Below are 72,089 nucleotides of genomic sequence, written 5' to 3' on the forward strand. Positions count from 1 at the left end.
TCTCTTTTTTGTCCTCCCTCAGCTTTCTTAAGCTCTGCATGGCAATACTGGCACATGTTGGTACACCAAAATGTTGTTGGTTGTTTTTATTCTTTTGGGAGCCCACCCCCCAGCTCCCAAATAAATACATACAGAGGCTTATTCTTAATTATAAATGCCTGGACTTAGCTTGGCTTATTTCTAGCCAGCTTTCTTTAACTTAAATTATCCTGTTTATCTTTGGCCTTGGGGCTTTTATCTTTCTCTATTCCTGTATACCTTTCCTTGTTTTTTACTCCATCACTTGCTGTGTAGCTGTTTAGCTGTCCCCTGGAGTCCTCCTCCTTCTCTAGCTACTTTTCCTCCCAAATTTCTCCTTCTATTAATTCTTTCTGCCTGCCAGCCCCACCCGTACTTTTTCCTGCCTTGCTATTGGCCATTCAGTTCTTTATTAGATCATCAAGTGTTTTAGACAGGCAAAGTATCACAGCTTCACAGAGTTAAACAAATGACACATAAACAAAATAATACACCTTAAAATAATATTCCCAACACTTTTGTTGTGGTATTCTCTTCCTTTGTGTCTAAAATGTGAAGATTTGTTGTTTTTATGGTGTCTCAAAGCTCTCCCATATTCTACACTAATATGTTTTCATTTGTCATTGACATTACTGAATGATCAAATTCCTCTACCTTGTCTTCCAGTCCTGATAGTCTCTCTTCAACACTGTCCATTCAATTGGGGAGGCTTTCCACTAGGCTTACAGAGTTTTTCATTTCTAGCTTCATTTCAGCTTAGCTTTTCTTCAGCAATTGTATTTCATTATTGAATTCTATTTTCACAGTTTGAATTGACTTCCTTACTTTTCTTTAAGCTTTTTGGTTGTTATTGTCTTGGAGTATATTTACACTTTCTTTCAATTGTTTAAACAGAGTTTTAATCATTCTTTTGAATTTTTTGCCTGTAAGTTCTTCCAAAGTGTTCTCATTGGGAGCAACTACTCTAGGATTTTCTTTTTGTTGTTGTTCCTCCAAATCACCTTTCTTCTTTCAGTCAGGCATTTATAGTCTTCAGGAAAGGACTAAGTTGTAGTAAGACTGGCTCTCCTTTTCCCTGGGCCCCTGAGTCTACTCACTGCAGTCAGCTACTGTCCTGTGTCATTTCTGTCCTCCTTTCGGTTCCCAGTTTCTGACATTAGTTGTGGAACTCCCTGTGCCTGGGTACCATGTCTTGCTTCAGATCTGGTCTCCCCTGTAGGTCCACAGCTTCTGCCATGAGTTGTGAAACTCCATGAATCTGTGTGCCTATCCCTGGGTCAACTTCTATCTCCTCCCCAGGTCAACAACTTTCGCTGTGATTTATAGAACTCCCCAGTCCTGAATGTACTGCCCCGAGTCAGCTAGAGTCTTTTCCCTGGGTCTGCAGAGTCTACTATGAATTGTGAAGCTTCTTGTCCCTCTAAAAACCTTATCCTTTGTCAACTCAGTATCCTCTGGGTCCACAGTTTCCTCCACACATTTTGGAGCTCATCAAGCCTAAATGTCTTACTCTTGGTCTATTCTTATCTCCTTCCTAAGTCTGCAGCTTTGGCCATTCATTGTGGAATCCCCGCACACATACCTGTTCCCCTTACCTTAGGTTAACTCATGTCCCTTCATTGGGATAATAGCTTCTGCCTCATGCTGTGGAGATTTCCTTGCCTGAGTGCTTTATTCTGTTCAGTTCTGACCTCCTCTCTGGGACTGTAGTTTCCTCTTTGAGTTGTGGAAACCCCTCCCCAACTGAGTCTTTGCCCTGGATGGACTCTGGTCTCTTCCCTTGGGTCTGCAGCTTTTTTCCATGAGTTGTGGACACCTAAAGTCTGAGCAACTTACCCTGGGTCATCTTTCATCCCCTCCTGGTTTTTTAACATAGGTATGTACAGCTATAAAAACTTCCTCTTAGAGCAGGGTTCATTGTATCTTACAGGTTTTGGTACAATGCATTTTCATTTCATTCAGCTATCTTTATTGAATGCCATTTTCATGTTCTGTATTGATTACCTTATTTCATTCAGTTTTGTATTTGTGTCCTTATTCATTTCTTTGAACATGTTTAATCCTTCCTTTGAATTACTTGTCTGCCCCTTTGTCTAAGTCATTCTCTTCATACTTGTGCTTTTGCATTGGAATTCTTACATCTGGTTAAAGGTTTGTGTGTGTGTGTGTGTGTGTGTGTGTGTGTGTGTGTGTGTGTGTGTACCATTCACCCCCCAGTGAGAGTGTTTGAAATGTTCTGAAAAGAAAGTTATAGAGTTGAAGAATAAGTGATAGGAATAGAATTAGAAAGGGAAGAAGTCAAATATTCCTATTTGCAGATGACCTTATCCTGCATCTAACATACACTAAAATTCCACAAAAAAAAAAAACCTCTTAGATCTGATAAACACATTAACTGAATTATCAGGATTTAAAATCAACATACAAATCAGTATCTTGTTTATATGCCAATCACATGCATATTTGAGGAAGAAAAAGTAAAACAACCCTACTCATACATGTGCTGAAATTTTGTTTATAAAGGCACTAAAACCAGTAAGAAATCATTGTGAAGTCTTGAGCACATTTAGGCTGTTGGACACAATTGTTTTTGTTACTCTTTACCCACAACAGAGAGTCAGACAAGGTTATCAGTTGTGAAAATAAATGTGTTTATTTGGCATTTATTAAAAATTTTGAAAATGCGCTTCTAAAAATCATTTTGCAGAGATCACAAATTGTTTCTTGAAAGCACATTGAAGAATAATTACACCATTCATTTATACTATTTAGCACTTTAAAATTTAGCTATTAAAAAGTAAAAGATCTCTGCATCTGCTTCCATCAGTCATCTATCACAACAGTTAGGGTGTTCAGCCATCTGATCACCAGAATAGGTCAGTTTGGGCTTTCTCTCGACCATTGCCAGTAGTCTATTGTGGAGGTATCTTTGTGGATTTCTGGGGACCTCTCTAGCACTTTGCTTCTTCCTATTCCCATGGGGTCTTCATTTATCATGGTATCTCTTTCCTTGTTCTCCCTCTCTGTTCTTGATCCAGCTGGGATCTCCCGCAAACCTAGGGCTTATTCTGGGACACTTTGCTCAGCCTAGGTGAAGGGAGGAGGGGACTGGACCTGCCTCAACTGAATCTACCAGGCTGAGCTGAATCCCCAGGGGAGTCCTTGCCTTGGAGGAGGTGGGAATGGGGGGTGGATTGGGGGGGAGGTAGGGGGGAGGATGGGGGAATCCGTGGCTGATATGTAAAATTAAATTAATTATAAAATTTAAAAAAAAATAAAAGATGGGGCCTGGAAGGATGGCTCAGCGGTTAAGAGCACTGACTGCTCTTTCTGAGGTCCTGAGTTCAATCCCCAGCAATATAGATGTGGTAGCTCACAACCATCTGGAGTGGAATCTGATGCCCTCTTCTGGCATGAAGCTATACATGCAGCTAGAGCTCTCATATGCAGTAAATAAATTAAAAAATTTAAAAAATAAAAGATTATAATGTGTAATCAGTAATAACAATTGTATCTATTATTGACATAAAATTATAGTCAATAAGAAATTCTAATATGTATCCTGAAGTAATTGAAACATGTTCAGTAGAAGCCAGATAAACATACATGCATCTAGAGTAGAGCAGCTGAGCCTTGTTCTAGTTGGTTTGAACGGCCTTTGTGATTGAACTTGTTGACAATATGGACAAATTAGGAGCCTCTGAGGAACTCTATAAAGTGGGCTTGGACTTTATATTCTTACAAGGTGCTCAGTATTTCTTGTGGATAAATGCTAGAATCAGAACACTCCCTGACAGAAATAGACTACTTCACAATTTTTTCATCTTACTAAGTGTATGTGTGTGTGTGTGTGTGTGTGTGTGTGTGTGTTTCATGCTTTCCTAGGCAAAAGATGTCAAATTTATAAGAACTATCCATAACACTGACAAACAACATGGTGTGCAGTTTTCCTATACCCTGATAAAACTCTGTATACATCAGAACTTGTCATTACTTTAACAATATATTTCTGGCGAAACTTTGATGTGAACTTCAATTAACAGTTGGATTTCTGGCACGAGGACCTTGGGCATCAAGAGATGCCTTTGACTAACATTTAACCCAATAAACAGAGCCCTCCTTCAGAGACCCACAGTTCCCAGACTTGAAGGTGACTGGCAGAAGCTGAGGATGAGATGTGGCTTTCTTCATGTTCTAAGCAACAAAACCTGTGTATAATGCTACAGATTCTTCTCTCTTACAGGCTTTGATGAAATGAACATTCAATGAGAATGGATTTAACAGGATTTGAAGAAAACAAATTACATATCTCTTACACATCTGATTATTGGTGAAATTATTAAGGCCACTCCACGTAGTTAAAAGGAGACTTATTTAATGGCGTAACTTACAAATTAAGGGATAGGTAGGTCACGGGGTCTGGGTAAGGTGTATCGCAGTCCAGCAGTGTTCTCTGGAGCTCTGCTTGGCCCACCTCCACTGTCCAGGGTCCTGGAACAGAGAAAGCGCTGGCCCATCCAGATCTCGGGTCTCCAGGCACCTCCCTTGGTCCCGCCTTGTAGGCGTGACAGTTGCCGAAGTCTCAATGGGGATCGGAACTTCCAGATCAAAGCTGGAATGGCTACCCACTACATCTCCCCCTTTTTGTCTAAATAAGAAAGTTCTAACCTAATACCAGACTATATACAAAGGAATGGTTATCAAATATTGTCCAGGAATAATGAGGGATAATGACCTAGATAAGATGGAGCTACAACCAATGCAAACAATATCAAGCAAGAAACACATACTAAAATCCAGAGAAGTATAGAGCATAGGTAAATGGCATGTTACAAAGATCATTCTAAAAGATGTCCTATCCTAAAGAACCTGAATCTAATACTTAATATGTTCTATCTACTAAGTTGTAACTATAACTGCTAGTCTTCAATCCCATCAAAGACCTGAGAAGGAATATAATGGTACCTGAGAAATGGTAGATGGATGCAAGCAACTTTCAGGAATCTTGCAAGAGTAGACCAAGACAGCTGGCTGCCTGGACAGTCACCTAATGTTTCTCAGCATTGTTGGTGCATTCAAATTGTCTACAGGCCTAGAGTATCTGACAGACCATTTTCAGAAGCAGGAATTCTGAAAGACCATCTTACCCTGTCTTGGCAGAGTACAGTGGTCACTTTCCTTGTGTCCCGCTTGTCCAGAAAGGACAGCATTGCATTTGTACTGTCAGCTGTCGAGGCAAGGGCAGTTCTTTGCCCAGTAGGCCATTTTGTGCCAAGAAGACAAACTTCCAAATGGAAATGTCTTAGAAGCCCAACATTCTCTCAGGATCAAATTGGTGCAGCCAGGAGCAATTGTGTCTCACGTCAACAGAATTCTAAGTTATTTAAATGCCATATTCTCTAGGTCTATGAAGTGTTTGAAGATTACCTGTCCATCTGACTATGTATCTGTAAATCTGGATAACCTAACATAACTATAGAGATGACAAGCATAGGTGACTATAAATCTATAAGTCTTGTCTACCAAAATAACCTAAGGACTAAGGCTTCACATAAACAAGGTAAACAGTCTATAAGCAAATGTATGGTAAAGAACAATGACTTCAAAATTGTGACAATACACAAGATATTTATAACAGAGGTAGAAATATATAGTGCGATATGCAATATGACAATAATCTTAAATATATATATCAATATACCGAATATCCTAAACAGAAGTAGAACATACATAAAGTATGACAGATATAAATTTATATTTGTATCAATATACAAATATTTCAAATAAGAGTAGAAATATATATATACATTATTAACAAATATAGTTCTGTATTTGTATCAATATACAAATTATCTTAAACAGGAATATAAAAATAGTTTACATTTGTATCAACATATAAGAATCCATAACAGTGCAAATTACAGTGCAAATTATCTAAGGCTGCTATTTTACTAAATTTGTTTACTAGTATATACAATAATCTACCATAATATCTTATACCTATCCATTCCATTTCTTCTTTTCCCTTCTTTCTCTTTTTTTTTTAAAATACTGAGTCTAATATTTTCTTCCACCCCCAACCCTATAACCATCATCCATAACCCTGAGAATTATGAAACCTAAGGGAGAAGGGGCATCGTTTTCTTAGAACTGCTTCCTGCTGTTTAGGGGGTGATGTTATCTCTGTTGGGTACTATGAGAAAGCTCAGATAGTTAAATCTCAGTTAGACTAACTGTAGGTTTTGCAGCAAGTCTTAGAGTAATGGATAAGATTGTCTGAAATTCTGGCAAGAAGTGTAGTATGATGATGATTACCATGGCATCATTCTGGACTGGGTAGAGTTGCTGTTGTTGGGGCCCCATCTTCCTTCTGGAGACTTCTGAGATTGCTATTGGAAAAACTTATTTGTTATCAAAATGGAAGGTTTGGATTTAAAGAGGACATAGCATGTAAGAAAGGATTCTGAGAAATCAAGAGTAAGCATAGAAAGAATTAGAATCTAGAAGACAATGGTCCCTTTTTATTGGTTTCCTTCTGTCCCACCAGAGGGCTCTTCTGATATGGGACTGAAGAATCTCTCAAACTTTTTTTTTAGCAATATGCTTGGGTTTAGAGAAGGAGTGAGCCAATTCTATCTCCAAAGCCAGCTTGGCTTACAATTGAATTGGAACCACAACTTTTCTAGATTGATAGAGAGATAGATGTTAGACAGTGAGATTTTACCGTGTGTAGATTGGTACCAATAGATTCTTTCTTTCTGCTGTAAACATCTGGATATCCAAGGCCTTATGATTTTTGGAAGATGGGTATTTCCATTATCCTGGAAAGACAAAAACAGAACCCTACCCCAACCTTTGATTGTTAAATTTTTCTTACAACTTGTAGAGATGTCACATTGGTGGATGATCTTTTACTTCTCCTCATCAAGGGATTTTTCTTGTTCGAATCAAATTTTTATTAATTTTGTTGGTATCCATAGCTTTTCTTCTCCTACAGAAACAAAGGCAAAACCCCTTCCCCAACGTAGAACATATCCAGGTTTCCATTCTGAGGTCAGCACATCCTTGAAATAAACCGGTTGGTTTAGCTCAGGAGTTTTGTCTGTCGTCCAATGTCTCTCTGCAGCTGTTGTTCCTTTCTCATCAGCATTGAGAAAATTCAAGGTTAATAAAGCACTATGCAATCTATTTCTAGGAGTCATTGTTACCTGTTGCTGTTTATTTAGCATATCCTTTAAAGTTCGATTGGATCTTTCTATGACTGCTTGGCCTGTGGGATTGTGTGGTATACCTGTAACATGCTTTATATTGTAATAAGCAAAGAATTGTCTCATTTTATTGGAGACATATGCTGGGGCATTGTCTGTCTTAATTTGTACAGGTATTCCCATGATGGCCATAACTTCTGATAGGTATGTAATCACAGAATCAGCCTTTTCAGAACTCATAGGAGTTGCCCATTGAAATCCTGAATAGGTGTCAATGGTATGATGTACATACTTTAATCTTCCAAATTCTGCAAAATGAAACACATCCATCTGCCAAATTTCATTTCTTTGTATAACTTTTGGATTGCTCCCTGCAGGTAATGGAATTTGGTTATAGATGGAACAAGTAGGACATTTTTTTCACAATATCCTTAGCCTGTTGCCAAGTAATGGAGAAATCCTTCTTCAAACCTTTGCTATTTACATGGTATTTCTTATGAAATTCTGAGGCTTCTAGTACATTACCTATTAGTAACTGATCAATCTCATCATTACCTTGTGCTAGAGGTCCTGGCAGACCTGTATGGGATCTGATATGTGTTATATATATAGAATGTTCCCTTTTTCTGATGATTTCCTGCAATTGTATGAATAATGAAGTTAATTCTGTATTATCAGGAATAAATTCAGCAGTTTGAATATGTAAAACAACTCTCTCTGCATATTGAGAGTCAGTGACTATATTGAGGGGTTCTGTGACGTCCATCAGTACCATAAGAATGGCATACAGTTCTGCCTTTTGTACAGAGCTGTATGGACTTTGTACCACTTTACTTAAGTCTCCTGATTTATATCCTGCTTTCCCTGATTTATTTGCATCAGTATAGAATGTGAGGACTCCAGAAATTGGCTTTTGTTGTACAATGTGAGGAAGGACCCATTCAGTCTTCTTTATGAATTCTATTCTCTTGCTTTTGGGATAGTGGTTGTTAATCTCTCTCAAAAAGTTACTGCAGGCTCTCTGCCAATATTCATTATCTTTCCATAGTGATGAAATTTCCTCATTAGTTAGAGGTACTACAATTTCTGCTGGGTCCATTCCTGTCAACTGGCGAAGTCTTAGTTTACCTTTTTGAATCAAATCAGAGATCTTTTCTATATAAGTCTTTAATTTCTTATTTGGTTTACATGGTAGGAATATCCATTCCAATATAATATCTTCCCTCTGCATCAAAATTCCTGTTGGGAAATGTCTGGAGGGGAATATGACAAGAATGCATTTAAGTTCTGGATCCACATGATCCACATGTGCCGGAACAGAGAGAGCACTGGCCCATCCATAGCTCGGGTCTCCAGGCGCCTCCCTTGGCCCCGCCTTGTAGGCATGACAGTTGCCGAAGTCTAAATGGGGGTTGGAACTTCCAGATCAAAGCTGGAATGGCTACTCACTACATCTGATTTTGTTATTATAAATATATGTCTGGGGTTTTTTTCCACATCAAAATATGGTAAGACCTAGACTTGGTGGTGCGCACCTGTAACCTCAACTAATTGGAAGGCTGAGACAGGAGGGTCACAAATTCAAGGACAGCCTGGGCAAGTTAATAATTGACTCTGTGAAGTAACCAGAAATAATTTTGTCTAATGAAAAGGCTCTGACTTGGTTTTGCAGAGATACACTAAAATGTCAATGTTAAATGACTTAGAGTCCAGCACTGCCCCCTGACTGGGCCCTCTGATTCCCTCCTTCAGACGATACTTCATGTCTTGCAAAATAATGGTTCCACTAGTTAGTCTGCCCTTACCTTGGGATCTTTAAAACCCTCAGCTCACTGAGCATACACACCCCACAGATGCTTTTAGTGGAACTCACACTTGATCTTAATTGTATGTTTTTCTTCTGAAATCAGGATTCCCAGGTACCAAGTGAGATGTCCGTGACCCCTTGGAAACTTACAGTGACTCTGCAAAAGGGACATAATTGAGGGCTAAGCAGGTGCGATGCAGATGATACTCCCAGGAAACAAGGGAGTGTTTGGATCTTGGTACATCTGAATCAGGACAAAACAGAGCCTTATAAACTTGACCTGCATTGATCAGAGAGCCTACATGTTCTAGCAGTTTGTCCCTGTACTATCAGGGCCAATTAACCCAGATTCTCAACTCAAACCATTTCTGGTTTTATCAATTATTTGTCAATGTTATTATGAAATTATTCATTGCTTTCTTGATCCTGATTATTTTCATGGCATTCCAGGAACAAATTTCTTGTTTCTCCTTAAATATACCTGCATCTCCTGGCTACTATCAAGATGGAGATTTTGTTATTGGAGGACTCTTTTCCCTTAAAGTGACTTTTGGAGACATGAGAAACAGATTTGGCTTTGAAAGCACAACCTATATACCGGATTATGTTTATGTGTAAGTGGTTGGCTTCTCTCTTTAGAATAATTATTGTTTCAGGATTTTATATATGTATATAATATATTTTGATCAAGTCCACCCCTACTGCCTCCCCTCCAATGTCTTCCTCTCTCCCAGCTTCATGTACTCTTTTCTTTTTTTTTTTAATCCACTGTGTTCATTTAGTCTACCAGTACTGCATGAGTATAAGACACCAGCTGGAGCGTGGGCGAGCTCCTAGGGCCAGCATCCTGGAAGGAAAGTGATGCTCCCTTCTGCAGCAGCCGCCAACTGCCGATAGCTACTCTTTGTGGGTCCCTCCCTATTCATGCCGAATCCTCTTAAACGCATGAGAAGGCTTTAAAAGCACCTTGCAATTGAGAACTTACTTATTTATTTATTTAGGATATTGTACTAAGAATATTTTATTTTTCCTGCTTAAATTTACTTGTCACTATTTTTTGAATTGCTGTAGTTGATCAAGCACTGTGTATTTTCCCGAGGTTTATCTAATTATTGAAGACCACAGGAAACGCTATTTGTTAATGTTTGCCATCCCCCACATGCTTCCCTCCTCAATTTTACTTTCTCAGACACAAGTCGCACAGTAAAAAGTCAAAATTGTGCATTTGAATGTGTGTGGTGGTGCGAACTTTTAATCTCAGCACTTGAGAAGCAGAGGTAGGTGGATCTCTGTGAGTTTGAGGTTATTCCTACATCATGAGTTTCAGGCCAGCCAGGGCTGTATAGTGAGACTGTCTCAAAAAAAAAACCATAATCCAAAACCAAAAATTGTGAATTTGATAATGAGTTGTACTATGAATCTGGTTTTTTTAGACCAATTTCTCCACATTTTCAACATAGAGTATCTTGCTTGTTTCTTAGATTATCATGTATACTCTTTATGTGACTTAGATTTTTAGAAATAAAAATCAAGAATTTGGGAGGGAACAGGGGGAGGAACATGGGAGAAGCAGGAGGGAGTAAAGCGAAAGGGGTAAATGATGTAATGATATTTTAACTAAAAAATTAAGATAAAAAGAAGACAGAAAATTGTCTTTCAATTTCTCCTTCTAGGGATCTCACTAAACATTATCAGCACATGCTGGCAATGGTTTTCGCTATAGAAAAAATCAACAAAGACCCAAACATTCTGTTCAACATGTCCCTCGGATTCTACCTCTTCAATGTCAACTTCATTGAGATGAAAGCCATGGAGAGTTCTATGGCTTTGATCTCAGGAGGGAGCCCCCCAATTCCTAACTATAGCTGCAGGCCCGAGAAAAGTCACAAGCTGGTTGCGGTGGTAGGAGGCATTTCAACAGGAATGTCAACCCAGATCTCCCGAATCCTGAGTCTCTACAACGTCCCACAGGTACGCAAAGAATCCTGGCTCCTTGGGTTAAACACAGTGACATAGTAATAAATGCAAAATAATTCAGTTAGTGTTTCTTGATGAGGTGTGGGACTGCTTAATAATTTACCAGTTGGTTATCATTTAACTAAAGTATAATTTATCCATAAGATAAAATTAGGTTTATAAAATAAAATTTAATTTAAAAACCTTTAAAATGGAAAAATATAAATAAAAATGATGACAACCTGTAATTTTCCCACTCCAGGAAAATCTCCTTTGCCATTTCTCATCGTTAACACCCAGCCTTTCTTTCCTGTGCAATCGTACAGCAACAGCAAGCATGGGACCGTAACAGTTCTACTCTTGTATTTTACTGTAACTGCTGTGGACAGATGCTTGACTATTTTTCTGTAGCATTAGCTTAGGTTGCCACATAATACTTGTTTTTGTAAAGATCAGTGGAGGCATCCGGGCTGTTGATAATTTTCCTCTGTTGGGAAGGAAGTTTCAATCCCCGTCTCTGTTTAAAAATCTTTTTGTTGACTAGTGACGACTCTAATAAACAGTGCCTAGTAGTGGCATTTCTAAGTCAAATGTGGTTTTGTTTGTAAGGCTTACAATAAACTTGAAAATGGCCATTTAGAAGGGACTTGGACCTGCCTAGGCTCAGTGTGCTGGGCTTTGCTGACTCCCCATGGGAGACCTCGATTTGGGGGATGTGGGGATGTGGGGTGGCTTGGGAAAGGGGGCTGGGGGTGGGAGGAGGGAGGAGGGGGGTATGTGGATAGCATGTGGAGTGAGTAGAAAGTTTCTTAATAAAGAAAAATGAAAAAGAAAATGACCATTTAGAAATATGTCAGTTCGCAAATAACAGTGATCCGGTATCTATTGTTTCCTGCTAATGTCAGGGAAGTAACTAAAAATCTTTGTCAAGTGCATTAGGCTACCATGTTTTTATTTTTGATTTTTACCTATTTATTCATTTTTGAGACAGGGTCTCACTATGCAGACTTGGCTGCCCTATAACTCACTATGTAGCCCAGGCTGGCCTCAAACTCACACAGATCCTCACGCCTCTGCCTCCCAAGGGCTGGGACTAAAGGCATGTACCACCATGACTAACTAGATTTTTGTTTTTATGAGTTAATTTTATTTCTTCTTTTAAATAGTTTACTTTGGGCACATGATTATTATATTTGTAATAAATACAATTATTTATATTATAAGAAATACATATCAATTGTACTTTGCTCATTTGTCGCTGCTCCTCCTACCTGCCTCTCACCGATCCCTGGCCTCCCACCAAACAGCCCCACTTCTACTTTCCTGCCCTGGGATCCTTCCCTTTGCTGTACAGAAGTGTTTAATTCCACGCAGTCCCGCTGAGCAGCCGCATGATGATTTACTGAGCTATCAGTCCTTTCAGAAGGTCCTTGTCTGTGCCAATATTTTGAAGTGTTTCCCCTAGGTTTTCCTTTAGCTATCTCAAAGTTTTAGCTTTTACCTTAATGTCTCTGAGCTGATTTGAATTGGTTTTTGCACAGGGTGGCAATACAGTTCTACCTTAATTTTTTTTACATGTGCATGGGTATTCACTTTCCCTAGAAATTTGTAGAAGCAACTGTCTTTTCTCCAAGGTATGTTTTTGACTGTAGTTATGTGAGTTTATTCATGGGTCTTCTGTTTCATTTGTCTAAAGGTTTATTTTATGCCAACATCATATTGTGTTACTATGGCTCAGTATTTTGAGATCTGGTGTTGGAATATGTGTACCATTACCAATGCATGTACCAGATCTCAGTAACTTGAGATCTGGTGTTGGAATACACGTACCATTACCCTCTCTATTTTGGATTTCTTTGTCCACTTGGGGTCTTTTGTGCTTCCAGATGACTTTTAGGATTGCTTTCCTAGTTTTGTGAGGAATATTGTAGGAAGGTTGATGAGAATTATGATTAATAGTATACAATTCTGGCATATTTTGTAATAGTAAATCAGCCAATCTGTGTGCACCTAAGGTCCTTTTATCTTCTGGAGTCTTCTTCAATGTCTTTCACCTCTTTGGTTAAGTTTATTCCTACCCGGTTTATTTTTTAAGCTACTGCACATGAGATTATGCCCATGATTTCTTCCCCTATAAATTCATTGTTGATATATAGAAAACTACTAGTTTGTGTATGTTTATTTTGTGTTGTTACTTTGATGAAAGTGTATATCCGGTTTGAGAGTTTTCTAGTGGGCTCTTTATGGGATTTTAAGTATGTAAACATATATGTGAACAGGGATAATTTGCCTTCTTGTCCTATTTGTACATGTTTTTCTGCTACATTGTTTTGCTGGGACTTCAAGCTAAAAATGAATGGCAAAAGTGAATACTCTCTAGGCCTTTGTTACTAGTTTTACTAGCAAACTTTCAAATTGTCCATCTAGCACTTTATCCACTTCAGTGTCATTGAATTCAGTAACTAAGGAGTTATGATCTTTTGGGAAAGTCACGTTGTTTTAGCTTTTCATGTTTCTTTTGTCTCTGTGCTGTGAGTTGTGTATCTGCTGGCTTGGATATTTCTTTGGGTTGTACTTGTGTATCTTATTATTGAACTGTGTTCTCTTTTTATTTAGATTAATTTTTATTGATTTTTTTTTTTTTTTTTTTTGGTTTTTTGAGACAGGGTTTCTCTGTATAGCTTTGCGCCTTTCCTGGAACTCACTTGGTAGTCCAGGCTGGCCTCGAACTCACAGAGATCCGCCTGGCTCTGCCTCCCAAGAGTTTTAATGGTGTGTGTGTAGTATGTGTGTAGTATGTGTGTATGTGTATGTGTGTGTGTGTGCATGTGCATGTGCATGTGCATGTGTGTGCATAGGTATAATGAGTGCAATGTCCACAGAGGCCAGAGGAGTTGGATCGCCTGCTCTGGAGTTGGAGGTGGTTATGAGTCACCTGACACAGTTGCTGGGACTTGAACTTGGGTCCTCTAGGATAATTTTTTGTCAGCATATGTTGTATGGTTTCATTATGGCCCTTCACATACACTTTGTTCTTCTAGTCTGCTCCCTGATACCCTCTCACAGCCTCCAATCTTGCTGTTCCACTCTCTGAACAAAACCCTTTCAGCTTTTACCATGTCTCATTACTGTACCCCCACATTAGCATCTCTTTTTCCATTCTAGTGATTCCCTTTCTAGTTTTATGACACACACGCACACGCACACACACACACACACACACACACACACACACACACACACATTCAGGTCCCTCAGTTAAGGGAAACATAAAGTATATGTCTTTCTGAGTCTGGATTACTTTGCTTAATATACTATTTCCTGTTCCATCCATCTTCCTCCAAATGTCTTTCTTATTTATGGCTAAATCTAATTCTGTTGTGTATGTGTACCGTGTTTCTGTTTTCATCTATTCATACTTACGGACTTCTAGTCTGCTTCAGTTTCTTGGTTACTGTGAGTAGTGTAGAGAACAAAAGTAACAGTATAAGACGGATGTGCAATTTCTCTGGAACTGGCTTAGAGCGTGGAGTGTCTACACCCAGGAGTAGTAGAGCTGAGTCGTGTGGTTAGTCTATTGTTTGTGAAGTCCTACGCTGATTTCCGTATTGATTATGTCAGTTTGCACTCTTACTTGCAGCAATAAAACTTCCTATTTCCTCACATCCATTTTTTTGTTTTTGTTTTAAGATTTGTTTATTGTATTATATGAGTGTTTTTCCTGCACGAATGTTATATGGACCACATGTGTGCCTGGTGTCCATGGAGGAGGCCAGAAGATGTTAGATCATCTGGAACTGGAGGTACAGGTGGTTGTGAGCCACCATGTGGGTGCTAGGAATGAAACCCAGGTTCTGTGCAGGAAGAGTTCATGTTCTTAACTGCTGCGCCATCTCTCCAGGCCCTGCTGATTACTTTCCTGATGATAGCCGTTATGACTCAGGTGAGAGAGTCTCAAAGTATTTGTAATTTGGGTTTTCTGGTGGCTAAGGAAGTTCAACACTGTTAAAATTGTTATTGGACACTTGTGTTTCTTTCTGTTTGAGAACTGTCGGTTTAGTTCATTAACTCATACATTGATTTAATGATTTGGGTTTTTTGTTTCATTTTGTTTTGTTTTTTGAAATTCAAGTTTTGTTCTTCTTCCACCTGTGGCCAGTGGGCTGCATGTGGCCAATGATAGCTATGCACGTGGCCCAACCCAAAAAATTAAACTTATTCATTACACTGTGAGACTTTTTTGTAATTTCTTTTTGTAATTCAGTTGCATACTTCCTAAGTGTGAACTGTGTAGATGGCAATGCTGTTTCTAGATTTTCATTTCCTTTATCACGTTAGCATTTTTGTTTGAGATTTTCTTGTAAAATAAGTAATTCACCTCTAATACATGTAAATGCACCCCTAATGTATGTAAATTATTCTGTCACTAAATATGACAGATAATCCTTTCTCACCATCTGTTTTCTTTACCAGCCTGTGTGCTGCACATCGGCTCTTCAACAGTTCCGTGTGTTAGATCCTCTGTGTCCTAAGTCCCACATCTTCCTTTCTTGATTTACTCTCACATTTTACAGAGCATGTCCCTGAGTTGAAACTTTACGGAAGGTTTCTCAGTTGTGGTTTTCATTGATTGACTTACTTTTTAAGTTCCAGCAACTTCACTTGGTTGTTTTCCAGAATTTCAATTTCTCTGCTGAAATTTTCCTCCACATTTCAAAATTCCTCCACCAAATTCCTGTTTGCTAACTCCTATTCAGGTTCTGATCGATTCCCTCGCTACATCTGCCTGCTTGTTGAGTCTTGTTTGTGACTGTTGATCACTTATAGAACGACTCTGACATCCTCTCTCATTTCTTCTTTTTAAACTATCTTTGATTTCTAGTACTGAGGAATTATGACCTTGTGGAGGTGTCATAGTGGCTTGTTCTCTCTCTGTCTCTCTGTCTCTCTCTGTCTCTGTCTCTCTCTGTCTCTGTCTGTCTGTCTCTCTCTCTGTCTCTGTGTGTGTGTGTGTTTGTGTGTGTGTGTGTGTCTCTATTGTATTTTGTGCATCTGTTGGGATGAATTTGTCCTCTAGTCCTTTATTTTTCTCTTTTTAACATTTATTTTATTTTCACTTTTAGATTGAGTGTGTGTGTGTGTGTGTGTGTGTGTGTGTGTGTGTGAGAGAGAGAGAGAGAGAGAGAGAGAGAGAGAGAGAGAGAGAGAGAGAGAGGTGGTCAGGTATGGCACGTGCACATGAGTATGCAGGAAGATGTGTCAGGACACCCACACGTGGAGGCCAGAGTGTCTTCCTCCATTGCTTTCTACACTCTGCCTTGAGACAGGGTCTTTCACTGAACTGGAAGCTTGGCGTTTTGGCTAGGCTGACTCATCAGCAAGCCCCTGAGATCTGCCTGTCCCCACCCCACAGTGCTGGGGTACAGGCACATGCAGCCACGTCTGACATGTTACGGGGATAGTGAGGATGCTAATACAAGCCCCCATGCTTTCAGAGCAAACGTATTCAACCTGCTGAGCCATCTTCCCAGCCTCATGATTTATATTTTATTAATTTCTTAAGTTAGTGTACAAAGTCACGGGTTTATCATGGCTTCTTCATACGCATATATCATTATGCTTTGTTCTTCATTTCCCTTAGACTTTGGTCATGAGACTCCACAGTTATCCTCTGATGTTGAAGTTAGTACCTTACCACCAAGCCAGTGAACTGAATCCTCTCTCCATACTGCCTGAGGCAAGCCTCCTCCCACCTAAATATTCAGTTTGTTGCTATCTTGGCCTCCCATTTTCCACACCTGCCTCCTGAGACAGCCTCCTCCAGGTCTGTTCAGGTGCCTGCAGGCTCTGTGATGTGTGATTGCTCCCTGTTCTTGGGGGGCCCCCAGAGGAGCTCAGTGTTAGACCATAGGCTCTTTCCTAAGACAGTACCCTGCCACAGTCCTCTGAGTCATGAGGAGTGACCAACTGCAGCTTTTCTCCATTGTCAGGCCATCTCCTTGGAGGAACAGCTGTCTTCCCAAAAGCTGCGTCTGGTTTTGAGTCCTGAAAGAACCATGGGCTTGTCCTGCAGACTGGACAACAGGTCTCTCCATCACAGACCCTTGCCTTATCCTTTGGATGCGGTTTCTGCTTCTCCTCCCGTGGGGAGCAGTGCTGGGGAGCGGTGTGTGGTTGACTTCTTCTCATGGGGTTGTCCTTCTGTCTCTCCATACTCTCCTGCTGTCCTACAGCCCCGCGTGGGTTTCTGCTCTTCGCCCTTTCTGTTGTTGCTGCTTTGCTTTGCGTTTTATTTTTACATTATCTTTTTTATTTTATTTTATTAATTTTTTTTACATCCCAACTGCAGTTTCCCCTCCCACCTTGTGGAGGCCCACAAAGGTTTCCTAGTGAGATCTGAGCTTGCCTTACCCAACAGGGCTGCATTAGAGGATTGCTTGACCACGTGTGTGGTTACTAGGTGATTGGAAGGGTTTGCATTTGGCTGTGCTAGGGAGAGTTCTTTGCTCCACCCCTTGGCATTCCTATAAAAAGCCCTTTAGAAGAGACAGAAAGGGCTGGTGGATAAGTATCCAGGCCCTCCTGAGGCTATCCTGTGTTTCTATCTGTTTCTCTCTCCTCTATCCTTCTATCTAAATCTCTTATTCCTCACTCCTCAAGAGTACTCTGGGGTAAAATGTGGGAGCCAGTCTCCCAGCTGGGCTCCCACAGATGGCGCCATGAACAAGGGACCAGGAACTTGGTGAAAGGAGTGTCGGGGGCATTGCAAGTATAAGGGGGCATGCCTGATAAGGAATTAAGATATAAAGGCAATGGTATTTTATTCTAGGGAGTGAAAGTTAAGTGGTGGAATGCAGAAGTTGAAAAGTGAGACTGCAGTGTATATTTCTCTAAGTTTCTTTCTTTTTTCTCTCTCTCTCTCTTAATTTCTATCTATAAAAATTAAGAAAAAATGTAAGGTAGACTATAGGAATATAGTGTGAGAAGAAATTTAGAATAAGAGCAGAATTAGGAATATTGGGTAAAAAGAAACTTAGGGTGAAGTAGAACAAGATAAGCAACAAGACAGAGGAACTATGTCCTTGATTTCCAACTATGGGACTATGAATGCAACTCCTGAGAAGAATCAGAGTCATGAAAAAAATACTATGAAAGAAAACGGGCAAAAAAAGATTCCTATGGAAGCTTTTGGCCTGTGGACAGCTTTGATCTTAGCCCTTAGTTACAAGGAAAGAATTTTCTCTGAGGTGGATGTGGATAAAACTCTTCTCTCTGCTGGCATCTCCACTGTATGAAAACATTGTACCATCAGAATTAGTTTCCTCTTGGCCATGAAGCCAAGTGTAGGGAACAGAAGTCTTAGGAAAAACTTAGTAATCTTTCTTTAAAAAACTGAAAGCTTTTCAGTTCTTTCCTTCTCAGATCTCTTTTCTTCCTGCAAGGGCAAAATTAGATTTACCTGGAAATAACATCTATCAGTATGGGAAAATCACCTGTAATTGCTCTAAGTAAAAACAAAAATCCTTTTGGAATATGGCAAATCCTCTTTGCTATTCCTGTCTCTCCTTCAAGCCAGTAAAAGCAGCAGCCAGAATCCCCTGTGGTCAGAGCCTACACCCGAGAAAGTGCAGGCAGGAAGCCAAGCAGGGGCAGCATCCCCCAAGGTGAAGCTGCAGCAGAGGTGGTAGGGACCCAGGGAGGGGCTGCTGGTGTGGAAGCAGTTAGCAGAGAATCTGAGCCTCAGCTAAGGCATCAGGGACTCTACATCTTGGGGGAGGGGACAAGCAGAGGATCTATGGGGGAGGAATCTTACTGAAAAAGCTTTTTTTCAAGTACTTTCATTTTCTTTCACTGACCCAGTAAGAAGGAAGACAAGCGACAATCTGTAAGTGCATGCATGTGGGCAGGCATGGCCCACTCCGGGGACAATGTCAGGTGGAGGAAGTACACCTGTCAATGCCAGCTCAAGGAGAACAGAAACCTCCTCTGGTGGAAAAAGCTTGCTTGATCGTGATTTTCAGTGCAAAAACAAACCGTGTAAATGGAAACAGGAGTGCGGCAGACCCAAAAGGCAGTTTGGGAAATATAGTTCATAATGTAACAGTGTGACACTATAGAGAAAGGCAGTTTGGGAAATGTAGTCCATAATGTAACAGTGTGACACTATAGAGAAAGGCAGCTTGGGAAATGTAGTGTGTAAAAGTGAGGCAGTATAGGCAAACAGGACCAGAGAAAAGGGAGATAGACTGGAACAAAAAAACTTTCCAGTGTTCCTGGTAACTTAGCAGAAAAATGCCCAAGGGAAATACTATCAGTATAACCAAAAAAACACACACACCCAAAATGTCATTTTTTTCCCACAAGCTTTGTTAGCTTGTCTCCAGGGAATGAGAAACAAGTAAACAGCTTGCCTGTCAGGTGGGAATTATTTGCTATGAAAAAAGCAAGATGGTAAAATTGAACATAAAACAGGCATGCCTTATAATCCTCAAGGACAAGGCATAGTGGAAAGAGCCCATGGCAATCTTAAGAAACAGTTTTTAAAAAGTAATAAGGGAAAAATTGTACCCTCAGAAGCTTGTTGGCTGCCTAAGTTTGGTATGATGTGTGGAATAGAGAAATGTCAGCTCCAATGATGCTCCTCAAGAAGAACTGGAGTAACTTTCAGAATGATATTAAAGCTGACCACGAACTCCAAACTTTCAGAAATAAAGCAGTGTTGAGTTCACTTATAATTTTTACTATGGTAACTCATGATTTGCATACTGTCTTGTTGAAAGAAAATAAGTTAGTTCTGTTAAGAGATACTTTCTAGATGTTTGCTAATAGAGTTTCCTCTTGAATATAAGTTTGGTAAATAGTTCTTCTAAGCAATCTCTTCTAGATATGTGCTAAAGTTTGTGAAATAGTCCTATAAAGTTTCCTTTTGAATGTTTGTAAAAAGTGTAAATGTTGAATGTAAGTTTGTAAAAAGTGTAAATATTAAATGTAAGTTCATACTGGAATTGTTTTTATTATTCCATCAATATCTGTCTAGTCCAGACAAATTAGATAATGTTAATTTTTAAAGGGTAAACCGAATCAATCACATTAGAAGTATCTTGAAGTTTTTATTACTCTTTTACCTTCAGATACATTTGAACACTTTTTATGAAAGCTTAAAATATAATTCTATGATCTCAGTGGCCCCTGGAAAACGTAAGTGAAGAGATCATAATTAGGGGAGCTTTTCCATCTTCTTCCTAGAAGTTTCCACTCTTTCTGTTTTTGTTTAGAAAGGAGTAGGCCTCCCACAAAAGGGTAGGCTTCCCACAATCAAGTTCTACTGCTGTGGTTGGGACATATGTATAGATGAGCTACTTAAACAGTAAAAAGTGTTTTTATAATTAGCATAAGTTTTTGTTTACTTGAGTGGATACTTTGAAATGATTTGAAATAACTGTTTTCTCCTGGGAATCAAAATAGTCTCTTGAAAATTTTATTTAACATCCATTAGGAGAGGGTTTTGATCCAGGCAAAGGGCTTGGTGCAGCTAAGACTGCTGTAGTCACCTTAGACCCATTCCAATAGGGACATTCCATCATTTTTCTCCTCTACTCCTTTACTGGGAGGTGTGGCAACTATGGAGACCACTGTGGATGTTTGCAAGCTCTTAGTAGAGACCTAGGACAGAGCTGAGTTAAGCTCTGTACCCCCTCTTGCCAGAGTCTGGTAACCAAAGATGGGCAGCGTTCTTCTTGACAACTCCATGAATGTGTAAATGTAAAATTAATCAAGAAGGATGACCTAAGACAGTCACAGTCTATCTGAGGGGCCTGAGGGGCCCTTTTTTATATCAAGAAGGGGGAATTGTGGAGGCCCACAAAGGTTTCCTAGTGAGATCTGAGCTTGCCTTACCCAACAGGGCTGCATTAGAGGATTGCTTGACCACATGTGTGGTTACTAGGTGATTGGAAGGGTTTGCACTTGGCTGTGCTAGGGAGAGTTCTTTGCTCCACCCCTTGGCATTCCTATAAAAAGCCCTTTAGAAGACACAGAAAGGGCTGGTGGACAAGTATCCAGGCCCTCCTGAGGCTATCTTGTGTTTCTATCTGTTTCTCTCCCCTCTATCCTCCTATCTAAATCTCTTATCCCTCACTCCTCAAGAGTACCCTAGGGTAAAATGTGGGAGCCGGTCTTCCAGCTGGCCTCCCACACCTTCTCTCCTCCTACCTGCCTCCTACCTCCCCTGTGCTCCCCCTTGCCTCCATCCACTCCTTCTCCATTTCTGTTCAGGAAAGGGCAGGCCTCCCATGGATATCAACCAAACATGGCATATTAGGATACAGCAAGAATAGGCACCTCCCCCTCCTATTAAGGTTGGGCAAGGCAACCTAGTATGAGGAATAGGGTCCCAAAGCTGGCAAAAGAGTCAGAGACAACCCTACTCCCACTGTTTGGTATTCACAAGAATACCAAACTAACAAAAACAACATATATGTAGAGGGTCTAACTAAGTTAATCCCATGCAGGCTCCCTGGTTGTTGGTTCAGTCTCTGTGAGCTCCTTTGAGCCCAGGTTAATTGTTTCTGTAGGTTTTCTTGTGATGTTTCCTTGACCCCTCCGGCTCCTACAATTCTTCCTCTTCAGTGGGATTCCCTAAACTTGTTCTGATGTTTGGCTGTGAGTCTCTGCATCTGTTTCCTTCAGTTTCTGGATGATGCTTCTCTCATGACAATTGGGCTAGGCATCAATCTATGAGTATAGCAGAATATCATTAGGAATCATTTCACTGACTTTTTTTTTGCCAGTCATGTTTGGTTCTACCCTAGATCTCTGGGCTATCCTACCTCTGGGTCTTGGCCCTCTAGGCAGTGTCAGGGGTGAGCTTCCTCTGGGGGCATGGGTCTCAAGACCTGTCATTGGTTGGCCACTCCCACAATTTCTATGCCACCATTACCCCAGCACATCTTGCAGGCAGGGCAAATTGTAGATCAAAGGCTGTGTGGATGGGTTGGTGTCCCAGTCTCTCCACTGGAAGTCTTGCCTGGTTATAGGAGATGGCCACTTCAGGCTCTGTATCCCCAGTCGCTAGGAGTCTTAGCTGGGGTCACCCTCATAGATTCCTGGGAGTTTCCTTTGCACTAGGTTTCTAGCTCATTCTGAGACACTCCTTCCCCCCTTTTCCAGTACTCTCTCTCCCTCCATCTGATCCTTCCTGTTCTCATCCCTTCCCCCACCCCACCCCACCAATCCACCTGTGATTTGGTTTTGGTTTTTTAAAGATGGGGATCTCTCTACTCAATACCTCTAGCTGTCCTGGAACTTGCTATGTAGACCAGGCTGCCTTCAAACTCACAGAGATCCACCTGCCTCTGCCTCCTGAGTGCTGGCATTTAAGGAGCTCTTCCATCCCTTGAGTGGAGTCTGTTCTTTGCTGTGTTGACTCTTCTCATTCATTGTGTCGAATGGAAGAAGCTTCAAATTGACCAGCTTTTCTTCTTGTGTTTTTATAAAACTAGAACCCTCTGGGTATGTAAGAGACAGTTTCCTTCTTTTCCTAATGACTAAAAATCTTTCATGTACCTGTGTGTGAGTGCATGAGAGAGTGGTCTGTTGTGGGATGGTCTGTATGTCAAATGTGTTGTTGATTGGTCAATAAATAAATCACTGATTGGCCAGTGGCCAGGCACGAAGTATAGGTGGGACTAACAGAGAGGAGAATTGAGAGAACAGGAAGCTGGGTGAGGGAGACACTGCCAGCCGCCACCATGACAAGCCGCATGTGAAGATCCCGGTAAGCCACGAGCCATGTGGCAAGGTATAGATTTATGGAAATGAATTAATTTAAGCTGTAAGAACAGTTAGCAAGAAGCCTGCCATGGCCATACAGTTTGTAACCAATATAAGTCTCTGTGCTTACTTGGTTGGGTCTGAGCAGCTGTGGGACTGGCGGGTGACAAAGATTTGTCCTGACTGTGGGCAAGGCAGAAAAACTCTAGCTACAGTGGTCAGGCACGTTTCTGCTCATGAGTATGGAGGCTAGAAGTTAACATCAGGTCCCTTTCCAACCGTTCTTCACCTTGACAGCACCTCTCAGTGAACCTAGAGTTAGCGGATTTGTGACTGGTGGACAAGTCTCAGGGATTAGCGCATCTCCACCTACCTGGGATTCCAGCCATTCATCACTGTGCCCAGCTTTGAAATGAGTGCTGGGGATCAAATTCAGGTCCATCCTCTTGCACAGCATGCTCTTTAGCAGTGAAGCCATTCTGAAAATATTTTCTTTTTCCATTTCCCTACAAACAAATGTATTCTCTCAGGCCACATTAAAGAAAGGAACTATTTTTGTTGCATTTCAAACTTTTTTTAATTTATGACTTAAAAGCTGTTCATTTCAGGTTTTTAGAAAATTTTAAATAAACATAAAAATAAGCTAGTTTCATGAGTCTTGTGAGCCAATTATCAAAGTTCAATAATATAAAAAATGGCAATCTTATATCATCTATTAAAATTACTTGCTTCTGTGCATTTATTAAATATTGAGTATTTCTTTATGCTACCTGTCTTCTTCCTCAAAGTACTTATGTTTATTTCATTTTGTGATTTTATTTCTTCCTCCCCCTCCCTTTCCCTGGCCTCTCTCTCTCAGCCAGTTAACATGTATTGAATGTCTACATTCAATTGTCATGATTTTGGATCCAATAAGTAAAATGTTCACTAAACATTCAAATTCAGATGTGTGGTGAGAAGTTGGTGTACAGAGCCAAGGTGTGAGCTAAGTGGGTGTGTAATTTTAGGATATCATTTAGGGAATTTGTGTCAAAACAGAGATCAGATCCCAATCTAAGCCATGGAACATTCTGATAACTCTGATATCGCCAGTGTGGGGAGATAGAGAAGATCTAGTAAGGCAGGCTGACAGTGTTGGCCAAACCCTTTGATTGAGAAAATGCATTCCTTGATAGAAGAAGGAATCCTGGAACTCATTAAGAAGCACATTTTTAAGAAAAGGATTGTTTCATGCCAATGTTCGGTTAGGTGAAATAAATTTTAATAACTGGCCATCTGATTTAGAAGATTAGGTAATTAATGATCTAGCCTTTTTTTTTTTTTTCAAGAGGAGATGCCCTGAAGTGCACAGGAATAACAGTATAGACATCTCAATCGAAGTTTCCTGGCAAGAAAGGCAGCAACGTAATGGGATAGCCAGAGGGCACTGGGTAAGGAGAGATTTTACAGCAGGCATTGGGTGAGATAACCAGGTTTTTACCCCAAGCAAGCTTATTTTAGGGCAGTTGACTATGAATTAAGCATTACAGAAAAACAAGAGAAATAGGAACTTCTAGGGAAATACAGAGCTCACTAGCGGATTTTAAAAATGTTTCATGGATTCCTCTTTATCAGTTAATTAGTTCTGGATTTGTGACTTCTGGGGGGGGGGAAGGCCTTTCATGTTAATATGTCACCACTTCCATTGTCAGGAAAAAACAAGGTTTGGTACAGGAAGTGATGGATTTGCAAATGCTCCTGTTTGCTTGGTAATACCAGAACTGAGGACAGGAGATAGACACTCTGTGGCCTTATTTGGTATGTTTTTCAAAAGTGTTGAGAGGACTGGAGAGACGGCTCAGAGGTTAAGAGCATTGGCTGCTCTTCCAGACGTCCTGAGTTTGATTCCCAGCACCCATATGGTGGCTCACAACCATCTATAGTGGGATCTGATGCCCTCTTCTGGCAAAAGTTATATATGCAGAAAGAGCACTTATACATAAAATAAATACATACATCTTTTTTTTAAGTGTAAAGAGAAAGACATAAGAATTAAGTGATGAGTCATAGGTAACAAATCGGTATATTTAGTAAAGTTATTTGTTTAATTTCTCCTAGAGTGCATTAACAGATAAGATAAACTAAATCATTTGGGAATAAACGTCACTGTCTTGTATAAGTAGTATCTTTGTTTTCCATTTAGATCAGCTATGCTCCTTTTTACCAGAGTCTCGGGACCAGAGTCCAGCCCCAGTCTCCTTACCAGTTTCCTGTGGACACTGCAGCTCTCTATCAGGGAATTATTCAACTGCTGCTGAACTTCAGTTGGGTCTGGGTTGGCCTTGTGGTCCCAGATGATATGAGGGGAGAACTATTCCTTAGGGACATCACAGAAGAGATGACCATCCATGGACTTTGTGTTGCGTTTGCAGAAAAAATTCCAGAATTTCCTGCTAAGGACACAACAAACAGGCTACGTTTCACAGAAAGATTCACATTGACAAATGTCATTGTTGTATTTGGAGACACATATTCTCTTCTGAGGCTTGTCTATAACATCTTTTGCAACACTCCTCTTGGTAATGTCTGGGTCACAACTTTGGACTGGGATATCACCACATTACCATTTGAACAAAGTCTAAGTTATACATACTTCGGTGGAGGATTATCGTTTTCTGTTTACATGGATGAAATTCTGGGATTCAAGGATTTTCTCAGGAGTGTTCAACCTGGAAAATACCCTCATGATATCTTTATCCAGGATGTGTGGTCAGTATTATTTGAATGTCCATATTCAGATCAGGACTTTATCAGGGAATTGAGTCAGTGTGAACAAAATGGAACCCTGGCCACACGAGCTCTGCATGCTTGGGATATGAATGCCTCTCCCCCAAGCCACAGAGTCCATACTGCAGTGTACGCCATCGCCCAGGCACTGCATGAGGAGCTGTCACTCAGAATGGAAGGAGACTCACTCGATAAAGGTGTACCCCCAGCTCCTCTCCCGTGGAAGGTAGCTGGCTTTGTGTTGGGGGGGGGGGGGGTAATGGGCCCTGGCTTGTAAATTCTGTGCTTTGATTCATGATCTTCTCATAGTTACCCTCAAATTGAAGAAAAGGATTTTTTTTTATTTAAGAAAAAACACATTTTGGAAGGATCTTATTTAAATTTAAATTAACATTTTCATCAGGAAACAATACATGCATGATGTTAGGAGAAATAATGATCATGTCTCAAGCATATTCAAACAATGATATTTATGCCCAGTTGTCACATATATTTTGGGGTGTTTGTTTGTTTGTTTGTTTTGTTTTGTTTTGAGACAGGGTTTTTCTGTGTATCCCTGGCTGTCCTGGAACTTGTTTTGTGGACCAAGCTGGCCTCATACTTAGAGAGATCTGCCTGCCTCTGCCTCCAGAGTGATAGAATTAAAGGCGTGTACCACCACACCCAAATTGTCACATATCTTTTTTCCTTACTGCTTTTATTGTTCTGTAAAGAAATTATAATCAAGAGATTTTTTACATGTGTAAATATGGCCTATTTTAAGGAATTTTAGGTACATGTGATCCAAATAGCTTGCTTTGTTTTGATAAACAGATCTGAGAAAGAGCATATAGCTTCTATAAGGCTGGGCATTTATGGTCCATGCCTGTTATCCAGCACTTGGAAGGCTGAGGCAAGAAGAGTATAAGTTTGAAGCCAGCCTGAACTACATAAATAGATCTCATCCCCAAAATCACATCCCAAACCAAACGAAAACAAAAATAGCTTCTTTGTAAATGAAGCTGGATTGAGCGGAGTGGCACCAAATCAAGTCACATCATCAACTTGCCAAGTTTCCCCCTTTGTATCTGCTTGTCTCTTCCACACCTATTCACATTTCCAACAATGTACAAGAGTCCTTTCTCTCTGCATCTTTGCCGACACCTTATCTTTTGAGTTTGTTTTAAATTTGCTTATTTGTTTAATAGTTTCATACACTTACGTAACGAATGTTGGGCATTTTCTGCCCCACCCGATTCCATTCTCTCTCCCCTTCCGTTGAAGCCTTTCTTCCCATCAAGTCGCCTCTCACTTCCTTCCTTCCATGACTGCTCGTGTGTGTGTGTGTGTGTGTGTGTGTGTGTGTGTGTGTGTGTGTGTGTGATCCTCTGAATTTAATTGGAGTTTCTTGCCCAAGAGTGGGAGGTTATTTACCGGACTAAAGCCCAATTGTCTCTTCAGTTCACATAAATCTTTGGTCTGTTTTGAATTTTGACATCAAGCATCCTAACACACACACAAAGTGGTACAGCTCATGGTGAACTGCTCTTGCCTTCCTCTGGAGACCAGTGATGCTAAACATCTTTCCATATACTTCATTAGCATATGCGTGCCTTTCTTGAAAAAATATCTATCAGATATTTTCCCCTACTTTAACGTTTTGGCTAAATTTCATTAGTTACCTATAAATTTAGGGTATTAACCCTTATTGGTGTCTTGTTTACAAATGTCCTCTTTCATTCCGTGAATTGTCCTTTGACTCTGTTGGTTGTTTTCTTCGCTGTGCAGAGCCTTTCATTGGGTGTAGTTTAACAGCTTTCATTGACTGCTTTTGATGCTGTCTTTGAAAATATCATCATCAAGACCAATGACATCGAGGGACTGACCCCTCTGTTTTATTCTAGTTTTATATTCCAGGATTTTGACCTGTGTTTACTTTATTTAATGTATGGAATAAGGCAAAAGACCCAGCTGCAGTTATTTACACATAAACACCCTGTTTTTACAACAGCATTTATGGAGGAGACTAAATTTTCCCCTTTGTGTGTTCTTGGTGTCTTGTGTGTTCTGTTTGTCTATGGACTTTCTGTTCAGTTCCTCTGGGATGTGTATATGTTTTATGCCATGTTTGTATTGCTATAGATTCTTAGAATTGTTGGAAATAAGAAACATAATGCTTCTAACTTTGTCCTTTTGATCAAGTTCGCATGAGGCATTAAACTTCTTTGTGGATACCCCCATAGGAATTTTAGGACTTGTTAATCTATGAGAAAGATATCATGTAAATTTTGATGGTGATTGCCCTAATCTGTAAAATGTTTTGTGTAATGGTGTCATTTAAACAATATTAACTCTTCTAATCTTTGATGTACTTACCTTTCTGTGTTTCTTCAATCTCTTTTATCAACATCTTCCAGGTTTAACCATAGGGACACTTTACCTGCTTGGTTAAATATGTTCCTAACTAGTAAAATAATTAGGAATTTTATTTACATTGGCACAAATTTGTTATGCACTATACTAGGTCTAACAGGATAGCTATATTCAAGTATATACTAGACTTTGACTATGTTTCCCCTAATTCCTTTACTCCCTTTCCTATGCCCTCCCAACTTCTGGTGGCTTGAATGAGAAATGTCCCCCATAGGTTCAGGATTTGAACAATATGTTTCCTGGAATAGTATTTGTTTAGGGAGATTAGATGACCCAGTCTTGCTGGAGGAAGTACATTGCTGCAGAAGAGTTTTGATACATCTACATCTATTTCCATCTAACTTCCAGTTTACCGTCTCTTCTTACAGTTGAGGATGTGAGCATTCAGCTTCCTGTGCCATCACACCTGCCTGCTGCCATGCTCCTCACCATGAAGGACTCTAATCCCTCTGGAGCCATAGGCCCAAATAAACTCTTCCTTCTGTAAGTTGCTTTTGGTCATGGTGCTTTATCATAGCAACAGATCAATAGCTAACACGTAACTCCTGTTAGTCATCTTTGTTCCACTAGACAGTTCTACCTCTACATCTTCCGTGTGTGTGTGTGTGTGTGTGTGTGTGTGTGTGTGTGTGTGTGTGTGAGAGAGAGAGAGAGAGAGAGAGAGAGAGAGAGAGAGAGAGAGAGATTTTGTGTATCTATAAAAACCTAAAATCCACAAATGAGAGAAAAAATCCACAATATGTGACTTTCTGAGTCTGACTTTGCTTAATAAAATAATCTCCAATTGCAACAATTTTCCCATTAATGGCATAACTTCATTAGTCTTTATAGCTGGATAAAATTCTATTGTGCCTGTATGCCAAATTTTCTTTAACTATGCATTAATTGTTAGACACTATATTAATTACTTTTCTATTGTTGTGATAAGACACCATGACCAAGTAAACTTATAGAAGAAAGGGTGTAGTTTTGGGCTGACAGTTCCAGGGGGACAAGAGTCTATCACAGCAAGGAGGCATGGCAGCAAGCATCAGACATGGTGGCAGGGGCAGGAAACTTGGCAGCAAGCATCAGATGTGGTGGCAGGGGCAGGAAGCTTGAAAGACCATATTTCAACCACAAAACAAAGCAGAGAGAGTAAGCTGAAAATTCTGTATATACACTCAAAACCCACCCCCAGTGGCATGTTTCCTCCAGCAAGGCTGCATCCCTGAAACCTGAAACAGTGCCAACCAAGTGGGGGACAAGTGCTGAAATACCTGAATCCATGGAGGACATTTCTTAGTCAAACCACTGCATACACCAAAGCTGAGACCATCAGCTCTCTGTTGTTGCAATGAAGCCTACTGTGAAGTACCCCTGATACACTGACCTAAAAGTCCTTCAAGTAAACACCAAGAAGTGGTATAGCTAGATCATATGGTAGATCCATTCTTGTGGGGTTTTTTGTTTTTTGTTTTTTTTCTTTTTTTTTTTTTTCTCTTTTCGAGACAGGGTTTCTCTGTGTAGTTTTGTGCCTTTCCTGGAACTTGCTTTGTAGACCAGGCTGGCCTCAAACTTATATAGATTCGCCTGTCTCTGCCTCCTGGGTGCTGGTATTAAAGGCATGTGCCACCACCGCCCAGTCCATTCTTGTGTTTTTGAGGAACCTCCTTACTGTTTTCCATAGTGGCTGGACTATTTTACATTTCCACCAGTACTGTATAAGAGTACTCTTTTCTCCGTATTATGGTTGGCATTTGTTGTTATATGGGTTTTCCATTGCTGTGATAAAATACCATGACCAAAGGAGACTTATGGGAAAAAAAGAATGTGTTTTGGCTTAAGTTCCAGAGGGAGGAGAGTCTTTAATGGTGGGGAGGCACAGCAGCAGATGGCTGGAATAAGAAATAGAGAGATCTCATCTTCGACTACATGCAGAAATCAGAGATAGCCAGCCGCAGGTGGAATGAGGCTACATACTCTTAAAGCCCACCCCAGTGACATACTTCCTCCAGCAATACTCCGTGGCCTAAACATTCCACAACCTCCCCAAACAACACTATCAACAGGGACCAAGTATTCAAACACCTGAACCCATCAGGGGGTCCTTGCCCATTCAAACCACTATATATAGTTTCATGCGCATGTGCGTGTGTGTGTGTGTGTGTGTGTGTGTGTGTGTGTGTATCTTTAAGAATTTTGAGTATTTTGTACAGTGTGTTTCGATCATATTCATTCCCCACTTCCTTCCACTCTCCCTCTACCCACCCGAATTTGCACCTCACCCCCTTAAAACCCATCAGGACCTAATTTGTGTTGCCCCAACAGTTTTGGATATGTTGCCTTCTGCAGGAGCATGGTCAACTCTCCACAGGCTACTCTCTCTTAGAGAAAACTGACCGGCCCTTCCAGTAGCTGACAATTGCCAATAACACCTCAGCTGGGGTAGGACTTATTGCCCAGATGCTCTCTCTCTCTCTCTCTCTCTCTCTCTCTCTCTCTCTCTCTCTCTCTCTCTCTCTCTTTTCTTTCTTTCTTTTTGTTTTCCCCCCAGAGCTGAGGACCAAACCCAGGGCCTTGCATTTGCTAGGCAAGCGCTCTACCACTGAGCTAAATCCCCAACCCTAAGATACCATTCTCTTGTAGTCACCCACTGCCTTGGCTTTTATTATATATGACTTCTTATTTATTATTTAAAACATTTTTAAAATTTGACTATATTTTGACTGTATTTCCCCTACCCCAAGTCTCTCCAAATCCTTCCCTCTTCCCTACCCACTCGACTTTAAGTTCTTTTTCAAAAAAACACCAAAAACCCAATACAACAAAACAAAGAAAACCAAATAAAACCACACCCAAAAAGAAAAGAACAGAACAAAATATCAAACTATAACCAAACAAAAGCACACACACAAAAAAAATGTGGAGTCTATTATTTGTTGGTCAACTACTCCTGCCCTGAAGTGGTTGATATACCAAATGTCACTCCATTGAGGAAAACTGATTTGCTCTCTCCCAGCAGATATAAATGACAGTTCAGTTGTTAACCTTTACCCTAGTGGTTAGGTTTTTGTTCATTCCTTCATTCATTCACTCATTCATTTTTCTTAAATATAAAAAATAAAACAAAAACTATCACACTGAAGTCAGGCAACACCGTGTGAGAGCCCTTGGACTCAGTGGCAGCCTGACTATTCCCAGGTGCTGTCATTTGGGGAAAGGATTTGTCTGACGGTTCCCAGAGCTCTCAGCCTATCCCTCCACCTTGTCTCAATTCCTGGAGTTCCTGGATTCACTACCTGTTCCTGAATTGCCAGTATATATGAGTTTTTATGTTGACTTTTTGTCCTACAATTTCACTGAATTCATTTATTAGTTCTAACTTATTCTTGGTAGAAAAGGACTTAGTGGGACTCTTGAATAAGATCATGCCATCTGTAAAACTAGATAATGTAGTTCTTTCCTGCTGGTTTGGGTACCTGATACCTTTTCCTCTTATATGACGCTCTGATGTTCACCAGAAATGGAGAGAGTGTGCATTCTATTTTTATTATTTTTAAAATAAAATAAAACAAAAACTATCCCTTTGGAATTGGACAAGACAAGCCAACAGAAGGAAAAGAGCCAAAGAGAAGGCACAAGAATCAGAGACCCGCTCATTTGCTCAAGAGTGCGCATCCTTGCCTCCTCATTTATCGTAAAGGAGAAATCTTCAGTCTCTTCTTTTCTTTTCAAATTTCTTTGTAAATTGCTTTTGATTTTTAATTGAAATCTAATTACATAATTTTCCCCTCCCTCTCTTTCCTCCCTCCAATCCTTCCTATGCCCTCTTCCGACTCCCTTTCAAATTCCTGGTCTCTTTTTCTTTAGTCATTATTGTTTATATATATGTGTGTGTGTGTGTGTGTGTGTGTGTGTGTGTGTGTGTGTATGGAAGAATATATATTATTAATTGTATGTTAATAATATATAATTAAATATACATTATAAATACAACCTGCTCAGTCCATTTAGTGTTGCTAGTGTGTATATGGTTTTAGGACTGGCCATTGGGTATTGTATATCCATTCGTATGCCCACTTACCCCTGGGCAAGACAATTCTCCCTGTCTCAGCAGCCATGAATTCCTGTAGTTCCTCATTAGGGGTAATGTCCCCTGAGATTATTTTTCCCATCACATTCTCTCATCAACTGTGTTGTCATTGATTGGAGGGAGGTCTTTTCAGAGAGCTTTGGCCTACACTTATCTCTAGAAGTGCTTTCCCCCTGTTTTTGCATGTTTTATTAGTTTCAGGCCTATGTGAAGGTGTTTGAGCCCCTTGGAATTGATTTTTTTGTAGTGTGAGAGATGATGAGCTAGTTAAATTCTCCTGGCAGCCATTCAGTTTCTCCAGTACCATTTGTTGAGGACATTCCGGTTTTCTTTAGGCACAGTATGGGCTCTACCGCACATGGCAGTTAATGTGTTGAGGCAAATAACTTCTCTACTGAATATGCTGAAAGTTTTGATTAAGCAAGTATCCTGAATTTTTCCGATGTTTTTCTATATCTGTTAAGAGGAGTATTTGATTTTTTTTTACTTTATCTATTATTGAGTTTTATTAAATTCAGTAATTTATTTACATTGGCCATCTTTGTATCCCAAGCACTTGGTCACAGTATTGCATGAATTCTAAAAGTTCTTATAATAAAAACCCGGAGCCAGATATTGGGGTAAATGCCGAAAGATCAGAGGAAACAAGCCACAGCCACTTCTCACCTCGCCAACTCCTCAGCTGAAAGGGGAAGATCCTGTCTCCATAAATCCTCAGACTGAATGCTCCTAAGTCCTCAGCCAAAAAGGCCTCCAGTTCCTGTCTTCTCATACCTTATATGCCTTTTTCTGCCCCGCCATTTCACTTCCTATTTCAACCTTCCTAGTGCTGGGATTAATGGCGTGTGTGCTTCCCAAATACTGGTAGCAAAGGCATGAGATCTCAAGTGCTGGGATTAAAGGCATGTGACTCCCAAGTACTGGAGTTAAAGGTGTGTGCCACCACTGTCTAGCTGTTTCTCTTTTAAACTGGATTAATCTTGTGTAGTCCAGGGTGGCTTTGAACTCACAGAGATCCAGAGGGAGGAATCTCTGTCTCCTGAATGCTGGATTAAAGGTGTGTGCCACCACTGCCTGGCCTCTATGTTTACTGTAGTGATTGGCTCTGTCCTCTGATCTTCAGGCAAGCTTTATTTGATACACAATATATCACCACATCACAGTATTATTTTAATAAGACACTGCAAAGTATTTTGTTGAAGATTACTGCATATGTGTTCATTTGAGATACTAGTCTGTGATTTTCTTATCATATACTTGTCTGACTTTGGCAAGAGGCAATGATGGCCTTTTAAAATGAGAAGAATGTGTATTCTGTTTCTTGGAAAGAATTATATATATATATATATATATCAAGTTCATTTGATCTACTATGAACTTCAAATTCAATATTTCCTTTAAGTTTTCAATCTGAATCATTTATTCATTTCTGAAAGTAGAGATATGGATATCTACCACTGTTATTTTGCTGTGGCCTATTTCTGATTTTAGATCTGTTAATATTTGCTTTACATACTTGGATATATTTACAATTGTTGTATCCTCTTGATGAATTCTCCCCAGTCATTATTTGACATTCCTTGCCTTTTGTAATAGTGTTTGACCTGAATTCTGCTCTCCCCGATGTTACATTCAAGTGTAGCTATTCTTGCCTTTTTAGTCTATCTATCTATCTATCTATCTATCTATCTATCTATCTATCTATCTACCTATCTAACTAACTAACCAACTAACTAACTATCTATCTATCTATCTATCTATCTATCTATCTATCTATCTATCTATCATGTATACATCTATCTCAGTGCTATGCATTGAACCCAGACCCTTGTGCATGCTGGGCAGGTATTATTACTGAGCTCCATCCTCCTCCTCATTTTGATGATCACTTACATGAAATATCTTTCTTCATCCTTTCATTTTCAGCCTATGTATTTCCTTGTGGCTAAATTAAGTCTCTGTGGACAGTGGCTAGTTGTATTGTCTCTTTCAAAAATAGTTTTAGCTTGTTTTTTTGTTTTTTTAGGGACAGTTGAATTTATTCCATGTATAAGTATAGTTTTGGTGCCACAAGAGAATGTGTTAGTCAAGAGGAAACCACATGATACAGTTGTGGTCTCATAAGCTTGTGTTGCCTAATGATGGTGTGATCACACTCGTTTGTGCAGTCACACTCCAAAATGTTTGCTCAATAACAAAATGTCCTACTGGCGAATGTCTCAGCTTAGTTCCAGCCTAGTTTCTGTGTCTTGCAGCCAGAGTGTGTGGTGTCTTCAGCAATAGGGTTTTACTACACAGTTCTGATGGGTAACCCAGGGCAAGAATCATAACCTGTATAGTTTGGGGCCCTCTGGGGGATTCCTAAATAAAAGGAAGTTTTCCCACATCTGCCACTGGGATTTCTTTTTAATAAACTGTGATACTTCTGTTCAAACGCTTTTTAAATTATGTTTTCTCAAATTAGCTTATGAAGCTGTAGCTCCCCGTGTGACTTCTTCATGTATCTTCAGTTTGGGTTGGCTTATCCCACTTTCTGTTCTCTCCTACTCTCATCCATCCTTACAGCTTGCCACCCCACTGGGCTCTCCATTTTTAGCACACATGTTCTGCTTTCACCTCCCTCCTTAACTGCAACTTCTTTTTTTTTTTTTTTTTTTTTTTGGTTTTTCGAGACAGGGTTTCTCTGTGTAGCTTTGCGCCTTTCCTGGAACTCACTTGGTAGCCCAGGCTGGCCTCGAACTCACAGAGATCCGCCTGTCTCTGCCTCCCGAGTGCTGGGATTAAAGGCGTGCGCCACCACCGCCTGGCGCAACTTCTATTTTTAAAAAACTAAAAATTTTATTTTATTAGAACTCTTTCTTAGGTAGTTTATATTTGTGAAAGAAAAGAGTATTTTCTTGAAATGCTATCATACAAAGAATTTAAAACATCTCATTCAAATTGTTCCTATTTTTTCTTAAAAGTTATACCCAGTATTCTTATTTAACTAGCTGTGTGATTTAGAAAAGTTCAGTTTCCAGATTCTCAAAGTGTCCAAAGTGTTAGTCAATGGCAGATAACAGTGTTACTGTAGACAAAGCCTACAAGAGCTTTCTGGCCTGTATTAGCCCTATGGTAAGTGTTGGATATATGGAACAATAGTGAAAGCCCCTGGAACGTAGTTAGAGAAAGAGAGGGTACCAGGTTTGTTTGCATTCCTGCGCCTTATAGCTCAAGTCCTGAAAGTTGTTTTTCACTTTTAGCTCCATCCATTCTTGAAAAGGGGCCAACTTGGAGGAAACACCGACGAGGAGAATGTCGTGAATAAGGAGGGACGGACAACCAAGCTTGACATCTTTAACTACCAGTCTCTGCAGAATGGTACCAAAGCTCAAGTGAACGTTGGCGAGTTCATCTTTGAATCTCATGGTGTTCAGCATTTTTCCCTAAACAAAAAACTGATAACTTGGGGAGAACAGTACAATAAAGTGAGTATCTTTGGAGTCGGCACCACATCCTATTCCTCAGAGTGGAGTTCCTCAAAGAACAGGGCTTAAGGGAGCCACTGAGTGTCATTAGGCCGAGAGTGACCTCACTTTGTCTTTTCCGGTGCCAAATACCAGGACTTTCTGACAGCAGAATCATTGTAAGAGTTACTGATTCATTTTGGATTAATTCTTTAGCCCCTTGGCCTACCTGGTAAGAAGAGACAACTCAGAAAGTTTTCTAGATAGATCATACAAAGGTCAAGGCTTTAGTGGAAGGGACAGACTTGGGTGAAAGAAACAAGATGCGGTCTCTGAAAATAGGGATTTCTGAATTTGAACTTAAAAAACCATGTGCACATTCATTGACCTTATTGTTGGAACTTTTCACCCTGAATGATGTGATGAAAATTGAAGTGATGCATATTCATGGGGATGTTATGGTCTTCTGGGATCCTGCTTGGAGGGGGGAAAGTCAGTTTTCTCTAAGGGAATGACACTGTCTATATCAACCACTCCAGGGCAGGTCTCACATTCAGGAGTAGTTGACCAGCAAGTAAAGGAATCCACAGGTTTTGATTTTTGTTTGCTTGCTTGATTTTATTTGGTTAGAGTTGGGTGGGTTCTGTTTTGTTTTGTTTTCCTTTTGGGGTGTTGTCATATTTTGTTTTCTAGGTTTGGGGAGTTTTGTTGTTATATTGGGATGGGGGGAGGTTTAGGAAAAAACTTAAAGTTGAGTGGATAGGGAGGAGGAGACAATCTGGACAGATTTGTAGGGGAGGATATAATCAAAATATATCTAAACTTAAAAATTATTTTATAATAAAAATAAAAACAGGCAAATGAAATAAAATAGAGTAAGAGTTCAACAGAGAGAGAATTATCTTTGGGCATCAAACTCTAAAAGCATGCTAGTTCTTGCTGTTACAGTACACAGAAACCCTGCTGAAATCTACCATCTAGATGCTAATCCTAGATTTTGCCTATTGCCTGGCATCCCTCCTCCCATGTCTCCTATACAGATTCCTCTCGCTGTCTGCAATCCAAGCTGTCTACTTGGATTCAGAAAAACACCTCTTGAAGGAAAACCATTTTGTTGTTTTGATTGCCTCCCTTGCCCAGATGGAGAGATTGCAAATGAAACAGGTATTTCTAGAAATGATTTTGAATGTGGAAATAATACATAATAAGACAGGGCTAAGTAACACAATGCCTGAAGATCATTTATATTTATATAGTTAACTCCCAATACTTTCCTAAAAAAAAAAAAAAAAAAAAAAAAAAAAAAAAGTTCTTGCAAGGCAGTGGCAGTGCACACCTTTAATCCCAGCACTTGGGAGGCAGAGGCAGGCAAATCTCTGAGTTCAAGGCCAGCTTGGATGACCAGGAATACACAGAGAAACCTTGTCTCGAAAAACCAAAGGCTGGGGGGAACCTAATTGATTTCAGCCCAGTCATTTTTGTTGCTATTATTTTTGTTTGTTTTATTTTGAAGTTGAGCCTTGCTAGGCTGCCCAGATTGGTCTCAAACTCCTGGGCTCCAGCGGTCCTCTTGCCTCAGCCTCCTGGATGACTACAGGAGTGTGCTCCTGTGTCTGGTCCAGCTTTGCCTTCAGCACATCTGTGCTGACTTCAGTTTCTTCTCTTCCCACCCCTGCTTTTCACTATGGCTCTATTATTGCTGTAGCAGTAGTAATGGGTAAAGTTAGTTCTCCTTGAATACCCTAAACTATGAAATGCATTATAAAAGCATGACCTTATTTCATGCTTACAAAAGATGACTACTAATAATCAACATTTGGCTAACAAGGAAATTGAACTTCAGAGAAACTATGTAAATTGTTATGATCATACAACCTAGAAACAGCTGAGACAAAATACTTGTCAAATCAGAGGTACTACTAAAAACGTTGTAGCCAGAGGGACACTGATGGCGGACACACTGCTCCTTTCCTGGGACCTGGTGGCCCTTATGGTTAATAGTAGAAACTCCGTAAACACTCATTTAATGACTAAATAAATATTTGCTCTATGATTTTATGCTTTTCTTTCAAATTACTTTTATTCTTGTGGGAGTTTTTATTGTAAATATACTCCCTGGTATTGTAAGCTAGCACGAGGCCACTGTAGAACCAAGCATTGAGTGACCTCAGAGGATGCAATTGTGGGAATGCTCCTCCCACCCCGCTGACGTCACCACCTCCTCTAAATGATTCTAATTGCAAAGCCTCTCCAGAGCATATTGGCAATGCTACCTACCAGTTTTTGGTGCCCAAACTTCACATCTAATATATATTTCCCAGCAGGCATATTGCTATGCACATTTTACTCTCCTGAATGAAATCTTCACCGATGCAAAGAATGTTTAAAATAAGCCTCTTTCCTTTTTCGTGGCAGTCACTGACAGCTAGACTGACTGCCTCCCAAGTGCTGGGATGACAGATGAGCACCAGGAAGCCCATGCTCTGTATTCTCTTCAACATCAAATATCACCATTCTCTTAGAAAAGTAGTACATTTGACTTTAATAGATAAAAGGCAAGAAAATATATCCACCTTCATACTTTCTAGGGATACCTTCATTTTTAAGTGCCTGTGGTTCTACCTAACATGCTTGTGGAGGTCTTTTCTTCTTTACCCCATATCAGTATGTTCTGAGCCATCAATGTGAGGCTTGATATTTACAAGTCTATATGACTGAATCGTTTCTCCTCCATAGTCTAACATCTACCAAGTGTAACATTATCCTTGTACCTAAATACTTACGCTTTTGATAGTCTGGAACAAAAAATTTTTTGTGCTATGATTAAAAACATTAATTTTAAGTTTGCAAATATACAAATTTACATTTACTGCAAATCAGGAGTTTAACTGGGTAATATGATCCTGTGGTACTAAACAATTTTGAGAAAAATATTCCTATCATCATCATGCATTTAGTACATTTTTGTGCTGGGTTTTGAACCTAAAGCCTCATATATGCTAGGCATATGCTCTATATACAGGTACATCCACAGATTACGCAATTATCATTATGTTTAATTACTTAGACTAAATTCAACCAGTGCTCACCATACACCTTTAATAGTAGATTCAGCCTGGGTTCTACGTCCCATTGGCTTTTCAGTGGCTGCTAATACTTCTTGATTTGCCATTTAGAACATTGCATCTATGCTCTGGAAGTAGTCCAACCAGTTTTATTTCCTGTGTACCTTTTTTCTTCAAACCACCAACATCTAGCTGCTTATGTTAAAGGATACATTCTTCAAAATTGAAAGGGACAGTGAGCAGAGCTAATAACCAAGCACATTAACTTTTGATAATGACCATGAAGAAATCATTAACTCTGAAAATAACCTGTGTATACCGTTGAAAAGAACTGGTTTGAACCACTCTTTGGAAGAAAAATTAACAGTATAGAATGATCAATACTTTACTGGTATTTTAAGATTTTTTGTGGCATATAAACTCACAGTTGAATATGCAATTGTTTTCCTCCCTTTCTTCCTTCCTTCTTTCCTTTCTTCCTTTCTTTCCTTTCTTTCTTCCCTTCCTTCTTTTCTTTTCTTTTGAGACAAGGCCTCACTAAGAAGCTCTATCTGGCATGGCATGTGCTATGTGGACCCGCCTGGGGGGCAATCCTCCTGTTTCTGTTTCCTGAATGCTGGAATTACAGGTGTGCAATATTGTGCCTTGCTGTAATTATTTTTCTAACTAAAGATGGGTCTCATGCAAGTGTCCTTCAGAGTGAATGACATCTAAGCTTAGTGAATAAGACTTTCTATTTCACTGCATTTGTTTTAAATATTTAGACTTACCTCTACCTGTATCTTTTTTTCAAAAAGATATTATGAGAAAAAATACTAATTTTTTTGGTAAAATTACAGAAAACTCAAATAACATAAATGTATGTGATAAATATACATTGACAATTAAGTGCAAAATTATTTTTACTTTAATAAACTTCTAATCAGAATTCAATGAAGGATTTTAAGTAATTCACTAAAACAAGCATTTTTAACGTAAGTAAAAATATTCAGGGTTGGGGATTTAGCTCAGTGGTAGAGTGCTTGCCTAGCAAGTGCGAGGCCCTGAGTTCGGTCTCAACTCAAAAAAAAAAAAAAATTCACCTCTAAAATGTATTGCCTTCAGCATTTCTAAAGCAATGATGTATTCTTTGTATCAAAATCAAAGAAACAAAAGAAAATACTACAGTTCCCAAACATAGATGCCAGAAAACATTAGGAGATTTTAATTTCTAGGCCTTCCACGGTCACAACCAAGACACCAACCCCCGCCCCAGGGATAAGAGCCCCAAGGGATCATGGTGGAAGACAAGGCAGAAAGATTGTAGGAGCAAGAAGTAGGGGACATCTGTAGTGAAGCAGTATTTTTCAGACATGACAGGGCCCTTGAGCACATGAACTCACAGAGGCATGCACCAGATCAAGCCAGACAAAATCCTTGCATAAGGGGGTGGAGCTCCTGAAGTCCTTCCCCCTACCTAAGGAGCTCTTGACAATTGATGGTTGCTAAAAAGAAAGAGTTAGTTTTCTTTAGATATGTGGCCCTTGATAGGCTGCTCATGTTCTAGTAGATGGTCCAGTATCCATGGGTATGCAAGCAGCATTAAGTGAACTCAGTGAGTTTTTAAAAAGAACAAGTAAAGTTGGGAGGGAAAAGTGGTGATGGAGGAGGATAGAGAAGGAATTGGAGAGGGAAAAAATGGGTGGTGAATTTGATCAAAACACATTATGTGCATATATGAAATTCTCAAGCAATAAAAAGAGTTTTTTAATTAAGAAAAGGTACAAAAAGAAATGAAGAAATTAAAGGTGTCCTTTCATATATAATATAATTTCCATATTGTCTGATTTCCCCTCAATGTCATTTTCACATTTCTGGCTCTTCTCACACTGTTCAATTCCACTCACTTTCTGTATATTTTATGGATTCAATTGTATATGTATTTTTCTTTCATGAAAGAAAAACTAACTTATTCGTCTTTTTTTTCAATAGTATGGTTCAGTGAATGTAACCAGGGGCATTCCTGTAGTCAGATTTTTCTGTCCCACCTGCCAGCTCCCAAATAACCACACAGAGATTTCTTATTAATTATAAAACTTGGCCAATAGCTTAGGCTTGCTCCTAACTAGTTCTTATAACTTAAATTAACTCATATCTTTTAATCTACATTCTTTTATGTGGCTTGGTTACCTTTACTCTGTGCTCCCCATGCTGCTTCCTCTCTGTTTGGCTGGTGACTTTGCCTTTCTTCTTCCCAACATCTTGTAGCACGAATCTTAAATGGTCTTATTAATAAAAACAAACCCAGGGCCTGGTATTGGGGTGAATGCTGGAAGATCAGAGAAGCAGAACAAGTCACAGCTACCTCACTTCACCAGTTCCTCAGCTGATCCTGTTTCCTCAGACTGGAAGCCTCTGTGTTCTCATCCAAATGGATCTCAACTGAACTGCTGCTAAAAAGCCTAAAAGCTTAACCAGGTTCTAGTTCCTGGTCCTCATGCCTTATATACCTTTTTGCTCCCTGCCATCACTTCCTGGGATTAAAGGCATGTGTCACCATGCCTGGCTGTTTCCAGTGTGGCTTTAAACTCACAGAGATCTGGAGGATCTCTGCCTCTGGAATGCTAGATTAAAGGCATGTGTGCCACCATTTTCTGGCCTCTATATCTAGTGGTTGTTCTGTTCTCTTACCCCAGATAAGTTTATTAGGGGGTACAATATTTTGGGGAACACAATATCACCACAGCATCCTCTGTGTCTGGTTGTCCTACCTATACCTCCTGCCTAGCTAATGACCATTTAGCTTTTTAATAAACCAATGAGAAGGCACTTTGGCAAAGGCACATCTTCACAATGTACAAAAGGATTATTCCACAACATTTCATCCTTTTTGTCTAAATAAAAAGGAAAAGGTTTAACTCTAACACAATAAAATTATATATAATAAGAACAATTATCAGGTAAGAATTACATTCATAATATCCAGTCCATTTTTTACTTTGCAATTTCGGAGAAAATACTCCATTATTTATCCTATCTGGTGAGTCCAAAGTTCTGTACCTGATTTACCTTTTATCATAACTAAAGAAAACTATAACTGTAACTATCTAGTCTTCAACTCCATCAAAGACCCCAGAAGGATATATTACCTGAGTAAACAGGAAGTGCAGAACAAGCCACTTACAAAACTATAGAAATGACAGAAATATCTGGTTTCTTGGACAGTCACCCAAGGTTCCTCTGTAACATTGAGGCATCCATCTTCACCCTACAGGCTTAGAATACTGACAGACTTTTCTGTGAAGCAAGAATTTTGAAGGGCTATCCTACCTTGTCTTGGCAAAGTTCAGCAGATATTTTGTGTCCTGTGTGTCCAATTTGGACAGCATATTGTCAGTAGTCAAGGCAAGGGCAGTTTCTTGCCCAAATAGCTAGCTTTTGCCACAAAGAAAGCAAACTCCATATGGAGGTTCTTTGATACCCATCATCCTTTATTGAAGTAAATTGGTGCTGTCAGGAGCAGATGTGTCTCACTGTCATGAAAAGCCTTATATTATTAAAACATTTTAAGTGCCATATTCTATAGGTCTTTGAACTATTTGAAAACCATCCATCTACCTAAAATATATCTCTATATGACCATAACAAATACCTAACATGACTATAAGTTTGATTGTTATAGATGACTAAATACTAACCTGTATTTTAATATCCTAAATAGCTTTTAAAGACTAAAACTTTACATAACCTTTTTAAATGAGCTGCATATGTACAATACCTTAAACAAGAGTAGAAACATATATACAGTATAATAAGAATAACCTTAAATTTGTATCAATATACAAAAATCCATACCATTGTAAAATATTTGAGAGTAGTGGTTGTTCAAAAGTAGACTCAACAATCCATCCTTTTATCCCATCATTTCTATACCATATTCCCCCTTTTCCCTTCAGAAAGAGATCCCTGAACCTAATCTCCTTTGTTTAGCTTTTTTTGCTGACCATGACCATTAGCTTTTAATCAACCCCCCTAAATAATGACAAACATTCATAATCCACCAAATGACCAAAACCCACCCACCCACAGGAATAACCTCGTCCCCCAGTGTAATACATTTTTTTTTACTTACATTTTAAAGTTAAGGCATTCTTAGAGTATCTAGGCTGGTTTAATTCAGCAGTGGCTACCCACTACAAGTTCCTTTCATAATCCAGTGTCTCTCAGCAGCTGTTGTCTATTCGTCAGCATTCAAAAATTCAAAATTAACAAAGCATCATATAGGATGCAGACTCCTTGTGTATTTTCCACCTTTACATAGCTTATTTTTAATATTACTTTATTCTTTCCTTAAAGGATTTACTTTATCATTTGTAAACTATTTACTTTTTCTATGACTGTCTATACCCATATTCTTTTTTTTCTTAAGCCTATGCATGTGTTTTAAATGCACTGTAACCTGTTTAGAAGATTTTACTGCCTGGATCTGTCTTTACTGAGTACCTGCAGCATTCTCCAATTGTGTGAGACAAATCTTACATTGCCATATCAGCTGCAGCATGACTCAGCTTAGTGTATGATGCTGGCAGCTGGCTCCAGCTTGCAGGCAGCTGCTGGAAGACTCATCTCTGTACTGCAGCTGGTATGAGACTGCAAGACCAGGAAGCCTTATTTGGCTCCATTTTTGTGTGTTTAGAACCTTTCTTAAAGCTTTCTCAAGTTTTATGTGGAAACATATGCCCCTACAGTGGATGGCATTTGTAGTCAGATTTTTCTGTCCCACCTGCCAGCTCCCAAATAACCACACAGAGATTTCTTATTAATTATAAAAGATCGGCCAATCGTTTAGGCTTGTTCCTAACTAGTTCTTATAACTTAAATTAACCCATATCGTTTAATCTATATCTTTTTATATGGCTGGGTTACCTTTACTCTGTACTCCTCTCTGCTTGCTCTGCTGCTTCCTCTCTGTTTGGCTGGTGATTTTGCCTTTCTTCTTCCCAGCATCCTCTGTGTCTAGCTGTCCCTTCTATACCTCCTGCCTAGCAAATGGCATTTAGCTTCTTATTAAGCCAATAAGAAAGGGCCTTGGCAAAGACACATCTTCACAGTATACAAGAGGATTATTCCACAACACATTCCCTTCAGAATTCAACAATGGTTCTGTTCAAGGTATACTTCCAATCCATACATTTGGGAAGTGACTGGGTGGGATGTAATAAATCAATCTGCTTCCCTTTCAGATATGGATCAATGCATCAAGTGTCCTGAAGATCAGTATCCAAATAAGGAGAGAAATCAGTGTCTCCCTAAAATTATGACATTTTTGTCCTATGAAGATACTCTGGGAGCTGTTTTGGTCTCTCTGGCCATTAGTTTGTCTGCCTTCTCAGCTCTGATTTTAGGATTATTTATCTGCTATCGGGACACACCCATTGTCAGAGCAAACAACAGAAATCTCAGTTATATTCTCCTTGTTTCTCTAATGCTCTGTTTCCTTTGCTCACTGGTATTCATTGGCCAACCTAGAACAGTCACCTGTGTCTTGAGACAAATGATTTTTGGGGTTGTGTTTTCTGTTGCTGTTTCTGCTATCTTAGCAAAGACCTTCATTGTGGTTGTGGCCTTCAAAGCCATCAAACCCGGGAGCACGTTACAAATGTGGATGGTGACTCGACTCTCAAACGCTATAGTCTGCAGTGGTTCCCTCATCCAAGTGTGCATCTGTGCAGCCTGGCTGGGAACATATCCTCCATTCCCTGATGTTGACATGCAGTCAGAATCTGGGCAAATCATCCTGTGGTGTAACGAGGGCTCCACCCTTGCCTTCTATTGTGTCCTGGGGTACTTGGGCTTTCTGGCCGTTCTGAGCTTGCTTATTGCTTTTCTGGCGAGGAGACTACCAGACAGCTTCAACGAGGCAAAAACAATCACCTTCAGCTGGTTCTCTGCAGTGTGTGGATCTCCTTCATACCCGCTTACCTGAGCTCCAAAGGCAAAACCATGGTGGCTGTGGAAACTCTTTCAATTCTGGCCTCCAGCGCTGGCTTATTGGCCTGTATATTTCTCCCCAAGTGCTATGTGATCCTACTAAGATCAGGTGACCAGTCAAGAAAAAATTTCTTTAAAAAACTGCCTTCTTGACTGTGGGGGTGGGCCTTGAGATCTCATATGCTCAAGCTATATCTGGGACACAATTTCCTTCTGCTGCCTGCAGATCAAAATGCAGAACTCTCAGCTCCTTCTCTAGCACCATGTATCTAGCCATGACGATAGTGGACTCAACCTCTGAACTGTAAGGCAGCCCCAAATAAACGTTTCCTTTATAAGAAAAAAAAAAAAAAAACTTCCTTCTTAAGGCAAAGGAATTTGGTGTGATTTGTGTGAGACAAACCATGTAGAAATAAAGATTCAAAAGAGTGGCGTGAAGTCAATGCATTTTACTAAACATAGTACCTGCTCTTTAATCAAGTGTCTCTGTCATCCTTGGAGACAACTAGTCACAGTGAACAAAGCCACCAGGGGTTAGATAGTTGTCAACTAGCCATGACTTTCAATGTGTCATTTCTTTAAATCACAGTAAAAAGAACTAGGGTGAGAATGAAATAAAATTATTTGTGTGGAAAAAAGTAACAAATGTTTAAAAATGTGCTTCCTGTTAGTCTTACACAGGATGACTCTTTATATTCAACACAGATTAATTTAAAAGTAATTAGGAGTTCTGATGTAGAGCTCATGGTCTTGTGAAGGCAATACAGACTCCATCTTAGGGGAGGGCCACCATCTTAGTCCACCTGCTGTACTCAGTTCCAGGAAGGACCTCAGTAATGTGCCATGACACCTGGAACAGATACAGGGCAGTATCCTCCTGCAGACATCCTGTCTGTGGTTTATGGCCCTTGAAGCTATCTAGATAATCCTGCTGGGAAGACCAGATAATCCTGTTCAGCAAGTTGTGGTTCCCCACCAAAAAGTCCAACCCAATAGTTTCAATTGTGGTTTCACGCCAAAAGTCTAGACAAATAGTTTTTTTTTTTTAAATCACCTTGCCCCATATCCCTTCGACCCAATCCAAAGTTGCCAAAGCATGTAATTCCCAGCTTGCAGTTTTTCCCTATAAAAACTCTGTACCCCTGGGCCCACCGCCACTGCCACATTTCCCTCATCTGCCTGGCGGTGGCCCAGATTCGAACCTGACAATAAAAGAACCCTTATGTGCTTGTATCAGAAACCGGCTCCTTGGTGGTCTCCGGGGGTTTCTCAAAACAGGACAACAGTGGCACAGTCTATGGGAGTCACCAACTAATAACTGATTTGACTTAAGGCCCAGTTCACGAGAAGGAACCCGGTGACACTGCTTGGGTGACCAAGAACCCAAGGCTAGATAGCTCAGGGACCTATGGAAAAAAATAATACTGATCTAAGCAAACAAAAGGCAGTGATAAAATGACTCCCAATGATATTCCGCTATATTCTTATATCAGTGTCTTGTTCAGTCATCATCAGAGACATTACAGAGTGAGAGACCTTAGAAAACTCACCCCTAACTAAAAGAGATGTCACCATCAAAGTCCTCCCCGCAGAGCTCAGGGAACCCTGCAGAAGAGGAGGTGGAAAGAGTGTACGAGCCAGAGGGGATGGAGAACAGCAAGAAAACAAGGCCCCTCCACATCACCATGAGCAAAGCTCATGTGAATCAGAGACTGAAGCAGCTTGCACAGGGCCTGCACCAGGTCCTCCTCGTATGTATTGTGGCTTCCAGTTTGGTGTTTCTGTGGGGTTCCTGAGTGGGTGAACTAGTGGGTCTCTGATTCTTGTGCTCTCTCTTGGGCTCTTTTCCTTCTGTTGGTCTGTCTTGACCAACTTTGATGTGTTAGTTTTTGTTTTATCTTATTACATTTTATTATAAAAAATAAAAGCAAGAAAAGATATTTATTCAAGAATGAAGATTAAAAATAAAAATAAAAGACAGGAATAACAAAATAGACGAACAACTTATACCACCAGTCAACGTTATTTTTTTCTTGATGGGATGCTTCCAAATTCCCTACTACATTGTGAAGTTTTAAGGAACCCACTGTTCTGATGGGAAGGTGTAGTTCATGGCTCCAGTTTAAATCTGGAAAATAAGAGTTACAGGTACGCAGTGTCGCAGAGAATGGAAACAGATGGATTGTGGGTTGAAGTTCTGCTCACTCACCAGTAGATGGCAGTCCTCCCTCCGGTTTTTCCCACCCTCACACGGAAAGTGTGCTGGACAGTCCTGAGTCTGTCCTCTGCCTGGCTTTCTAAGACCAAAGAAGTGTGGCCACACCTGTGTTCTGGGTTTTCTGCTGGAAATGTTCCCTTCCCAGGGCTCTGCCTGCCTTTGCAGGGGTCAACTGTTTCCAGCAGCTGTGTGTCAGCTCCACTTACTGTTGGTCTTCTGTAGCACCCAGCCTAACGGGGTTGCCTTCATCAAGCCTGTCCCCTTAAAGCTCAGGAATCTATGTGGAAGAGGAAGTAGAAAGACTGTGAGAGAGAGCCAGAGGGGATGGAGGACTCCCAGGAAAAACAGTGTCTTCCTGACACAACAGGACTGATGCACGGAGGAACTCAGAGACTGTGGGGACATGCACAAGGCCTGTAGAGGTTCAAGTCAGATGGGGTCCCAGCATGGAGAGAAAGAAGTGGATACACAGTCCCACCCCCTAATCAAGAAGCTATTTGCAATTGATGTCTGCTGGCAAAAGGAAGAAAAAAATCAGTTTTCTCCAATGGAGTGTCTATCAAGCACACTCCAGTCTAATATAAAATGAACTCCATGTTTTGTTTCCAGGGGAAGGGCTTTTTGTGTCATTTTGTTTTGTTTGGGCACTTCTTGTCTTATTGTTGTTTGTACATTTTGCATTTTGTGTTTTGTTTTTGAGAGAGAGAGAGCATGAAGTTGAGAGGGTAGAGAGGTGGGAAGGGCCTTAGAGGAGTTGGGGGAGAGGAAATGATTAAAATATATTACATGAAACTATTTTTAGATAAAATATCTGAATACAAAAAAACCTTTAAAAATTATTGGTCTTAGCCGGGTGTCAGTGGTGCATGCCTTTAATCTCAGCACTTGAGTGGCAGAGCCAGGCGGATCTCTATGAGTTCAAGGCCAGCCTGGTCTACAAAGCAAGATCCAGGACAGGCTCCAAAGCTACACAGAGAAACCCTGTCTGGGGAAAAAAAAGGCGGGGGGGGGGGGGGCTTTTCCCTTTTTAAAAAAAAAAAATATTATTGCCTGCACTGTTGGGGCTGTTCAGAAAGTCTTTTTCTGAGACAAAGAGTTCAAACACACTTCCTATTTCCTCTTCCATCACATCCAGGGTGTCAGGTCTTATGTTGAGGTCCTTGATCCATTTGAAGCTGAATTTTGCACAGGGTAAGAGATTTAGTTTTCTACACGTAGCTATCCAGTTTGACCAGCGCCATTTGTTAAAGATGCTGCCTTTTCTCTAATGTGTTTGATTGGCCTCTTTGTCAGCAGGAGTGTGGGTTTGTATGTGCATCCTCCATTCTGTTCCTAGGATTGAACGCAGATGAAAACACAGCATGCCTACACCTATGGGACACAGGGAAAGGAGTGACGAAGAGGACGTTTGCCAAAGACTCCAAGTGGCATCCCTACCTGCCACCACCACCTCAAGTCCATTGCGTCCACTGGATCATATGGTCCAAGTGTCAAAGCAGTTGGTTCAACAGCCTGGGCATGATGATGAAGAGCCTTGTCCTGCCTCAGGCCTACTCAAAACCAGCTGCTTTTTGAATGAAGCACTTGATATACTCACTGGAGTAATGCATTCTGTGAGGAATGTGCAGCCTCCAAAATCCAAAATGGATCTCTAAGTCTTGCTTACTAGTAGAAGGTGCTGGGTGTAACAATTGATCTATCAGCCTAGAAAGACCATCTCTGCATGTCCCACACTGCTGGACTCCTGGAAGATTGCTGAGCTAGAAGGACCTTGAAATTTAGTTAGATTTATTCCTCCATTTTCTGCTTTACCAATAAGTCTGGAATGGCTCTTATCTCCTACTCACTTGGTCCAAACAGCATGACATCATTAATATAAAGTACTAGTGTGGTAACTTGTGGAAAAGACAGGCTCTCAAGATCCAGGTGAACTGAGTTATGATACAGAGATGGAAAATTAATATACTCTTCATGTAGAACAGGTAAGCAATACTTCTGCTTTGTCAGCTGAAAGCAAATTGCTTCTAGTGGTCCTTACATGGACAGGTACTGAAAAAACTTACTTGCAAAATCAATAGCTGTATACAATGTAGATATACCCAAGTAAGGAGAGCCCATCTGGTTCAACAGCTGCAATTGAAGTCACTACTTAATTGAGTTTATGGTGATAAAACTGTCAATCACGGTCCAGAAGACCAGAGAGGTGTGGTGGGATTTATGGATCTGTAGGAGTGAGTTTCTGCAGTGAAACTGTGGTTATTTGTGCCAAATAATACCTAAGCAGGTGGCTCTTTGGACTTCATTTTCCTAGAGTCTCTGCTAGTTTTAGGTGTTGGTAATACCGATCACTAAGCTTATCCTTAAGCTTATATTTTGGATAATTGAGAGAAAATGAATTTTCTTCTTGTCTAGAGGAAGACAACTGACGTCTGTACTCACGTGTACTTACAGAATAGTTTGACTGGATAGTTTATAAACCCTTTTCTGTTTGGAGCAAGTCACTAACTGGTTACAGTCAACAGTCTGAACAGCATGTGCCTAGTTTAGTTTAGTTTTTATTTTCTGCTGACTGACCACAGCCTGAATGAACTTTCTGAAGGAGTCCTTAGCTTTGGAAAGTTTCTGGCTTTCCCTGGTACTTTGTGACCTCCTGACCCCGTCAGCAAGGGGTTCCAGGCAGCAATCTGAAACTCAGGGCATCGCCCAGGCAGGACCACAGCTGGGGAAGAGGCTGAATTCCCTACTCAGAGCTCTCCAAAGGCCTTCTGCTAAGGCAGTGCCTCCCGAGAGCTTTGGAGTATTCCAAACATGTTTGTCATCAAAGTTTTGATTCTAATTGGAGGCAGGTGGAGAGCCACAGGGCACAAACTTTTTAAAGACTGTAATTTTCACTTGCTGTTGGGAAGGAGAGAAAGTGAGGGTAAGAAAATAAAGCAATTAAAAGTTTTCTCAGTAGCCGTGAAGGGCGGCCCTGAAGGCAGGCACCTTGCATCAGTTTGCAGGAACAGGGACACTCCTCGGGGAGCCCAGCCCAAGGTGCAGTTAGGAAGTCGGAGTTTGCTTCAGAAGTTTACATCACGATGTTGTGCTCCACTGTTTCTTAGGAACTATTCTCCTGGCCCAGGGGAGACTTTCTAAGTCTGCTCCCGGCCTTTCCATGCCTCATGGAGGTGCAGGCCCTGCTTTGGGGGGCGCATGCCATACTCTAGCCCTCCACATCACTATATGAGCCTTAAATCAGAACCTAGTGGTTGCATGCTGTGGCCCTTCCAAGCCTGTGTCCACTGCCTCTCTTTCCATATGCACAGAGTTACAGACACTCCACTTAGCATAGGCCCCAAAAGGCATATCCTAGGAATTTCGGTACCTCATGTCAATTAGTTAGTAGGAAATACATTTTTCCAGTTAAATCTGCTTATTCCCAGTATTCCTTTAAAGTCTGGTCGTCTTGTACAGAGTATTTCATGTTTCCCCATGCACCATGAACTGGATAAAATCTGCCTCTAAGAAACTGGTTTCCTATAAACTTGAATATCTGCTTCTAAAGGTATTTTTCTGTGAATAAAAGCTATTAAGTTAGAGCTGGAGAGATGGCTCGGTGGTTAAGAGCACTGACTGCAGTCACAGAGGACCCGGGTTCAATTCCCAGCATCCACGTGGCAGTGCACAACTGTCTAAAACTCCAGTTCCTGGGGATCTGATGCCCTCACACAGACATACATGCAGACAAAATGCCAATGCACATAAAATAAAAATAAATAAATCATAAGAAAGCTATTAGGTAAGATTTTTTAAAAAAGCCATGAATCATGTGTGTCCCTTTATTCTCCTGTGGGAAGCAGTGATATTACCACCATTTCTAATTGTGCTGCCTGCCACAGCTGCTGGGACTCGAGTTACTAGGAAGTGCCTCTGTAAACTGAGCAGGGCTGGAACAGAGACCCACATCCAGCTGTAGATTTTCTGTGGACAAAACACAATAGAATGTTCACTTCCAGCACAGAACGTGCATTTCTCTCACACTTTTCAGTGTCCAATGGAGGACATCTCTGCATGACACTTTGAAACCATGACATAGAACGTTAACAGCAGAGGAGGATGCTCAGAGAAGGGAAGTAAATTTCAAACACCAAAGGGCACAGAGAAAACTCCAACATGCTTCTCTTTGATCCATAAATTGAGGGGAGAGCAACAGTAGATACAGAAAAATCAAGAGAACTAGGCTGTTTTCCGAGTCTCGTTGATGGTGCATGCGCAGGTGACAGGTGTATGTAGCCTCCATATTAAATAAATACTTCAAGTGTGACTATTCATTTACAGACTTGGAAGTTGAAGTTGGGGATATAATTCAGTCAGTAGAGTGCTTGCTCGGCATGTACAAGGCCCTGAGTTTGATGTCCAACACTGCACCAACCAGGCACCATAATCCCAACACTCAAACGTTCAGGCAAGAGAATCCTAAGTTCAAGGTCATCCTCGGCTATACAGTGAGTTATGGGCCAGCTCCAGCCACACAAACCTTGTTTTAAAATAGAAGAGGTTGCAGTTCAAAGGACTTGAGTTCTTTGACTGATGGCCCAGGTTATTTGGAATTATGTAGATTCAATTCAGGCAACACTTTCTTACAATCCAGCCTGTCTCCAGCGAAACCCAGGTAAGTGGCTTCATCCTTTCTCAAGTTCAAAGTTTCCCAGAGAAAATGATGTTTTAGAAGCACTATTCCAGATTCCTTCCAGCTCTGTGTGTGCTGACTATTCCTCTATAGAGAAATACTCTGCTTGCTCTGGATATATGAGACTGTAGAGCGCCGTCTCAACCCCCTATATTTTGGACCCCTGTGCAGTCACATATCCACTCTCCCCATTTGCCCCCTCCCCCTTCTTCTCTCTCTCTTTTTTTTTTTTTTTTTTTTATATTTTCTCTGGCCTGTTTAGCCCCACTCACTCCCTTATTTTTAAAGCCCTTTTCTGCAAGCACAGTGGTGGGCACATCACCTCAGTGCAGGAGACTAGCTACTCTTCATTTTGTCCCCAGTATCTGAAATAGGGTGCAAACATGTGCCAGCTTCGAATGAGGAGGCAGTGGTATCAGTACTGTTTCTGCTTCTGCACTCCAGGAATGCTACAGATTGGAGGTGGTACCCCATGCCTGGATAATCAACATCAAACTGCAAAACCACCTTTTCTACCCAAAGAGTTTAAAGGAGAAGGAATCACTTATGTATAGGCCCATATTCTCTAGCCCCTATGTTAACCTGTGGCTTTAAACTGGATAAAAGAAGTATTACTGTTCTCAAATTGGGAATCTATCTACCCAGCCAGCAGTTGAGAGGCTGATGCTAATCCAGAAGCTGGAGGGGGTGGGGAGGATAAATCACTGAAGAACAACTCGGTAAATACTAACCTACAGTGCTTCCTGCCTACAAAGTCTAGAACTGGTATCAGAACAATGCCACTCCTTATTTATAAATAATGAACAACACCAGTTTTTTTCTTCCATGGATTTCTAGGTCAACCAAAACATTGATGATCAGTATTTTTAAAATTACAAAAACAGTACTGCAGTAGCTCACTGCTAGGAATCCCACAAGAACAGCAAGCTACTCAGCCATAACATGTATGCAGAGGACCCAGGTCAGACCCCTACAGGCCCCTGACCTCTGTGAGCCCTCATGAATCCTAGTCAAGTGATTCTGTGGGCAGTGTTCTCGTGGTGTCCCTGACCCCTCCGGTTCCTCAGATCCGCCCCCCCCCCACCTCCTCTGCAGGACTCCCTGAGCTCTGACTAATGTTTTACTGTGAGACTCTGCATCTGCTCCCACCAGTTGCTGGATGAAGTGTCTCTGGTCTCTCTGATGACAGTTCTGCTAGGCTCTGGTCCCAGAACACTCTGCAGGCAGGACAAGCTGTAGATAGAAAGTTTGGTGTCCCAGTCCCTCCACTGAGGCCTTGCCTGGTTACAGAAGATGACCAGTTCAGGCTCCAGACACACAGGAACTTTTGATATAGTAAGACCAACTGCAAAAAGGTACTTCCCTGAGAAACATCACAAGCAAGACTGCTAAAACTAGCAATGGGCCAGGACTGAAGTCCAGTGTATGTTTCCCACTATCTAAGCTTAGATGCAGATCAAGTTGATTGACAATATCAAGTGGGATATTGTCATGATTGAGAAATACAGAAGGGGGCAGGAGTCCCAGCTCAGAGGTAGGTAGCGTGCTTGCCCAGCAGGCTCAAACCCTGGGTTCTCACCTGCCATTGCAGAAGTACTAAATAAAGACATGTCAACATTGTAATGCATTGGACAACACTTAAGGTAGGTATGCTGGGGGAAAGGGATTGAAACGGCAATCAAGGAAACAAAGGAGCCGCTTGAAGCTGACGCACCCTGGGCACACCGACCAAGGCCCCCAGAAAGCACAGCAGAAAGATGTTTAGGAGAAACTACAGCAAAAGAAACTGCAGTGAGTATTATATATACTTAAATGTGGAATAAAGTCCCCGAAAGAGGTGCAGAGTAGCAGCGCCCGGTGTGACTCGAACTCCCCTAGACAGACAAATAAGGAAAAGCAAAGTTTGAGAGGAACTAGAACAACTTGTTTCCTAAATGTTGGGATCGGAAAGATGCGTAAAACTTGACAAATACACTCAGGCTTCCTTTGGTTATGTTAGTCTTGTTAGTTACATAAAAAATTCCTGAGTGTCAGCCGTGAAAAGTGCAAACCAAGTCAGAAAGTGGGGAGGACAGAGAAGAGGCGACCTTAACAGTGACCTTTCGCTGATAATCACCCCCCCCCCACACACACACACACACACACACACACCCAGCCCCTAGCACGCTCTTTGGCCCGCAGGCCCAACCCAGACCCCTCTCAGCTGGCCACGGGGGCTGCTAGTCCACCCAGCAGTTTGCAGTGGCTGTTTTCCGTACGAGGGGACTGGCACCCAGAGGAGCAGCTCAGCGGGGTACCTGGGCTTGCTTTGGCCTCCCTGGACGCCAGGCGCAGGAAGGGCCATGGGGCAGCCCCGTCTGGGAGTGAGGGAGGGGCTGCGGGACCTGGATCCTTCAGGCCTTCTAGGTTGTTCTAACACGATCTCAGCTGTAGTTCATACAGCCTTCCAAAGCTCTGGGCTCTCCAGAGGCAGGAGGATCCCGAGAGTTCAAGCCGGCCCTAAGGGCGGTGGGAAGAAAACAGTGTGGAGCCCCTGAGGTGCTTCTAGCAGGCCCGCCTTCGTACACCAGCGGAAACACAGCTCCATCTGGTGGAGGAATGGAGGACTAGAGAGGAGCTTCCGTCTGGTATTTCTTCCCTTTCCTTCTCTAGCCTCCCTACTCCTCTCCATGGCTCAGGATCTAGCCTGGGGTCTTGCACGTACTAGGCAAGGGAGATTGAGAAAGACAATCTCTAGCTCCAGGACAGCCTGGACTACATAGATTCTGTCTCAAAAATGGATGGATAGATAGATAGATAGATAGATAGATAGATAACATTAAAATAAGTGTTATTTTAATGACTCAAGGGCACAATCGCTGTATCTAAGTGAACTCGTTGGCCTAATGTTTAAATTGGGGAAGGGGGACCCCTAGCCTCCAGATGCAATTGGTTATGGGAGAAATAATTACGTGATTAAAGGCAGTCCTAGGTAGGAGAGAAAGCCATGATAAGCTGACAGTTAGGGGTGCAATCATCATGCATAGGTAATAAAGCCCTCATACAAAGTCCTCTCAAATGTGTGAGGATTCCTAGGTGGCTGAACACGTGAGCCTTCCTGAAAGTGGTGTGCCCAGAAAGCACGGAAGCTCCACCATCTCTCCCTTACGCACCTTCCACGCGGCTGTGTTTCTGAACCTTTGGAATATCCATAAGTGTTTGCTTCAGTTGTGTGAGCTACTTCAAGCTGGTCAGCGGTAAGCATAGACCACTACCTCAGGCTTTCGATCTGAAGAAATGCAACAGTTTTGTAAGCCGGGCCCTCCACCCGTGGGATCCAAGGCTATCTCGAGGTGGACATTTTCGGAAATGGTTTGAGTTAGGACAGCTACTGGAGTGGGTATTTGCTGTAGAATCGCGGGTCATGAGGAAGCACCCTTCCATACCTATCAGCAGGTGCTTGAATCTGTCACCTTTCTAGCTCCTTCTCTTTGGGTACCTTCTGAGAAACTAATATGCCCTTGCTTTCACACCAAACTTGATGTTTCTTGCCTGTGATATAGTGTCACAAATAATCCGGTCTCATGTCTTCACACTGCACAAATTGGGGTAAATTATTCTTTGAACAATAAAACAAAAAGGGGCAATTTTATAAATTGGGCACAATGGTGTTTCTCTACTCGAAAGGCTTTCCAGGGTGATGAAGGAAGGATGTGAGTTCAGGGATGGCTAGATTTACAAAAAAAAAAAAAAAAAATACCATCTCAAAACAAAGACCAGCCACCAACGGTAGTGATGATAAACCAACAGAAGTTTGAAACAGAATTCCAAAGAAGTCAGTTTTACCAGTTACTCCAGACACATTTGTTTGCTACTGAAAATTAAAACAACCCATCTAGATTTCTTTCTCTGAATAGCTGCTATAAAAATTGTAGGGTTTTAATGTTTTAATGTTTTATTGTTTGAGAATTTCATGATAAATTAAAGATTTGATCAAATCCACCCACCAAACTCTCCTTAAAATTTTTCCCATAGTCTCCCTGTTAGGATCCTGCCACGCTCCAGCTGCATGACTGCACATGCGCAGTTCAGGAGCTAGACAAGGGGTCTGGCATCTTACGTTATCAGTGCGTCCTGGTGACTATGTGCTCGAGGTGTGGTCACGCAATGGGGCATGTGTGGTGTAGCTCTGTAAGTCCACGCCTTCAAGAGCCGTGACTCAGACCCCACCCTCTCTCTCTGTTCTGTTCTGTCTCCCCCAGGCCTGGTTCTTCTCCCCCACCTCTCTTCCTCCTAATAAAGCTCTCTGCTACTAGATAGTTGTGGCCGTGCCTCGTGACTTTTTCTCACAGTAACCAGTGCCATTTATCATTCATTTCATTCCCCTCATCACTTCCCGCCCCCAACCTCATGTACTCACTTTAAAAACCCACTGAGCCCACTTCGTGAGTCAGTATGTCCATGAACATAGGGCCATCCACTGGAACGTGGGCAGCCCATCAGAGGCAAGAATTTGAAACCAAAAAACTTACTGTCCTTCCCAGCAGCCATCCACTGCCTATAACAGCTCCTCAGCTAGGGGCGGGACTCTGTGATCCCCTCCCCATCCAGGCTGGAATTTCACCTGGCTGGATCTTGTGCGTGCATCACAGCTGCTGTGAGTTTATGTGTTCAATGACCCAGTCGTGTCTAGGAAACACTACTTTGAAGCAGCCCTCTACAACTCTAGCCTCTTACTATCTTTCTGCTTCCTCTCCTGTGATGATCCCTGGGCCTTGGGGACAGGAAGTGTAATGCAGATGTCCCATTTAGGGCTGAGCAGGCCACAGTATCTTATTCTCCTCACTTTAACCAGTTGTGGGTCTCTGTACTGATTGTCGGCTACTGCAAAAAGAAGCTTCTCTGACAAGGTGGAGAGATGCTCTCATCTACGGGTATAAACGTAAGTATTTAGAAGGCAGTTTAATAGTGTGCCCATTTAGCAATCAGAAAATGGTTGACTGCTCCCGTAACAGTTCAGGCCACTATCAGGCCAGTGGGCATATCTTGCCAGGCTGGCTGTTACTGTGCAACAAATTTTTTATAAAGTATTTATTTATGGGTACGTATTTTTATTTCTCTTGAGCAGATAGGTAAGAGTGCTACAGCAAAGTCAGACAGTAAACGTTTCCTTTTAGTGTAATGTTTGAAAACCAGAAAGCCTAGCTATCTTTCCTAATCATTACATCTGACCCTGGGCTACTAGAGAAAATGTGAACACATAAGACATATCGGTGCTTTCGTGGGTCAATTTAAAAAAAGGTATCCATATGCGTTCAGCTGCACAGACTATGTTTAAGCTACTGATAACAAAGTAGGGAGAGATGCTTAGGACTCATCACACCCCAGAAGTTAGGGACTCAAAGGGAATTACATCAGCACTCGGTTGATACACTTCTGTAGGTCGCTCAGAACTGCCGCCCTGTGGTGACAATCTTGCAGTGACTTTCTTATCTGCAGCACGCAAGAAAGGCTTGGGCCTAAATCAACTGTTTATTGTGAGACCAAAATGAGCCATCTTAGAAATAAGACCAAAATGCTTTCACCCAAAAACTAAGGCCTAAGATTTCTCCTTTTGGGAATAGGCTATTAGTTACTGAAACCAGTCAGTTCAGATTCCAGAAACCAGGAAGTGTAAAAGTACAGAGTCACAAGATAGTCACGAGGTAATGCCTGCCGGACTATGGAATGTCCTCTCCCTGGTTTCCAGGGTAACTGACCACAGAAATGCCTCCACCTGAGGGCAGCCAATGAGAAATGGTGGCGGGCAACCACTCCCTTAGAAGTAATTTCTACAAGTCCCTAGAAGCGAGCCAATCAGAATTGTACCCGTACCAGCACCCCTAAATGATGTAACCTTGTGATTTCTCCCTTTGAAAACTGAGCTTGCAGACAGGTGGGCACTTCCTCCAGCCTCCACTGCGTTGGATGTATTGGACGAAGTCCCTACCTAGGCTTGTATTGCTTTTGGATATCCCAGAATTAAACCTTGCTTTTGCATTCCGGCTTGCTCGTCCTTGGTGGTCTCTCTGGGGGTCACGATCTGGGCACAACATTTATCACAATCACTCTCTATTTTATCATTCTCAGAAAAATACCATTCATGATAAACTAAAAACTACAAGTGCAGACTTCTTGTTTAACAATGAAAGAAATGATGAGCTGAATTAATTGAGATATTATACCCCAAAGAAGTACAGTAAATCCTCAAATCTACTGCTTAATCATACAGTCTTTGGAAAATGGTATGAAAGTACCTGTCTGTATCCCAGAACTTAGGAGCCTGAGGCAGATGGACCACGAGATAGAGGCCTGCCTAAGCTCCTGCCTAAGCTCCACAGTGAAGTCTTGCTTCAAAAGTCCAAAGAGGAAGAGATCAAAAGAAGTATTTGAGCGAGGTTTGGCTATGTAGAATAGTGCAGAGGGCTTGTCTGACATCTGAGGACCCGGCTTCCATCTTTAGCACTGAAGAAGCACGTCCCAGGGGAGGAAAGATGTGGAAATGTATGGGAACCAAAGTGTACTGGCTTATGAGTTGTTTTACCGGGACAACCAATGCAGATGCTCATTAAAAAATCCAGTCTCCCTTCTCTGAGGGCCTCAAGTGGAACTCACTCTGTTGGACACTATGCTTGGTAAGTTTTTCTTACTAAAAGGCACTATTGCAAAGACTGTGGTGACAAAGCACTTGAGGTTCATTCTGAGAGTGAGCCCCTGTGCCAAGTATGGACTGAGCGATGGCGTGTCACTGTAGGTGATCATAGTGGATATGCGCTCCAGCAGTGACAGCTGGGGAGGCCAGGGTTATAGCATTATACTGGCCCTGCTTCCAGCTCAAGTTTTCTGTGAACATGAAATTGATCTAAAAATAAAGACCAGAGGAGAAGCCTCACTAAAGGGGAGGGGCCTCACTAATGGGGGGGGGCTCACTAATGGACCCAGGACCATGTACTGTATTTAATAATTTATGTCTCAACAAAAGCTTCAAGAAGTAGGTTTACCTTACATTATGTATTAGTTAGGGTTTCTATTGCTGTGATCAAACCACAACCAAAAGCACCTTGTGGAGAAAAGTTAACTTACACATTCCAGTCACAGTCCACTGTGGGAAGTCAGGGCAGAAATTCAAGGCAGCAACCCAGAGGAGGAACTGAAGCAGAAGCCATGGAGGAACACTGCTTACTCCTCATGGCTTACTGTTTGTTTTCTTAACACCCCCGGACCATCTGCCTAGGGTTAGCCCCACCCACAATGGGCCAGGACCTCCCACATCGATCATTAACCAAGAAAATGCCTCACAGGTCTGCCTGCCTACAGGTTGATCTTGTGGAGGCATTTTCTTATTGAGGTTCCCTATTCTCAGATGACTCTTAGCTTGTGTCAAATTGGCAAAAAAAAAAAAAAAAAAAAAAAAAAAAAACACCTAGTCAGCACATATTATGTCTCAAAACTTGCCAGAGATCTGCTCTGGCAGGGTTCAGGTCTCAAAGAGGAGATGTGGAGTCAAGAGAAGGGAGGATGCTGGTGGGATCTGAGGATGAAAAGGTATGGTTGCCCACGTGTTTATTGAAAAAAAGAATGTACATTTTATACTCTATAGTTGTACATAGGATTAAACGTGAGTTTAAAAGGGGCATGTGAGCTGAGTGTGGCTCGTGATCAGGGATTTAGGAAGCTAGCACTGACCTTGACAAGTTAACAGGCACCAGTCACATGTTATGAAAGGGCCACAAGTTCCCATTGCCAGAGATAAGTATTTGTCTCTTCTAGCAGGTAGGAAATTTCTTCAAGCCCTTGAGGGAATTCATACTTTTGTCCAAATGCCTGACCTTGGGAAAAGGACTTTGGGGGGGGGGGGGCAGCAGACACTCCATTATAGAATATTGCAGTTTTTTATATGGCTTAGTTTATCCAAATTGCTAAAACCTAAAGTAAGCAAAGATGAACCTAGAAAAATATTACTGTGAACCTGAGTAGACCTTAGGAATTTTTAAATCTTGATTATTAAATATATCTTATTTATCAAGCCTTATCATTTTCTAGCAGCTTGGTGTGAACTTGTATGGGAGTAGGTAGAGTTTTCATGCTACAGTGGTGGGGATTTTTCCAAAAAATTATTTGTTTAAACAGGCTGCTGTTTTATACATTTTTGTCCTTCAAAGCCCGCACAAAATTTCCCAAAGGGAAAGGTGTAAGGAAACTCTCATAACACACAGTGAGAATCATTAAAAATGAAAGTAAAAGGGTGCTGGAGAATTGTGATCTGCAAAGTCGAAATGCTGGAACTTTGTCAAGCAGCAATGGTCATAATGCAGTCCACACTGAAAAACTTAAGCAACTTCCAACATATATGCTGTTTACAATTCAAAAGAAGTCACATACTAACTGTTTCAAGAGACTATGGAAAGTGACCATTCTGACCTTTTAAGTCATTTGCAAACTGTGAGGGGGCCCAAAACAGCTTGACCACACAACTACCATGACAGGCTTAGGGGCTCAGACACAGCTGCCATGGCAGGCTTACTGGTAGGCAGCACCCAGATCCAGGAAAAGCCATAAGCTGACACCACCCAGGGATCCACCCGGAGATGGGCCAGCATCTAAGGGGAAGTACCTGACATCCCAAACATTCCAGACGTTAGATAAGATTAGATAAGATCGACAGATGCCTCTGAGCCTAGCACACATCTATTTCCCCTTTTTACCAATATATCCCTAGATGAATGTCAGCCAAGCAAGGTCCTGAACCCTGGACGTGCTCTCACCTCAGCCTCTGCTATGATAGAAACCCCACCCTGCCCGGGCTTGGGGCTCTCTGCTCTCACCACTGCATCTGACAGATGGAGAGTCTAAGCTTGAATAAAGGCTCTTTGCCTTTACATATGTGATTCAGTCTCCGTGGTGGTCTTTTGGGGGTCCCTGCAATTTGGGCATAACACAAGCCATGGCGTATTCCATTCCCAGCATTCAGGAAGGGCTGTTCTGGGCTGGAGAGATGGCTCAGAGGTTAAGAGCCCTGGCTGCTCTTCCAGAGGTCCTGAGTTCAATTCCCAGTACCCACATGGTGGCTCACAACCATCTGTAATGTGATCTGGTGCCCTCTTCTGGCGTGCAGACAGAACGCTGTGTACGTAATAAAGAAATAAATAAAAAAAAAAAAAAAAAGAAGGGCTATTCTGACTAAATAATAAAGTAGCTACCTGGTATAAGCCAGTATAAACCAACAACCCAACTCAGACGTGCTGACCCCATTTCTACACATGAATATATTCTTGATCAAAGACAAGCACATGGGAGAATATACATTAAATTAGTGGGATAATTTTCTCCCAGCCATTTGGTAATGTCCAAGAGGCTAAAGGATACATTTTTTCCAGTTTCCTATGTACAACTGAAATATTACAAAACATATGAATTTTGCAGCTAAGAAAATGATGCTTTAAAAACATAATGTGAGGAAATATCTGTGTAACTGAACACAGACGTGCTATCTACAGATAGTAGTGATGCTCGTCTCACAGAATCAGGTGGTCTTGGCTGGTGGAATAGATGTAAAGTCAGATCTCAATCGCACTTGGAGTGTGTGTCCCTCTTGCTTCCTGGTTTTGAGTACAGAAGCATGATACTTGGTGTGGTCACACCACCTTAAAATCCTGAGTGGCAGCCCTGAGAACACAGGAGGAGGTTAGAGTGGACAAAAGTGACCCCCCTCCTAAAAATATAGAATTGGAACTACCATGTTATCTCACAACTGTGAGAGCCAAAGTTACATTTTAAGTTTTAATTTACTATGCCTAAGAGATCCATGAAACAAAATGCCTCTGATCTGCAGGCCCCTTGCCCAAGGACAGATAGTTCCAGAAATGCCGGAAGCTATTGTTTATGGGAGATAACAAGTTGTATGTTTTCACTCCCCTAAACAAGTTTGTTTGGCCCATCTGCACCACTAAAGCAATAACTGTTTAAAAATAATATGGAATAATAAAAATAATAAAAATTTTGGCTTCCACGCTCACATTTGAATACTTAACAAATATTTTTTACATTTTGTATAGGAAAGAATTTGGAACATTGAAGGGTTGCATCAGACCCTATATCCCACTCAACTCTATCTTTGCAAATGAATATTATTCCAAAGTATGGTTGGAACCAGAATGAGGCCATTAGCCCAGAGTCATAGCTCTTAGATTACACAAGCCTTCCCCAAATCCTGGAATCCTCCACTGCCTAAATCTCAGTTCCATATTCATTTCTTTGACCTGTTTAGGAAGAGGTCACAGTCCTCATTTCCTCATTCCTTCAAAACATACTTCCCCTCATGCCTACCTTCTCCTTCCCTCGCTAAGGGAGAGACAGAGGCCAGGGAGGAAGGCCTGGGGAAGGAAGAGGAGCGTGCAAGAGGTGAAAATTCAACCACAGATTCTCCTAAACAATGCCTCAGCATTTCTTCTCATGCTCAGTCTTGCTGACTCCAACAGGACTTGCTTCAGCCTTGCTGACACACGTTTCAGCTCTCTCCTGCCTCCCAGGGCTCTCTTCCCTGTCCCCTGACTTCATTATGAAACAATGCCGGGCACCATGTGGGGTGCATTCTCTGAAATTTTACACATCTAGCTGCTGTAGCATTCTTGGACCTGGCAGACAAAAAGATTGAGTAAAAGTTCCCGTCAGAAGCATTTCCTTTGAGCAGCCCACAGCTGCATAAAAGCTGCCTGTAAAAAGTAAGCATTTGTTACTGTAAAAAGTATGTTTAGGGCCAGGGTAGTTTTGATACTTTAGATAACAGGTTATCTATTCTTTAAATTAGTGTGTGTTTTTCTTCCAGAATTTTCCCTTTATACTCAAAAGATATTCAAACTTTATGTGTAGATATTCACTATTTATTTCACAAAGTAAAAGGTTTTTTTCCAATTCACATATTTAAAGTATTTTTCTACACTAAGAAAACTTGTAGTATTTTAGTACATATTCAACTTCTTATTTTATCCCATTTATTACATACTTGAAGAACAGCTTCTTTCTTAGGCTGTATCATTAATCTGTGCCTCCACAGACCTTCCCGTCCTCTTCAATGGTGTAACTGAAGTGCTCAGGTTTACCCTCTCTATGAACTAGTTTCCTCCACTGTCAATTATCTTTTGGGTTTTCTGTAGTGAACACTTTGTTTTTGCTACAGTGGTTCTAACGTTCCAAGTTTTCTGCCTTCATAAAGCTCGCGTCCCAACTCTGGCTAGTGTGTCACCAACCTTCCATAACTGTTTATATCTCATTAAAGGCTAAGAATCTGGAAACCTATTTAGGATGACAAAACATCTAAATAAAATGCTCTGCGCCCCCCCCCCCACCATTTGGGGAGTTTCTTCATGCTGACATTCCTTTTCTTATGCATCAATAGCTCACACATATAATGCTTATTCTTATTGTTCACTCAGTCAGGGTATGTGTGTGTTTGTGTACATGTGCATACATGTGTGCATGTACGTTCATGTGCATCTGTGTGTGTGTGTGTGTGTGTGTGTGTGTGTGTGTGCTTACTTCACCATGTTTACAAATGAAGGACATTCTGATTAGCACTACTTCTGAAACTCTAAGTTTCCAGAAAAAAAAAATGCTTTTGCTACAGCACAGTTACAGGTAAGTCCCAGCCATGATTTTTTATGTGTTCAACTTATGGAATATTTGGATATTTATAGCTTGTTTCTATTCTCTGAAGAAAATATGGTCACATTCAATTTATTCTATACCCCTGATCAATTATTGATATTATCCTCAGAGAGATTTCAAGGTGATTGCTTTTAAACAAGAGACGATGAAATGGGAATTCTTCGGGCTTATTAGTAAGTGTAGGTACAGACACTTATTTCTGAAGTTGAGGAGAGAGTGCCATTAAAGAATGCCATAAGAAGCCGGGCGGTGGTGGCGCACGCCTTTAATCCCAGCACTCGGGAGGCAGAGCCAGGCGGATCTCTGTGAGTTCAAGGCCAGCCTGGGCTACCAAGTGAGTTCCAGGACAGGCGCAAAGCTACACAGAGAAACCCTGTCTCGAAAAACCAAAAAAAAAAAAAAAAAGAATGCCATAAGTACCATAAAGGATTCCTGAAAGACATGGCATTAAGAAACAATTACAATAATACATACAGGAATAGCATAGAATCCTACAGGACAAGCAATTGTTGAAGGATCTAATCGTACTCTAAAAAAGATGTTTATAAAATAAAAAGGAGATATGAAGGACTCCCAAAGATAGATTACATGCTTTGCTAACTTTAAATTTTTTAAATGCCAATGAGGCAGGGATAACAGCTGCTAAGAGGCATTGGATCATAGAAAAAAAACTGCTGAATTGAGTCAGCCTGTTTACTACAAGGATGTTTTGACATCAGAGTGGAAATTAAGGAAGATGTTATGTTGGAGCCGAAGTTATGCTTATGTTTCTCAGAGAAGTTGTGGATACCATTGAAATTAATAAAACTTAGACATGAGCAATAGAAGTCTCTTAGATGCCTTGGTGCTGACATGGATAACACAAAGAAAACCTTTGAAGCAGACAGCTGATCCTCCTACATGGGGACAGCTTAAGAAACTGACTGAAGAAGGAGAAGCAATAGTTCGGTTCAAAGGGAACCTTTGAACACTACAACTTTGTGCCTTGCTGTGCTGTCTGTGGTAACTGTACAGGTGACAGGGACCAATCATACTTACTGGACTTATATTCCCAGTCCTCCCATTAATTAAGGGGTAAATCGGGGTGATGTGGATATTCCTGTAGTGGTCAGTGAATCCTGTTGGCTACCCAGTCCTTATGACCACAGAGGACCTGCTAAGCCCGAGGAAGAGGGTAAGGAAATTATATATAAATTATACTGTTGGAGTGCAAGAAATGCCTATTTGTATGGGTATGAATGAAACTCACTGTCTAAATATAACTTTTCAAATTTGGCTATCTATAGTTAATTATAATACTACCCAGGATTTTCATAATAAATTTTTTTTTTCTTTTTTTTTTTTTTTTTTTTTTTTGGTTTTTCGAGACAGGGTTTCTCTGTGTAGCTTTGCGCCTTTTCCTGGAACTCACTTGGTAGCCCAGGCTGGCCTCGAACTCACAGAGATCCGCCTGGCTCTGCCTCCCGAGTGCTGGGATTAAAGGCGTGCGCCACCACCGCCCGGCCATAATAAATTTTATATGCTTCATTTATCTATAATAAATTTTATATGCTTCATTTATCTGGTTTTAGAAATGGGAGATTAATGCTACTAGTTCCATAAATCTGCCATTTTGTGAGACATAGGTTCAACAAGGAGTCCTACTGGGTACATTGGCAACAATGTAAATGTGAGAAACCTCGAGTGCTTATTAATATCTCCCATGGAGACATCATTGATTGGGGCCCTTATGGCTTCCCTCGAGGAAAATATTCTCACTCAGAATTAAGATGGCAGCAGTATAGTTTGAATAGAACTGTGGAAATTAGCTCCATTGTTAATGAACCTATCCAATGGCATGGAGTCAGGATATCAGGTCCTATGTTACAATTTGGCAATTCAGTTCTGTAGCTTGAGTTTTTCTCTCCAGGTCCCACCAAGCCCCGTAGCCCACTTATAAAATAAACATACAGATGCTTATATTACTTATAAATTGTATGTCCATGGCAGGCTTCTAGCTAGCTGTCCTTATATCTTAAATTAACCCATTTCTATTAATCTGTAAGTTGCTACGTGGCTCGTGGCTTACCGGTATCTTAACATCTTCTCATGGCGGCCACTGGCAGCGTCTCTCCCACTCAGCCTCCCACTTCCCAGCATTCTCTTCTCTGCTTGTCCTACCTATACTTCCTGCCTGGCTACTGGCCAATCAGCATTTTATTTATACAGAGCAATATCCACAGCACTTCCCCTTTTCTTTTTTTTAAAAAAGGAAGGTTTTAACTTTCACATAGTAAAATTATATATAACAAAACAATTATCAAGCAAGAATTACAGTTACAATATTAAAGAAGATACCTTATCTAGCTCATATTTGTGAGTCTGAGGTTTTATATCTAACTTATCTTTTATCATAACTGAGGAAATTATAACTATCTAGTCTTCAACTACATCAAAGGCCCCAGAAGGATATACTACTACCTGAGAAACGGGAGAAGGATGCAAGCAACTTTCAGGAGTCTTGCAGGGTAGACAGAGACAGCTGGCACAGTCACCTAATGTTTTACTGTAAAGTTGGGGCATCTGTGTTCAACCCACAGGCCTAGAGTCTCTCAATCACTTCTCTCTGTGTCCTGTAGAATGTCTGGCAGTCTCCTCTGTGCAGGAACCTGAAGGAACATTTTGCCAAGCAAAGTTCAGTGGTCACCTTTCTATGGGTCCTGCATGTCCAGTCGATCAAGCAATCCAGGCAAGAACAGTTTCTTGCCCAAATGGCTGTTTTTGCCAAGGCGAAGATAAACTCCATATGGAGTGTCTTCGATGCCCATCCTCCTCTCTGAAGTAAATCCGTGCTGCCAGGAGCAGACATATCTCACTATCTAAAAAGTCTAAATTTTTAAAATATTTTAAATGCCATATTCTGTAGGTCTTTGAAGTGTTTGAAGATTACCTATCTATCTGAAATATATCTATATATACCTAGAAAACTTAACTAACATGACTATAAGTTTGATTATCATAGAAGACTAATTATTAATCTGTATTTCTTAATTATCCATTACAATTTAAATGAGTTACATAAACATAATACCTCAAACAAGAATAGAAATATATACATGGTATAATAAAATTAAGTTTAAACTTGTATCAATAAACTAAAATCCATAGCAATGTAAAACATTTTAAACAAGTTGCTCTTTAAAAGTAGATTCAATAATCTCCTTCTTCATCCTATCATATCTATATCATATTCTCTTTTCTTCTTTAGAAAGAGATCACATTTATAATCAACCTGATTTAAATAAAAATGTTGGTTTCTCTCTGTCCCATACCAGAGACTAATTTGTGGAAACTGGCAAGTGCCTTACACCGTCTTAAAGTATGGAAAGGAAAGTTAAGTGTTAATGATGGTAAGTATACTTTGTTCTTTAGATTAAAGTCACACCTTTGTAGCATGTGTACCATTACCTTATATATTATTGAAAGGGCCTATACAATGGCACCTTAATAACTATAGAAGTATGTTATTGGATGCCACTTCTGAAAGTTTATATATTCTTAGAGCAAGGCCAACAGTTTGGATGCCAGTGAAGCTGTCGAGGTCATGGCAAGACTCATCTGTTGCTGATTCTAGTTCAGAAACTTGCTGAAGGAGTATTACGAAGAACACGTCAGATGATTGGATTAATTATTGCTGTGGTTATGGGAATTATTGCATTGACTGTTATTGCTGCAACAGCTGGATTAGCCCTTCATGAAGAAATTCAAACTGCTGAATTTGTTAGTTTGACATCAGCATTCTGCAGAACTTTGGACTCAACAGTATAAAATAGCTAGTAAGACAGTTAATGAAATAGCTGGCTTGAGACAAGCTGTGTCACTTTTGGGAGAAAGAAACTTTGAAAGAACAAATCAAACTAAATGTGATTAGAATATTACATCTTATTGTATTAAGGTTTAATGAAAACAAGTACAATTGGGAAAGGTTAAAATGCATTTGTTGAGTCACCCTAATTCTTCTCAAGTGATTTATGATTTACAACAAGAAATTAAGGAAATTTTTCAAATAAGTTGCCTGATATATCTGGGATGGATGTTACGGCGAGCCTTGCAGATACCATAGCTTCCTTTAATCCTGTGTGTTCTTACCCTCACGGTTGTTATACTTGTTTTTGCTGTGATAACTTTACTGGCTTTGAAACATATTCTGGCTTATCTGCATAACAATATGAAACAGTATGATAGAGAAAAGGCTGTCTTCACCGTGTGGCTGTATAATCTTCAACGTAATTAAAATAGCTTAAACAAAAAGGGGAAATATAGAGGAAAAATTAGTAGAGTCATTGTATCTAGGGTAAACATTAGAAGGAAATAGTTTTCACTGTATCTAGGGTAAACATCAGAATGAATAGTTGCTTTCTGGAAGTACTTTGACCTTGAAGAAATCATTGTGGAAGACAGTGATGGTTTTCTGTTATCTGTAGAGTTGTTTTTCTGAAGCAGCTTTACGGGCTTTGCATGACTTTGGTGACAAGACCATTCTGGCACACCTGGATATCTTGGATTGCTGAATCCTGCAAACAGTGCACAATAAGAACTAAAGTTGCAGAGATGTGATGCTTTCCTTCAGAGAACATACAGGTTAGATCAAGGGCTTTGGAATTCCAAACTTGTTTTACTCCCAAAACGGCTTTTGTGTAACACTCGATAAATAAGCCTTTGCCCGGCTGTTAGAGGGTCAGTTCGTAGAAACTGTTCCTCCCTGATGCCAGAGAGCCTAAAGTTCATCTTGGAGTGACCCTCATTCTTTGATCATCCCATGCAGCACAGAACCCCTGACAACTTTATCCTCAACCAGTTAAGTATATGGAGACAATCCACAACATTTTAGGTAATTTTCTTATCCCTAGAATGGTAACTAAAATTATTTGAGTCAAAGACCTGAGCAGTTAGTGTACACACAAGTTTATGTAAGTGAACATTTTGTTGAATATCTAGATTTTGCTTAATCTCCCAATTCTCTTTATATCCCATCACAAGAATGAATAATAGACATGATAAAGGGGATAGGCTGGCTGTTGCTCTTCTATATTTGCATTCTTATACCTGCCCAAGAATGATACAACCCACAGTGAGATGGACCTTCCTACATCAATAATTAATCAAGAAAATGCCCCTACAGACTTGCCTCCATCTGATGGAGGCAATTCCTCAACTGAGATTTCTTTTTCCCAGGTACACCTAGGTTTGTGTCAAGTCAAAAAAAAAAAATCCAGGTAGCACAAAAACTGAAATCTTTCCTCCCTGTTCTGAATAACGATTATTTTACATGGTTATTTTATATTTTAGATTTTCTATGTCTTGAACTATCCACACACAGTGCCATCAGAAACAAAACTGTTGCCACGTGAGAAGCCTCCTTTGAGTTATTGATGGGGCCATCCAGGAGACTTACAAACCATTATAGGCTGTAGCTATTACCCTTGGCTGCCCCCACCTCCAAAGGTAGACGTTAAGTCCCTATTGCTGAAGGTACCATTTACTGAAGACCCAGGGCCCAGAGGCCCACTGAACTGAATGTGACCTGAAAGCTTTCTTCCTGTGGATCAGCTTTCATGGTATCAGAAGGGCCACGCAAGCTTCCAAAGGAGGGAAGCAACCAACAGTTCTACTTAGCTATGACACCTATGAACCAACAGTTCTACTTAGCTGTGAACTGTAACAATGATCAGCATGGTAGGGTAGCCTAAGGATGCAGTCATGGCACACATACCTTGGCAGTAACCTACAGCTCTCTAGTTGGATTTAACACTCAACAAGAGGTAAATCATGTATGGTACTGGAAACCTAGTCAACTACTCAGAGCTAGCAAAGTTAGGGTTCTTGAAAGACTACAACTGCCACTTTACCAAACCGGCATAATCCCTAATTACATTCTAAATATTTGTCCTTATGTCTACAGACAAGTGTAGTCCTCATCCCTCATCAAGGAAACATCTCTTTGAAACAGATAGAGACCATTACAGAAAACCAGAACCAGTCAAAATGCAGAGTTATGGAGCCCATTCCCTAGGGATGCATCCACAACACAACACCTGCAACTAAGGTTCAGGGATGATTGCAGAAAAGGAGGCAAGAAGATTGTAAGAGCCAGAGGACCAGCAAGTTTGCTGTGAGACTGTGCCTACTAGAAAAGTCAGAAGCTGTACCTATGAAGTCTCACCTGACTGCCTAAACATGACCTAAACAAGAATGAAACAAATAGACATTTAGCATAGCTGGGGAGAAAATTCACGAGGTCTCAACCATAAACAAAGAACTACAGGCGCCTAAGAAATGTTGAGAGTGGGGGAAAATAGTCTTTCCCAGGGAAGAGCACAACCAATTGGTTATCCAGTACCAAATGATCAGCCCTGAAAACATCCATACAAGCAATATTATACAGACTGAGCCAATCGTATTTATATATTTAAAAATGCATATATATGGGGGGCATGAATTTGAAAGAGACCAGGCAAGGAGGTACATGGGAGGGTTTGGAGGGAGGAAAGGATGGGGGAAATGATATAATTATACTATAATTTCAAGTTTTATTTAAAAAAAGAAAACAAACCCATGCCACACTTGGGTGCAGTTACTGATTTTGGTTATGGACTTTGCTCATGCATAAATGTATAGTATCTATTCTGGGAAATAACATTTACTGGATGTTCACTAAATATCTGAAAATAACTGATAAATGAACCCCAGTGATAAAAGGGTCACAAGCTAATTTAAGAAGATATTTCTTTACCTTCAACATAAAAATAAAATGTGTAGTAAAGGTCACTCATAAAATAAAATTTAGTTCCTATTTTTTCATTTCAAACTTTTAAAAACCTGTGCAATTGTCTTTCTTCATTTGCACTGGTGTTTTAATAGTATATGTACAATATTGTGGCTATTTGTAAGATATGATTATAATTTTTGTAACCTTCTTTGAAACTTATGAAATAACATGGATTTTACATTCAATACACGGAGACACTACATCATTTTTTCTGTAGCTGAGAGCAAACTAAAGACCTTTCACACGCTAGGGACAAGCTCAGTCACTGCATCCCACACACCACACTGTCCTGTTTTTGGTTTGAAAATAAATCTTTATTTTGAACTTAATAAAGAGCCATACACCAAACAAACCCTGGTGTTAAATAGCTAATGAAAACCCTTATTGTTATAAGTGTAAAATTGCCAGAGTGCAATTCTCTTGTTGACCCTGTATCTACGACAGAATGAGCACTTTCCCTACATGTAAGACTCATTCTCTTTTTTACTTAGTAATCTTTAATTTAATTAAAGTATAATTACATCACTTCCCCCTTCCCTTCCCTCCCTCCAATCCCTCCTGTGTCCTCTCCCTTCATCCTCTCCCATAACTCTCCTTCCTCTCAAATTCTTAGCTTCGTTTTCTCCGTTGCGCGGGCACACGCAAATACGAACTGCTGAGTCCGTTTAGTGTTGCTTGTGTGTACATGACTTCAGGGCCGACCAGCTGCTATTGGATAACCAGTCAGTGGCCTCATCCCTGGGATGAGAAATTCCTCCTCTCTCAGCAGTCACCGGTTGCCTGTGGTTTTTTGTCTGGAGGCGGAGCCTGGTGAGGTTTTCCCCTTCCACATTAGCCCATCTATTAATTTTGTGATTGTTTTATCACTTTTCAGATCTTGTTTAGTCAGCCATACTGTAATTGTGAGTACAGCGTCCTTGTCATTTCTAAGGGACATGATCTCACTTCCTGGTCCTATGGCTCTTACAGTCTTTCTACCTCCTTCCTCTTCCGTGATGTTCCCCGAGCCTTAGGAGCAAGAGTTGTGTGTAGATGTGTCCACTCAAGCTGGGCACCCCACGACCAGTTGTTCTCTGTATTTTGACCAATTGTGGCTGTTAGCATTCTGAACCCACCCTTGGGGCCACCCTGTGTCTTGATGTAAAAACCTCCTTTAAGGAAAAACCTCTCCCTTCTCATCCCCCTCCTTCCCTCCCTTCCCCGACACGAGGGGTGCACACCTCCACTTTCCTTCCTTCTCTCTTTCTTCCTCTCTCCCTCTTTCCTTATCTCTCTCTCTATCTTTCTATTGTAATAAACTCTCTCCACGCGCGGATGTAGTGCCTGGGGTGTCAGTGACTTTCCACGCACTGCAGCCCACGGAAGCATCTGCATGGCATGTTTCCCTCACCCGTGGGACAACCTGGCCCGGCTAGCCAGGGTCTCTCACACACAGCATCATTACATTGGTGCTATGTGACTTGGCAGGTTTCCCCTGGCGTTTTCTCCTTCCCGCTGGCATTGAGAAATGCTGGGACTCTGTACCATCTAACACCATCACTGGAGGACTGCTGGGGCTCTTCACCCTATCGTTAAGATTCCCCCGACTTCCCTGCTGGATTCAAGTTCTTTTTCCACAAGTGAGGATTTGTCTCAACTCAACCATGGTCTCTTGCCCCTTGGCCCCATTCACGTTCCAGTAAAGGAACCACGAGTCTTTCAGGCTCATAGCTCCAGGCCCTTGTTCTTACCTGACGATGTATGGGACAATTTATGGCTATTCGTTACTACACAGCCCCTAGATCTTTGGACGATGGTCCACTGACTAGCCTGCACTGTTATCACCCGTCCTCACTGACCCTCTGGGGTGCTGGAGGTCAGTCCGCTGGACCTTGTACCTCACTGTGAAAAGTGTGCCTACCCTCTCCTATCCCAGCTCCTTCCTTACTGGCCGCTCCCCCACGCTCTTCCAGTAGTTACATCATCACCCATGCCAGGTCCGTTTCCACAGCATGTGTGCCTGGTCCCTTCACCCTCATGCTTTTCTCTCAAACAGTCTCATACTGTTCTGTCTCCATCTATTCCCGGGTTCCCACTCTTCTCTCTCCTCTTGCCATCACCACCACTTGGGGCGAGTGGAAATCAATATGGCGCTTTCTCAGAAAATTGGGAATCAATCTCCCCCAAGATCCAGCTATTCTACTCTTGAGCATATACCCAAGGAATGCTCGATCA

General features: G+C 41.0%; 1 protein-coding gene across 1 annotated transcript; it reads left to right on the forward strand.

The window, feature by feature from the left end:
• Positions 1-9,432: 9,432 nt before the first annotated feature.
• On the forward strand, positions 9,433-44,648 carry LOC131906502 (vomeronasal type-2 receptor 26-like). Its single transcript, XM_059257118.1, is given in 7 exon segments — positions 9,433-9,647; positions 10,707-11,004; positions 24,944-25,753; positions 35,257-35,481; positions 36,501-36,624; positions 43,748-44,440; positions 44,443-44,648. Coding segments are annotated over 7 exon segments (2,571 nt in total).
• Positions 44,649-72,089: the final 27,441 nt, after the last annotated feature.

This window comes from Peromyscus eremicus, chromosome 3, assembly GCF_949786415.1.
Source record: "Peromyscus eremicus chromosome 3, PerEre_H2_v1, whole genome shotgun sequence".
Classification (NCBI taxonomy): Eukaryota; Metazoa; Chordata; class Mammalia; order Rodentia; family Cricetidae; genus Peromyscus; species Peromyscus eremicus.